Source organism: Thermobia domestica, unplaced genomic scaffold (genome assembly GCF_964235325.1).
Source record: "Thermobia domestica unplaced genomic scaffold, izTheDome1.hap1.1 HAP1_SCAFFOLD_1218, whole genome shotgun sequence".
In the NCBI taxonomy this organism is placed as follows: Eukaryota; Metazoa; Arthropoda; class Insecta; order Zygentoma; family Lepismatidae; genus Thermobia; species Thermobia domestica.
The window spans coordinates 1-52021 of record NW_027656928.1 but is presented as its reverse complement, the minus strand read 5'-3'; the positions used below and the strand labels follow the sequence as shown (position 1 = coordinate 52021).

At 35.9% G+C, this 52021-nt stretch overlaps 1 protein-coding gene across 1 annotated transcript; it reads left to right on the top strand.

Annotated features, from left to right (window-relative positions):
* Positions 1–19655: 19655 nt before the first annotated feature.
* On the top strand, positions 19656–42803 carry LOC145677683 (kinesin-like protein KIF23; the record flags this gene model as incomplete). The annotated part of the gene is given in 7 exon segments (XM_081748102.1): positions 19656–19879; positions 24297–24407; positions 25683–25741; positions 35478–35611; positions 35993–36096; positions 40994–41110; positions 42657–42803. Coding segments are annotated over 7 exon segments (891 nt in total), but the record flags the coding sequence as incomplete, so codon positions are not given.
* Positions 42804–52021: the final 9218 nt, after the last annotated feature.

Genomic DNA, 52021 nt, shown 5'->3' with positions numbered 1-52021 from the left:
ATAAAGGTGAAAATCCTGGAAATTATGAACTGGAAAAGGTCTGAAATTCATGATGTATAACAGTTGTTCGAAATGTGTACTGGTGTATATAATTTGCAGAGCTATGATGAATGAAATTCTTTTACATTGCTTATTTGAGAGGGAAATACATGATTATTTTTCTTTAATCAGTAAATAAAGTCATTTATTTCAATCAGTTTCTTTTTTCCAAAACAATACAGCAGGTCTATTAAGTTGAAAAAACAAAAGGTTATATATACTCTTATTCTGTATTAATCTAAATCTTGTTTCCAGTTGCCTATTGGGGTGAAGGGTGGCCTTTTCTTACAATACATTTATTTTATTTTTATTTATGTATCTATCTATCTCTATTTATTTATTTATTTATTTGTGCTTTAGAGCATAATATTCTATTGTATAAGCCAAACTGTCATATTTTTTCAATGTCCTGCTGGGAGGCCTGCTAACGTGAGCAGTCACAGTAAGATACGTGGCGTTGAAGATCCAGTAGATAATATTCAGAGCAAGTTGTCAAGTGCAAAATCAACTTGAATTAGATTGCAGAAGCGACGGATCTTGGGGACGAACGACTGCTCAGTCCAGTCTACTTGAGTGTCTTGAAAGTTCGGTGAATATGAAAAATAATGTAGTATCACACCAGGCCTTGGTTATAATATTTCGTTTCAAGAAACCAAACATTCTGCTATACTTGTATAAATTTTTAAGGAATTGTCTGTGGGATCAGACTTTCACTGTGACAGAATTTTGCAATTAAAAGTCTGTAGTGGAGCGGGGGAAAGGATTTGATAAGCATTCTTCTCTTAAAGCTACATAGAAGTAGTTCAAATTTAGGAAGAACTTAAATTGAAAGATAGCGCAGGGGAAAAGTTATTAATATAATTCTAGGTGCGAAACAGATTGCAAGAAACAGGTACCATGTTAAGTATGTGACTGAGGTAGTGCAGTTTCTGCCAGTAAATGAGTCACCATATCGCATAGATTGAAAATATAGACTCAAAAACCTGCAGAAGTTAAATCCTCCTGATTTATGAATTAAGATTAACTGGACTTTTCACAGTTGTTTAATTATACAATGGAAAAAGATTCGAAACTGAATTCCATAGTTATACATTCCTGAAAACGCTCAACATACGTTATCTGAAGTTCAGAACGAAATGATAATTGTGTTGGCAGAGATGGTACTGGACAAATAAGAACAGAATATGATGAAAATGAATCAGTTTCTTCACTTGAAAGCAGATAAAACACGAGACGACTCTGATATGGAAAATTTGTCAATGATTGTGTGAAAAAAAAGAAAGTTCTTGAACATTTATTTTTTCAATTATTAGATTTTTCATTTAAAGGCATACTAGAAAGAGTCTTTGAAGCTCTTTCCATAGCAGGATTTCGAAATAATTTGTCAGTGTTATGAGGGTGGTGGTGATGGTGGTAGGATATAAGCCAAGTGTTCAAATTATTACAAGAGGAACTTCAAAATCCGGTCCATTATATTCATTGCTATAATCATCAACTTCATATTGTAATAGTTCATACTTGTTCAGCGATTCGTAATGTGAGAGTATTTTGAATTAGCTACGTTGTCTGTATAAGTTTTTCAGAAATCGGGTGTACAAATGTACAAACACCTGAAGTTTGAGGTTACTGAATCAACGATGCACAGGGCACATGAAATATTTTGATTATATTGTAAAACTTTGTGTAATTTCGTCTCATATAAGGAAGAGGTAGAGCAATTAATAAAAAGAGTGTCCGGAATCGACTCCCACTACCAGTTTTATTATAAAAATCCACTATAAGAGTATTTGTACAAAAATACTATACAATTTGTTCTCTACTTTAAAAGGGTAAGTAAAAGGTAGTCTTTGACCGTAAGGTCGCAGACAGGATCTCCAACAGAGCCCCGAAGCAGGCAAAGTGGAGTGGAATTAGGTTCCCAAAGCTCCGAAGCAAGCAGTGGGTAGGTTAGATGGCCAACAGAGCCCCGAAGCAGGCAAAGTGGCTGAGGTTTGGATTCCCAGACAGAGCCCCGAAGCAGGCAAAGCCAGGAGAAAGGATAGGCGTAGTCCCGTAGCAGACTAGAGGCCCTGGGATAGGTTACTCCTAAAGTCCCGAAGCAGACAGTAGGAGGGTCACCAGAAAACTGGTACTGAGCTGGATTCTTCTGCCCAATTTATAGCGTCCCTTGGGTGGCGGTGGCGCTTCTGCTTCGATTTCGTCTTCTGCTCCGTAGGAGGGGCTAAACGTCGTCTGCAGGTGATAGCAGGTCCCTCTGGTGGAAGATCCTCTTGCCGAACCATGTGATGTTGTTTGTAAACATTGAAGCGTGGAACTGCTTGTTTACGACATCACATAGGATATTACACCCCCTTGGCTTGTTTAAAAATAAGCCGAAGGGTTATTTTTGTTTATGTGATAGTTGGCAACACTGAGGAATCACACACACAAAAGAAATCACTGAACACTAAACACTTGTGGCACTGAAATAAATGAAAATCACTTTTCGGAGCAGTAATGTGGTAGCGGAATATAGAGCACTAAACAGGTGGTCCCTATATACAGGCAGGATCCGTACATGGTACATGATACTTCATTTCCCTCGAGATAGGGCTGTTTTTGGCTTGGCGTCAATAAATATAAACTAATTCACTTATAGTAAGTGGGGTTGGAGTCTGTGTTAGCTGTTGCTCCTTAGTTGTATTATTGGTATTAAATGTTTCCAATGGAATAGGAGATGAAATTTCTATGTGGTTCGTTCTAGATTTGTTTGGTAACGAGCGAAGACGCAGATATAATATGTAGAAAATAATAAGAGTTATTAAAAAAGCTGCTATTGACACTGAGATATAAAGATAATTTATATTGGAAAGTTCTAATTCGAACGGCGTGATTTCTTGGTCACCCTGTATAAGGTGTAAAAGTTTCTAAAATATTTGCACTAAAGATATGTATTTCAATAAAATAATCCAATTTTAAATGTCAATGACAATAGTAATACTGGTCCTGAATTCCTGGTCATCCTGTATAATGTAGAAGTAGTCATAACTTTTGAAACGTCCTGTTCAATGTTCAAGTTGCATAATGTCAGTGACAATATGTAGTTCACAGAGGAAAAGAAAAAAATATCGATGAAAATGTAGAATTATGTTAGCTGTCCTTGTAAAAGATCAGTTGCCTTTTAAATGCGGAAATGCAGATCTCAGCACTTTTTTTTTTTTTTTTTTTTTTTTTCATTCATTCAGTTGCAGAATAATGATTCAGCTTTTTATAAAACAAAGAGGAAATGAATGTTTGTGTTATGAAAAGTGTTTTTATCTGTTGAAGTCGTCTTTGTATTTCTTTCTTCCTAGTGTGAGTACTGCACTTTTTTTTTTTTTTTCGTGTAGAGAATAAAAAGAACTTATTTATCCTGTTCTATGTCTTGTAATTCTTGATAAAATGGCTTGATTCGGTCTATTGAGATTTCTTGTATTTTCTTCCGAAAAGAATTTGGAAATTCTATCTTATAAAGGTTAGGATTCAGTCTATCCAGGATTTGAACGGGTCCAACATAGGAAGCTGAAAAACTTTCCGGCACTCCTATTTGCCGATTAGGAAAGTAGACTAGTACTTTTTGTCCCTTTTCAAATTGAGTTTGTCGGTGTCTGCTATCGAAATACTTTTTCTGCTTATTATAGCTAGCGATCAAGTTATTCTGTACACTCTCACGTATTTTATTCAAATGTTCTTTGTTGACACATAATGTTGGAGTTGACGCTAACGCAATATCAGAGATGGTCTTAGGTTCATATCCATACATGAGGAAAAAAGCAGAATATTTAGTTCCGGCTTGCACAAATGTATTAATAGCGAATGTAATATATGGTATCAGCTTCGGCCAAAGATTTTGGTTTTCTTGCACGAAAAATTTAAGTGCATTCTGTATTGTCTTGTGGAATGTTTCCACTATGCCTAGGTTTTTATGGTCGTATGCGGGGCAAAATTTAAATTCAAAGTTATAGCATTTTGCCAAATTTTGTAGCCTCTTAGCGCTATGTACTGGATGTCTATCCAGGTATAAATATGAAAAAGGTCCAAATTTGAGTATGATGTCATATATGAGAAATTGTTCAATTTCTTCCGCTGTTATGTTGTCCACAACCTTGGTCACACAATATCTTGTGCACATTTCTATGGCCACTAATATGTGTTTAAACTGTCCATTTCCCACTGTTATTTTTCCAATAGAATCATATTGCCAAGCTGTTGCGATCGGCTTAGGTGGGTGATGGAGTAATTGACCCGCTGGTTTAACTGGTAATTTCTTGAGTTTCTGACAGGAAATGCATGTTTTAATTCTGTTGGCAATGTACGCTTTCATATTAGGAAAGTAGTATTTCCTAAGCGCCGAATGATATGTTTTGGTATATCCAAAGTGTGGTGCCATTGGGTTATTGTGTAAGGCATCAAACCACTTACTTAATAAAGATTTCGGCACACAAAGTAGATATAACAATCCTAATTGGGGATGCTTCTGTGTTCTGTATAATATCCCGTCCTTTAGAGAAAAGTATTTTGCGGCCCGAAGAGTAGACAACTTATTAGGTTCCTTATTTTCCAAAACAGTAATAATGTCAGAGAATGAAGGATCTTTCCTTTGTTCTTCTGCTAAATTTGGTAGGATTATAGGTTGTTCAATTTGGAGAGTAGTGTCTAAAGAATGGGATGCAAATACTTTAGCATCTTCCGTGTCCGAGAAATTGTCAATTTCTTGTTTTTCTCCCTGTTTAATGTCCTGTTTATCTTCTAAACGACTAAAGATGTCCGCTGGGTGTAATTGACTTTTAATGTGTTGTATTTCGAAATTGTAATCTGCTAAGAATATTCGGTAGCGACTAAATTTTCCAACTTTGTCCACTTGTGTTGTGAGAGATGTCAAGCATTTGGCGTCTATAAATAATTTAAATCTTCTATTTAGTAGGAAGTATCTAAGTTTTCTCAAAACATAAATTAAGGCATACAGCTCTTTTTGCCAAGTGGATGCTTTCCTTTCACTTGGTGTAAAACGTCTACTAGCATAGGCAACAACACGTTCTTGTTTCGTTTTTTGGTTATAACATGCTAATAAGCCTCCTGCGGAGATAGAGGAAGCGTCGGTATACACACGTATTTCCAGTGAGGGATCGAAGTGAAACAAAGATGGCGCGTGTATGATGTCAGTCTTAAGTTTCTCAAATAATTCGTCATGCTGAGAGCTCCATTTAAATTTTGAATTCTTGTCTAAAAGGCACTGAAATGGTTCTATTTTTTCTGAGAAATTTTTGATATGTGCTCTTAAATAAGAACATAATCCTAAAAAGCTTTTCAGAGTTCTTTTAGTAGTTGGTTTCTTAAAATTTCGAATCTTGTTAGCGATTTTAGGTGAAATCTTGATTTCTTTCCCACTAACTGTGAAGCCTAAAACGTCCAATTCTGTGTATAGTAAGTGGGTCTTCTTTGGACTGGCACGAAAATCATGCTTTCTTAATCTTTTAAAAAGTAATTCTAAATCCGATAACTGTTGTTTCCAATTTTTACTTCCTATGACCAAATCATCAGCGAATGCAGTTATACGGGGTGGTAGGCCCTCTAAAAGCATGCGTACAGCTATACTGAGTCCGGCGGCGGAACTGGAGTGACCCATGGTACACCTCTGGAATTTATATGCCTTTCTAGTATGGTTGACCTCAAAAGTCATGTATTTTTGGCTTTTGGGATGCAACAATAGCTGGAAATAGGAGGATTTTATGTCGATTGTGGATATGGAGTTTTTTCCTCTTAAAACGTGTAGAATATCCTCCGTATTTTGAAATGGTATACTTAGGTAATGTGAGAACCTATTACAAGCTTGGAGGTTGAGAACTAAGCGGAACTCTGAAGTATTTGGCTTCTTCACTATGAGAAGTGGCGATGAAAACGAACTATCGCTAGTTTCCTTGATAATATTTGCGTCTAAGAGTTGCTTAATTTGTAAGTCAATTTGAGGTCTTACTGCTAATGGAACCGGAGGAGATCTTTGATGGAAGGATGCTCCTTTGTCTATCCGTATTTTATGTATATAACCTCGGAAATATCCAATGTCTGTTGGTGTGTAGGAAAAAACATCTCTATATTTAAAGAGTAAATCTTGTACGGCTTTCTTTTTTTCTTCTGATAAATCCGGGTTTATGTCAAACAAATTAATATCAAAAAATGATTTTGTTTCTTCTAATCGATCCTGAATTTCTTTTTCTGATCTATAAAAAGTTTCGTCATCATGGCCATTGTCTTGACAATTACCCTCTAAATCTACTTCTTGAAGATTCTCTTCTACGTAAGCAATTAAGGTGCTCTTTACTAACGTTACCGGTCTACTAGTAGGATTTGATATCAATAAAGTCAAATTATTCTTAGGTACCTTAGTAGGTAACGTTTGTAGTCCGTATTTGTCCAGCAAATTTTCTAATGGAGAGATGAAAAAATATTTATTATTCTTTTGCCGATTCTTGACACTAATTGGTAAAAAGAAATGTGACCTGGCTGGTATGGTAACCTTCCGAGTTGTAAAAACATCAGCCGACTTGTGCTGTTTTATTGTATGCATAGCGTTAGCAGATAATTTTTCCTGGGTATCAATTTCAATTGGATACTGCGGAGGCCTTGGTTTCTTGTATACTGACAACATGTTATTCTTTAAGTCAATTTTGGTCTGTAATCGATTTAGAATGTCTTCACCGAATAAAGGCAAAAAATCTCCATGCTCTAAAATTCTGAAATAATGAGAAAATGTTGTTGAGCCAATTCTAAATGTAATCAAAGCTATATAGCGTAAATTTACGACAGAATTCTCAATTCCTCGTAGATTAGTGCTAAAAGGAATCAATTTTGTGTTTGGTGGAAGCCAATTTTTAGGCCAAAGACTCAATGAACTGCCAGTGTCTATGATTACAGGATACTTTTCTTTATTAATTGTTACATTAATTAATAATTTATGTTCCTGATTTAACATTTTAATGTTCTCCCTTCTATCTGATAACGGAGCTACTGCATAAAGTGATGTATTTGCCAATCTTTGTTGTTCACTTATTTCCTGTTTCTCGGCCCTCAGAACATGTTCTTGAGAGGGTTTGTCCTGGGGCCCTCTTAGGCGTTTCCCTGCTGATTGTTGTTATAACATGTACTGGAAGAGTGACCTTTTTTATAGCACGTACCGCATACTGTAATTGTTTCCGGCCTAGGATTACTATTATTATTTTTAGAATTGTTCTTATTTCCATTTCTCTGCCAATTTTGATTTCCGTTATTTGTACTTTTCGACCTATAATTGTTACGTCCACCTCTCCTAAATTGTGAGTTCTTAATGGCATTTTGAGCTACAAGAAGAGATAGTTCAGCCATTTGATTTGCTAATTTAGTGAAATCTAATGTATTGTTTGCACTGGAATTACTAGATGTACTAGGCGCGGGGGGTTCGGGAGGGGGATTCGGATTAGCAACTTGGGGGGAAGGATTTGGAATTATCTGATTTTGTGATGCACCCTGTAGCTGTGGTGCTGAGGGTGTAGGAAAAACTGAAGCTGGTTGCTGGTATTGATTCCAACTAGGTGTTGGGTTTCATATTGGATAGGTCAGTTGTTGATGATGCACAGGGAAGGAAGCGCCAGCGATTGCTGATGAATGTAAACTGCTGACTGGTGAACTCTGATCGCAGAGTGAATAGAATGCCTGTTGTAATTCCACGTAATCTCGTTTCTTCATTAGGTCATTTGCTTTCTCGAGGTTGTGTAAATGCGTTTGTAAGGCGTGAACAGTTGTAAATGTTTCTAACGCTATCTTTTGCAAAAAAGTTTTCTTTAAACCTAAGGATAAATAATTTATTTTCTGCTCCTCGGTGGCCTGAGGCAGAACTTGTCTAATGACCCTTAATTTTCTGAGAAAATAAGCATCTACTGGCTCGTTTTCACCTTGTTGGACTTGAAAAATTTCGAATTCCGCTCGATATGCCGGTAATCTTGGTCTACTCAGTGCAACTAATTTGTCTTTTAATTGTTCATAATTAAGAGCATCTAACTGATTCTGGGCCTTTAACTGTAGAACTAAGTCAAGTGCTACGTCTTGTAAGTACATAGGTAATAGTTCTTTCTTTTTCTGTTCATTCCATGAATGTAATAGTGCCAGATGGTCAAAGAGCATAAAAAATCTATCGGGGTCCTCCGTAACGTGTCCCGAATACTTAGTGAGGTGTGGTATATTAAAAGAAGGGCGCGAATTCTGCTCCATGTTAAAATTGTTTTCTGGAAAAGTGTTTTTACCAGTTCTAGTTTGAGGCATAAACAAAATTCAGTTCACTAAAAGCACTAACACTTAAAATTCACATACCTTCCAAAAGAAAAAAGTCCACTTCCGATTAATAAAAATACTGTCCGGTAGGGGGAGTATTCAGAGCTTATTCTGGGTCGGTCAAGCCTCTACCATGTAAAACTTTGTGTAATTTCGTCTCATATAAGGAAGAGGTAGAGCAATTAATAAAAAGAGTGTCGGGAATCGACTCCCACTACCAGTTTTATTATAAAAAATCCACTATAAGAGTATTTGTACAAAAATACTATACAATTTGTTCTCTACTTTAAAAGGGTAAGTAAAAGGTAGTCTTTGACCGTAAGGTCGCAGACAGGATCTCCAACAGAGCCCCGAAGCAGGCAAAGTGGAGTGGAATTAGGTTCCCAAAGCTCCGAAGCAAGCAGTGGGTAGGTTAGATGGCCAACAGAGCCCCGAAGCAGGCAAAGTGGCTGAGGTTTGGATTCCCAGACAGAACCCCGAAGCAGGCAAAGCCAGGAGAAAGGATAGGCGTAGTCCCGTAGCAGACTAGAGGCCCTGGGATAGGTTACTCCTAAAGTCCCGAAGCAGACAGTAGGAGGGTCACCAGAAAACTGGTACTGAGCTGGATTCTTCTGCCCAATTTATAGCGTCCCTTGGGTGGCGGTGGCGCTTCTGCTTCGATTTCGTCTTCTGCTCCGTAGGAGGGGCTAAACGTCGTCTGCAGGTGATAGCAGGTCCCTCTGGTGGAAGATCCTCTTGCCGAACCATGTGATGTTGTTTGTAAACATTGAAGCGTGGAACTGCTTGTTTACATCACATAGGATATTACAATATAGTATCTGTTCTGGAGTATTTTCTCAAAGGAGATTAGGTTATGTAGATACTGAGTTATCTACAAGAAGCTACTAACTAACTAACTAACTAACTCTATGGCCTATGGAACCCGGAGGTTCAGTGCCGCGTTCACAAAAGCTCTCCACTGACTTCTATCCTTAGCTAATTGCATCCAGTTTCTACTTTGTATTCCTATCTCTGCGAGATCCATCTTAATATTGTCCTCCCATCTGCGCCTAGGTCTTCCTAATGGTCGTTTTCCTATGGGTCTACCAGTCAAGACTTTGAAAGCGTTTCTACTTTCTTCCATTCTAGCTACATGACCTGCCCACCTAAGCCTCCTAGACTTGACGACCCTAACAATGTTGGGTAAACCGTACAAACTATGTAGTTCCTCGTTATGAAGCTTCCGCCATTCCCCATTCTCGTTCCTCTTGGGTCCGAATATTCTTCTCAGGATCCTGTTCTCAAATACTTTCAGTCTATGTTCTTCCCTCAGAGTAAGCGACCATGTTTCACAACCATACAGAACAACAGGCATGATTATCGTTTTATATATTTTAAGCTTCAAATTCCTCGACAGAATTCGCGACGACAAGAGATTTTGAACCGAATAGTAACACGAATTCCCTGGTTTTAGTCGACATTTAATTTCTTCGTGAATATGATTTTCGTCTGTTAATATTGATCCTAAATATTTGAAAGTATCCACTTTATCAAAAGCATTATTTAATATTTTAACGCCTCCACAATTTGCCGTATTACGGTCCCGACGCACTTCCATGTATTTAGTTTTCTCTGCATTTACTTCTAAACCCATGTTACTGTAAGCGTTTAATAAGATCTCTGCAGTTATTTCTACTGTTCTCCTATCATCCCCTATTAAATTTACATCATCAGCATATGCCATAACCTGGTGAATCCCGTTCAACTCTAGGCCCTGGTTGCTATCTTTGATTTTCCTTATGGCGTATTCCAGCACAAAGTTAAATAATAATGGCGACAACGCATCTCCTTGTTTCAGGCCATTTTCGACGTGGAAGCTCGTGGACAAAAATTTTCCTACCCGGACTTTACTTTGGGATTCACTTAAACATATCTTAATTAATCTAATTAGCTTTCTCGGTATTCCAAGTTCTGTAAGAACGTTGTATAATGTTTCTCTCCTAACCGAGTCGTAAGCCTTTCTAAAATCAATAAATAGTTGATGTACCGGGGTATTGTATTCCCACTTCTTTTCGAGTATTTGGCGAATGGTAAATATTTGGTCGATAGTTGATCGATTTCGTCTAAATCCGCACTGATAATCTCCAATAATTTCATCTGCGTATGGGGTCAATCTTGCTAACAGAATATTTGAAAGGATTTTATAGGATGTTGACAGAAGAGAAATGCCTCGATAATTATTACAGTCAGTTTTGTCGCCTTTCTTGTGAATTGGAACAATGATTGATTCTTTCCACTCTTGTGGCAATTCTTCCTTGTTCCAGATAAGGAGAATGAGTTTGTGTATCTTGTTCCACAATTTTTCGCCTCCAGCTAAAATTAACTCAGCCGGAATTTCATCTACACCCGGAGATTTGTGTTTCTTCAATTTCTTTATAGCGGCTTCCACTTCTATTCGATTGGGTTCTGGAATATACGGTTCTGCGGTGTGTATCTCCTTTTCTCCACGCACATTAGTTTTTGGCTGCGTGTTCAGCAAATCGTCAAAGAAATCTTTCCATCTATTTAAGAGGCTATCCGTATCGGTGAGAACTGTTCCGTCAGATTTCTTTAATATATAAGCACGAGGTTGATAGCCTTTCTTAAATTCGCTGATCCCCTTATACATGTCCCGAATATTTTTATTTTTACTATTATCTTCAAGTTCCTTAATTTTAGCTTTCAAAAAATCCCGTTTCTTTGTTCTAAAAGTTTTGGAAATTTCCCGCCTGATATCTGCGAAATTTTGTGTAGTTGTTTCATTCGGATTTTGTAGCCACCGTAATTTTGCCTGTTTTCTCTTCTCTGCTATTTTAATGCATTCTTGGTCGAACCATGGTTTGTTCCTACGTATTTCCGCGTGTCCCAATTTTTCTATTGCTGAACTTTTAATGCTATCTCTAATTTCAATCCAAGTATCCTCAACACTAGTGCACTCCGAGTCTTCTAAAACCGCGAATCTATTCGAAACTTCAATCTGGTATTCCTCTCTTACCTGGCTCTCTTCTAATTTCTTTAAATTAAATCTCTCCGTTTTCGGACATTGAATATTACCTTTATTGAACGATAATCTCTCCCGTATTATCGCTACTACCAGATAGTGATCAGTGTCACAATCAGCCCCTCTAAACGACCGGACGTCAATTATGCTAAATTGTCTTCTTCTATCTACTAAAACGTGATCAATTTGATTATGTGTTTTTCCGTCTGGTGATGTCCAAGTGTATTTATGAACGTCGCGATGTGGGAATTTTGTACTCTTCACGATTAGGTTTTTGGATGTTGCAAAGTTCACGAGTCTAACACCGTTGTCATTACTTTCCTTATGCAAACTTTCGTTCCCTATAATCGGTTTGAAAATATCCTCTCGTCCTACCTTCGCATTGAAATCCCCTAATAGAATCTTCATATGGTATCGCGGGAGTTGGTCAAATATCCGTTCCACTTCTTCGTAAAAACTATCTTTTATATCGTCACCCTTATCTTCAGTTGGAGCATGTACATTTAAAACAATAATATCACACCACCGTTCCTTAAGAGTAATAAAAGAAAGTCTGACAGTAACAAATTCAACCTGTTTAATTGCTGGTAATATTCGTTTGTGAACGAAAAACCCTGTTCCTAACTGGTGATTTTTATTTCCTTCCCCGTAAAAGAACGTAAAATTTCCGGAATTCTCAGATCCATTTCCTTCCCACCTAACTTCTACCAAGTCCATCCTGTATTTCTCTCGTTACAGATTTTAACGCGCCTGCCCTATAAAGACTTCTAATATTCCATGTTCCAAATCTCATGTCCATTTTCTTTTGCTGATGTCGTGCCAAGTTATCAGTCCTTGTCCGAGGCTTTTGTGAATGTTTCTGAACAAGTACCTTTTTTTACAGGATGAGGGTGTTAGCCTTACCCAAACCCCCAAGCTGGAGGACCACTCCTAGTCGTCTGTCCGCGACTGCTTATTCAGTATATTCGCAGCTAACCTCTATATCTAGAGGCCTTCTCCTCGATCCGCAACCTGAGGACGCGCCATGCCGTGGTGACAGGAACCCACGTTACACGGACAAGAAGCTACGCTATTTTTAAAAAAGTGTTGCACACTAGAATTGTTTCATTACCGCCGTAATGTTACAAATCCTATCAACATTTAAGCCAGCTAACAGTGCATTACAAGAGAGAAAAATGCATCTCGGAAAAGGAGATTAAGCTATGAGGTCTTGTCTGTCACTTCTGGAGCAGACAGAAGTCTGGATTTGACATGATTACTACATCCAACACAAATCACAAAATATTTGCACTAAACTATCAGTTCCTTAGTTCTTTCCGTAATTGAAACGAATTCGGAAGATTTAAAAGATTCTATTTAAGAATCTCGAAGTATAACACAAGATGAAACAATTTTCATATAAAGAAATTTTTAGTAAGGCATTTGACCATACAATAATAAAACTAGAGGTTTGCAGTAAATAATGAATAGAATTCGAAATCTCTCTCTTCTTGGTTGCTACAGTCAGAAACATTTTTGAACAGTTCTGAAGTATTGTTCTAGACTACAATAAACAAGTTTTTGAACTAGAAGTTGTTAAGGTAAATATTTTATCCAATAACAAGAGCGACAATAATAATTTAAAGATCTTACATGTTGTATCCCTATAAAAGTGCTTTTCCCAATATGTTATATGCAGAAGCTGTAACAATTGATGCTTCAACAGCAACATGCAAGACCACATTTTCTTGTTTTAAAATCGTTCTCACACCACAAAGAGAATCAAAGCTTCACAATATAAAGTCCAACCTTGTTCTGTTTGGCATTCGAAAGACAATACTCGAGCACTTGAGGTGTGGAACTGCTTGTCGACAAATTTTGAAGACGCTCTCGACGATTACAACTATAGAAGGTTTTTGGAAGGTGAAATAAAACTTACGAGCATTTTAAGTGTTCTAAAAACAAATATACATCGAAACCTATTAATGAGCATGGCTTCTATTCTTTCTTGTCCTATAGAAGCTTTCATAGTAGCGTGTTAGAGTATTATCAGTTATACAGTTTAATTGTTTAGTAAAATAGCCTTATCCGACTTCATTAGATATTCAGAACACAAAAGATAGAAAATCTCAACTGTGCTAAGTCTCTATGGATCTTGTTATGAAGTGTTTATGATGCATGGTGTTATTCACTCTTCAAGTGTAATAGTGTCATATTGTGATTAACCCAAGACTTTGCTTCTTCAGGTATTCAAATACAGAGTTAAGCAGAACAGTTCTGCAAATTAGAAATAATATTCTTTGACTTTCTACTCCCCTTCTCTTATATCTTCGTCTTTTAAAGCGATATCGCGTCGTGTTTTGCTACACAAAATCACAGAACTGCGATTCCTTGAGGTTCCTTTAGGGTGGGTCTCACCAACCCATACCAAAGCACTATGGAGTAAATACTATATTACTTGAGACTGGCTGTAGGACTGACGACAAAGAAATAATGTGCAATTGGACATTTTATAATATAATGAAGATAAAGCACCTCAGTGGTCTTTCGAAATGCAAGACCTGAGTTTACTTTCGGAAATTAGCTAACTAGTGATAACAGCTAACTTCAGCAGTATCCTCCTTTTCTGACCTTTGTTGTTTGAAGCTCTGGTAATTAATTCGTAAATAACATATCTTCATAACTGCTTCATAGTATTTACCCAGAAATCTTTTCCATTGAAATGGCGAAAGGAAAGTAGTATTCGCTTTACAAGTTCTAAAAAATGGAAAAGTGATTTTGATCCGAGTAGCATTTCGAGTTAGGAAATTAACACGCTTGCGAATTAAATTATTGTGGTTTTGCCATAAAAATGGTTTACTTGGTGGGTTACGTAATGCCAACTCTGTTTTTTGACGATATTACGGATTTAAAAAAAAAAAAAAAACTCCATATGAGCACTTTCTGAAGCAGTTACCATCTTACACAATCTGTAGAATGACATTTTTTTTTTTTTTTACATATAAATATATTGTTTATATTTCTTATTTCATGTCCATGTAAAACAGTAAAGTACAAAGATGATTATTTCCTTCCGAATATATATATAATATGTGTGACACCATTTCAAATCGTCCAGGGTGGTCCACACGACTGTCTGATTTCATTTATTTTTTTCATATGGGATCTACATGCAATATTATTAGACCCATTTTTTTTTTCTTTTTTTGCTGAAAAAAATTCTTCCTTCGATATACAGCCTTCCAAAATGGCTGCCCTCCTCTCGGATTGTTCGAAAAACTGAAAAACATGTCAAATTAAAAGTTCTGTTGTAGAGAAACGAGTGTACTTAGTAACATAATCGCAATAGCAGGAAGAGTATAAAGTTGTATGTTTCAGTGGAGGGCCAAAATTCGTCTATTGGTCCAATAGGAATCGCGCAATTCACTCGCAATGCTGCCAACTTCGGTGAAATTTCTGCTAACTTCAAACATTTTTTTTCTGTCCTCACGAGCAATATCAACCATCTGCTTCTAGCATCGAAATCTACTCCATAAAGTCTCTTGAAAACGTAAAGAACTTACGTTTCTGATTATTACATGCCATGCTATAGTATGATGAAAAGCTGAAAATTTCATTAAGACGCCATGTTTGGGCGTCATTGTCTCAAAAACCACGCCCTTTAAAAATCTTAATTTTTGCAACTATTGGAGAAGTACCTAAGTATTTAATATCCGTTAACCGTTCAGGCGGCTCAGTCTTAACATTGGCAATTAATTATTGAAATTCTGATTTTTGTACTTGAAATGTAAATATTTCCTATGGGCATTTAGGTCCTATACACAAGGCGAATTGAAAGGGAGTATGAAAATTTTGAGAGATGAATCCTGACATCAAATCAAGTAGAAAAGTTCCTATAAACAAGAGTCGAATTCCACTTCGTTTTCGAGTTACAGGGTTTCCAACTCGGGACAAAATCGGCACGCGACAATAGAAAATAATATATATATATATATATATATATATATATATATATATATATATATATATATATATATATATTTCGCGTTAAATCAGAAACTGTGTGTTAAAGTTATGATGAAGTTCAGAAATTTGATTTGTATCAATATGATGATTTTTACGTGAGTTGCAATTCGGTTGGCAGTGTTGCCAACTTAGTAAAACATTTATTTGTTTCCAAATGACACTACGTGGATTTTATTTGATATTTGGTATTCATTAATGATTGTGAACATCACAGCAAGCACAATTTTCTCCACATCACCACAGTTTTCGAAAACTTACATGTATTTCATTAAAAGGTTTTATCTCGTGTGTTATTGATAGTGTAGTTTGCAACATTGAGTGTGAATTTCACTTTATGTTTACCATCATTAGTAAAACCAAAATGTCGAATAAAAACTACGTTTGTGTAAGTTGTTATAATAATAATAAGAAGAAGAAGAAGAAGAAGAAATATTTTTTTAATATTGCAGAACCTCTTGTAACTCTACGCATCAAGTACGAACTTGTTCAAGAAGTTCTGCTGCAGTCACTAAACAGTTTGTTACGTGATTCGGTGTCCTAAACATCGTCCAAACGTTCTCTGAAACCATGAAAATTGTTTTCACTGGTAACATGACATTGTAGTGCACTAGTTACAATGTTTGTGAGAATAACAATGGAGAAGTCCTATTACAGTAAGGACCGTATTAAATGAGTTGATTATTCTAAAAGGTATAAGAGGATTGTGTACAGAAAAAATTCTCGACAAAAAATTTATCTTGCGGTAAAATATATGGATTGCGTACAGCGTGTCTGCCTGAACGTACTATTAGGGGAGGATAATTATTTAAGTTCCTGTACACAAGGCGATTTGAAAGGCAGTATGAAAAATTTTGAGGTAAATTCTTCACCGTAGTCACCGATAACGGCCGTTTTAATGGCGACACATTCATGTTTGGCATGTTAACTATCTGGTTAATGGTTTCCAAATCTACATTCAGAGGAACAAATTCTTCATCTTGCTGGTGCATAATGTCATATTTACACTTTCTTCCGTGGTCACCAATATCTCACACACATTCACGTTGTTCACGGTAAATATTCAAAGCACCCTTTATACAAATAATTATCCTCTCCTAATACTACGTTATGACAGACGTGCTGTATGCAATACATATATTTTACCGCGCCTTTTAGAATAATCAACTCATTTAATACGGTCCTTACTGTAATAGGACTTCTCCATTGTTATTCACACAAACATTATAACTAGTGCACTACAATGTCATTTTACCGGTAAAAACAATTCTCGTGGTTCCAGAGAACGCTAGGACGATGTTCACGACACCGAATCACGTAACAAACTATTTAGTGGCTGCAGCAGAACTTCTTGAACAAGTTCGAACTTGATGCGTAGAGTTACAAGACGTTCTGCAATATTAAAAAAAAATATTTTTTCTTCTTCTTTTTATTTTTATTATCATTATTATTATTACAACTTACACAAACGTAGTTTTTATTCGACATTTTGCTTTTACTAATGATGGTAAACATAAAGTGAAATTCACACTCAATGTTGCAAACTACACTATCAATAACGCACGAGATAAAACCTTTTAATGAAATACATGTAAGTTTTCGAAAACTGTGGTGATGTGGGGAAAATTGTACTTCGTGTGATGTTCACAATCATTAATAAATACCAAATATCAAATAAAATCCACGTAGTGTCATTTGGAAGCAAATAAAAGTTCTACTAAATTGGCAACACTGCCAACCGAGTTGCAACTCACGTAAAAATCATCATATAGATAGAAATCAACTTTCTGAACTTCATCATAATTTTAACACAGTTTCTGATTTAACGCGAAATTTTATATATAATTTTCTATTATCGTGAGCCGATTTTGTGTCCCGAGTTGGAAACCCTGTAACTCGAAAACGAAGTGGAATTCGACTCTTGTTTATAGGAACTTTTCTACTTGATTTGATGTCAGGATTCATCTCTCAAAATTTTCATACTCCCTTTCAATTCGCCTTGTGTATAGGACCTAAATGCCCATAGGAAATATTTACATTTCAAGTACAAAAATTGAAATTTCAATAATTAATTGCGAATGTTAGGGGCTGCAGCCGCCTGAACGGTTAACGGATATTAAATACTTAGGTACTTCTCAGATAGTTGAAAAAAATTCAGAATTTAAAAGTTGGGTTTTTTGAGAAAATGGTGCCCAAACATGGCGTATTAATGAAATTTTCAGCTTTTCATTATACTATAACGTGGGATATAATAATCAATTCTATTTTGCATGTTGCAGGACAGTGGCGTCGTATTGAACATTTTATTATTAGCTGTATACAAGATGTTAGCAAAAGACTTAAGCATGTGTGAAGTATTGACAAAGTGAATGCTACATCATCTTGTAGAAGTAGGGACAGATAAGAATGTGCATCAATTCACTTTGAGCGTTATGAAAGAGATTTAGAACATTCCTTCGTCGCAATATTGCAATTTGAGAAGAAGTCAAACGTATCTGGATTAAAAGTGAAACGAAACGTATGACGTCATGCATCTTCACGACCATCATTTGTAGTAAATGCTCTTCATTTGTAAGTCATCTTTTCAGTGTTGTTACTGACCAACCTGTACCATTATTTATGTATTCCTCCACCAAACTATATCTACTCTCAACTTGGGGACATTATCATGTGACAGCATTTCAATGTGGTGCAGTGCCGAAACTGATTAGCTAACGCACTGGTTTCCTGTGAACCTTGGATTCAGTTTGCAGTAGAGACACTTCCTGGATACAAACCCGAGTACTGATTCGGAACCCACTTTAAACAGCTTCGGTGCTGAAAAGATACGTTAAACTGAAACACAATCAATCCGATATGATGCATATCTGGTTCACTTCCATTTCTTAGTTCTTTAATTTTATTTCTTCCGTACTACTACGTTTCCCTATCTGATGAAAGATTTAGTAAAAGATTGCAATGTCTGTGTGTCTGTGGCCATACTGTGTTAGAGTAAGTGATGGATTTTGTTGAATTAAGAAAAACTGTTACCCAAAAATGCGTCGCACTTCCCAAAACAGTTTCAGTGAATACTTTCACCCTTTTCAACTAGCAAAAACTTTGCTAAATCCTCACATCCCAAATGTTTGCATTAGGAAGAAAATACCACATACAACCTAATTTTAGAGGAAAAATTATTTTCACATTCCGAGGTTAGTGTTCTTAATGTACAACTGGAAGGAGGATGATTACCAGGGCCCGGATATTGTTGACAAGTCAACTTTTTTCTCTTACGCATAGGGCAAGGCAACTTCAAATAAAAACGTTATCCATCAACTCAAGGTTCTAAAAGGTATTGTTTTAGGGTCAACTTTTGGTCACTTTTTGCCTTTTTGAAGTTTCAGGTCATTTTTTAATATTTTAAGGTAACTTTCAGGTCATTTATGGTCTTTTTAATCTTTCTTCTTCTACATAAGAAACTGTTTACGGATTTGAAAAATATAAAGTTATATCTTTTCCTGCTTCCTGAGTATTGGGGTGGAAAACTGCATTTCTAAAAAGCTATGAACACTAAGCTGTAGCTGGTTGATTAGGGGTAAGGATTGGTACGTGTCCAAACAGATGGCGTTTGATTATTGACCACAAAGGATGTGATCACGAGAATAACTAAAAGTGGATGAGAAGACTTACCGATTTTAAATAGTTTTTTTTTTAAATCTATTATTCTCATGTATTCAGTCTACACTTGCGAACTTCTATTCTTTAAGTGTGCTCCTAGTTTCAATTCGGGAGTGAATTGACGCTTTCAATACGTAAAATGCCGTACAATGGCCTGATCAATATACTGCAACTAACTGAAACAAAATTTTTGAGAATGAGTGAGAAATGATAATTAAAATCTAATAGATATTCAAAAAATGACAATGTTTAACGAAATAAACGTTTTAAAAAAACGTAAATTTTAAGGTCAATTTTTTGTGAATTTTAGGGTCATTTTACAGGAATTTTAGTGTCATTTTATAGGTCACGTTTTAGAAAATTTTAGGTCACCAAGACCCGGGCCCTGATGATTACTCAATGTAAGATGCGAAAAATATTTAGAGGGACATTTTTTTCAACTGAGGATGTCGAAAGTATTATTGAAACTGTTTTTGATCTTAATGATCTTAATAAAGAACAATACATTGTTGTTTAGGTCCCGTTTTTTCATAACTGCGAAGTTGTTTTGTAAATCTTAGTCTTTTTTTTTTTTTTTTCACTATACAAAAATGTGACTTGAGCATACCTTTTTTAATTTACATTATGTATGCAAATATTTCAGATAATATTAACACATCTCTAATGAACCTTCGAACGTGCTTAGAGGTGTTAAGAGAAAATCAAATGTATGGCACAAACAAAATGGTTCCTTACAGAGAGTCAGCTTTAACCAAGTTGTTCAGATATTACTTTGAAGGAGAGGGACAAGTGAGAATGGTAGTGTGTGTGAATCCTAAAGCAGACGATTATGAAGAAAACATTGTAAGTATTTCAGAGTTCATTCACTAATCTGCAAAAACTGTATTAAATACTTATCCATACTATTTCTGAGAGTAGAAAGAAATTTCACCGTTGTTATAATTATTTATTTTACAAGGTTTGTCCAAGAAGTAATGAGACTGAGTCTATAAACAGGAATTTATTCGTTCGATTTTAACAATTCTTCAAAATAGTCCCCTTGGGCGTCGATGCACCGCTCTCAGCGCGATTTCCATGATTCATACGCTCCCTGGAAGTCAGCTTCCGAAATGCCTTTTAAAGATTTGGTTACGGCCTTCTTTATGGCGGCGACGTCATCAAAACGACGACCTTGCAGGGCGGTTTTCACTTTGGGGAACAGGAAAAAGTCTGCTTTACCTTCCACAACCTCCACCATTTCACGACACGTCAACTTGTCGTTGTTTTTGTTCATCACTCAACATTTTTGATACCAATTTTGCAAAAACTTTTCTCGTTCAAATTCTTGGTTACAATGTTGTGTACCATTGGCGTGCACATGTTAAGTTCTTCCAATATTAATCGCAGACTCAACCGACGGTCAGTCCAAGAGTTGTTTCACCTTTGATACGTTTTCATCCGAAGAACTCGCCAGATCGATCTTTGACTTCAACTGTCTCCCGTCCGTCTTTGAAGTCTTTATACCAGTGAAAAACCTGGGCATTCTACATGCCATTGTCTCCGTAGGCCTGCTTAATCAAGGCATAGTCTCTGAAGCAGTTTTGTTCAAGCGAACGCAGAATTTGATGGCGTAATGTGCTCTATCGTACGCTCCATTTTTCGCTTTTTATCCTGTGACTTTGAGCAACGATCGATCCTCATTCTTTCACTGCTCAGAAGCGATTGCCGCACGGTGCGATGCTTAGGTAAGACCTCCATCACCAATACCACCCATTGAGGCGGTTTTCACTTTGGACTGGTGGCGACTGGAGCGCTGCACGGCGGCCAGTCTCATTAGTTGGACAAACCCTGTATGTGTATATGTAACGAGGGTTACTTTTTAAGTAATGTCTATCTGCAATAAAAACAAAACAAGTAAACATTGTAAAAACTGATGAATGTACTTACAACTCTATTTTTCTACATAATTTCCTTCGGTTTAAACATTTATTATAACGAATTTTTGGATAACCCTCTCATGGAAATATGCTAGTGATGATAGCAAGTTTTCACTTCATCAATGTCGAAAAAAGTTTCTATGTGGGAAGAGGGTGGAATACGTAGTAGTCGCTAGGCATAAGAGTTGGACTGCATGACGGAAGATCAAATTCTTCCCAGCCAAAATATTTAATCAGATTTTGAGTTTCACGTCATAAAAGTTTTCCCTACCTTCCTCAAACGATCTGACTCATTTTCGCACTTTATCACTCATTGCATTGTCACCATATATCTCGTATATCTAGCAATAAATACCGTATTTACCTGTTGTAAGCCAATCTTTTTTGTATTTTTGTCTTGCTTCAAGAAATGTCCTACTCAGGTTCGATATTGTTAACACGGTTGGTAAAGTAAACTACACCCTTTACGAAAAATATCGCCAGAAGTCTTTTCCAGTAAGTTTTTGCCATTGTGTAGGTTCAGTGTTCCCAAGTCACTGAAACTTCTAAGTTTTATCGGATTTTGCTTTTCGTCAGAGAAAAAAAATCAAATAATAAATTCCATTTTGATTTTGGGTTTGGATTTTCGGGGATTTGCTTATAATCGAATACATTTGATATTGATTCATATCATGTTCTTGCTGTTTGAAACCGGATATCTTTCACAATTGACGAACCGTTCTATTTTCTTAAGCAGGCATGGTGGCTCAGTGGTAGTCGGTGGGTAGTCTCCCTGTTCGATCTCCAGCCAAGAAATTTGTGGTGAACATCATCATGTCCATGGGTTTTATCAGGCTTCCCTTCCATATTCTCGTCAAGAGGAGCATAGTCGCGGGACGTTGAATAGAAAGATTTCATTTCATTTAAAGATTTTTTTTTTCTTAAGAATGTGAACCCACACTACGAAACATACGAATTGACGCCGTGATATTGGCCTCAAGTGTGGCAATTGGCGAGTTTTGATGCTCTGGTTAGAATGCATTGCTTAGGTTTATAGTATGCCTTCGGATTTATGCATTGATCAATTTAAGAACTCTTTCCCTGACACAGTATTTATACTTTGTTGTTGCTGGCTTATTGGGGTTCAGGGTGTCTACTGGTCATGAAAGTCATGAAAAAGTCATATATTTTGCTTAGTGGTCATGAAAGCCATGAAAAAGTCCTTTATTTACCCAACTGGTCATGAAAATCTGAAATCTCAGAGTATATTTTTATACTCCATACTTTTATACCTCATACTGCATGTACTGAAACAGTTGTATCAGGTCAGTAATTGTGAGAATTTCCCCCACCAGTTAGTGCTGGCTAACTGGTACTTTACTGTCTTCCTAGCTGCTCCCCATTTCATCTTGTAGTCTCTGTAATATAGTAACAACTTTTTACTGTCCAACTTTCTGATCTGTTATTTCTTTACTTCTAAGAAATGTAAATTGTATATTTTTGGGCCTTTAGACTTATGCAAATAATATTATTCGTTTGAGTTTGCAGATTTTAAATTTGATGATCTATTTTTTAAAAACGAATTTCTTTTATAATTTGTTTTGTCTTTGGGCAGTTCTCTGAGTGCTTAATTTCAGACAAATTTCTGCTAGATGGATAATTATACTCAGAATTAAAACTTCAAATACAGTATAGAGTGATTCACTGGTAAGAGCAGGCCCGTATTTAGGTAAGTGCTATTCTGTGCTCGAGCACAAGGCGGCAGAATTTTAGATTCTTTCTTTAAGATTCACAATAAGTGATATTTAAGACTAGCAACCCGCATAGTTCCGTGCAAGCACGAGAAAATATGTTAATGTTTTTAATTCGCTCTAATTACAGTAGTTACTAATTAGCTATCTTATCTGAAAAAGTCATCCTCTCCTACCCCCACCCCAAGGGGTGACAATTAACTTGAACATCTTGAAAACTGATATCGTTAAACTCAGAGACCTCGAAAACTATGAATTTAACACTAATATCGGTCGTTTTTGATTACTTTTAAAATCTCGCCCCCTTCCCAACCTCACTCCTAGAGAGTGGAGTATGACCTTGAAGTTGAATTGGATTAAAATGTCACTATTTATCTCAGCGACCCCTAAAATTATGAATACTTTGGAAAGAGCTTAAAAGTATATGACTAGCTTAAAAGTATATGAAAGTATCCAGACTCTATGTAAACTAATATAATTTTTTACATATAAAGCTTTATGAAATGTTTTTTTACTAAACTCACTATGATCTTTAATTATGTGATAAGTTCAATCTTTAATTATGTGATAAGTTCTTTAATTATGTGATATTCAATCAAGATGTCCATTTTTGTGTTCACTTTTCTTAAGTTTTGATGTGATACTAGTATGCAGACTGTGAGAAAAAAATATTTGTAAAAGTACCCTTGAAAAAAGAGAAGAAAGAAGGCATCAGACCCCATCCAGGATGAAGGTTCCATTATGAACAAATTCAGTAGGTCTTATCAGTATGTTTATGTACGCTAATTTCAAATATGACACGATGGAAAAGAATTGTATATTTACGTAATCAGTCTTTTCTTGTAAACGAAAATTATAAATTTAGAATTCAGAGTACATAAAATACAGATAAAAAACCTAGCTGAATGTAAAGGGACTATTCACAAGATTTTTTAAATCTATAGAACCTGGTAAGCCTTAAACCCATACTTGAACCGCAATTAAAAATTTGTTTACTGCCTTTTAAATTGCTCTTGCATTTTAAAATTAGTTGTCAGCTAATCGACATTATGTACATTAGACAAATAAGAACTAATGTGATCTTCATCTTAACCGATGCACCACTGATGGTAAGGGTTTATTATTACTAATGGTAAATTTTTATTGCCATGGTCATGAAAATTTGAACAAAAAGGTCATGAAAAGTCATGAAAAAGTCATGAATTTACTTTCTGGTATTCCAGTAGACACTCTGGGGTTGTATTTTTCCTTTTACTTAAATGAGTTATGCAGCACTGTATGCATAATGTAATTTCATTTTGTTCAACAGTGGAATTTATTTAGTATGACTTCTGTACAAATAATATATCGGAGACGCATTTTTGAAGCGGTGCTTTCGGGAAAAAAAAGTCTTAAGTATAATTACTTTATACAATCATTTCATTTTAGAATTCATGTATTCTTTCATCACATGATTCCAGAAAATTGCTCCTTTAATTGGCAAAGAATTTACGGAGATATGATGACCATTGTAGTATTTAGTAAATTGGAAGTTATTATTATTATTAAACTTATCCTTAACCGTTCACAAATATTTCCGAAGTGCTAAGCTGTTCCTTTCATTTTATTTCTCAGCATGTTATGAAATTTGCAGAAATGACTCAAGAAGTACAGGTGACTCGGCCTGATGAGGATAGATTCAATTTCCCTTCAGCGTTACCTACAGGAAGAAGGAAAGCAAATCAGGTAAGAATTCGACTTGTAATTTGTGAAGGAATCTGTAACAGAACCCTCCACATTTGCGGTTCTCAGTTAACCTTTTTATCTTCACGTACGGTTTTCCTGTTTCGATACTGTCCATCAACTGTAGCCTCTTTGGCCCCCCTTGCCCCCTCCCCCCGTTCCTCTTTTCTGCCACCATTGACTTTAGCACATCCCTAATAACAGTTCCTTCTCAGTCAGTCTTCCAAGCAGTTGCTCTTTTTTTTTTCAATTACATCTAAGATTGTTCCTCATCACTAGGTATTTTGTAATCTCATTAGTTTTCCGTTCAACACAGCTATTTCTGTCCATTCTTCACATTTCGAAAGCTTCCAGTCTTTTTTCATCGCTTTTGCGTAATATCTATGATTCTGTTCTATACAGTACAGTACTCCACACGAAGCGTTTTATGAGTTTTTCTCAACTCTTTATTCAGGAATCCACAAAATACACTTTCCTTTCTCCTAAATGCTCCTTTCGCCATTTTGTATCCTTGCATTTATTTCATTGGCGCATTTCAATTCTTCATTAATAATACTATCAAGTTACCGAAAGCTAGTCACCTGTTCTATTTTATTCCCTCCTACGTCTGTATTTGACACCAACCCCTTCGTTCAAATCACCATGGCTTTTATCTTTAACATTTATTTTCATCCTATATTCTTCACAGTTCTTCCTCGAGTTTTCCAACATATTACTTTTTTTTCTTCCAAACTCCGCAACAAGCGCCAGATCATCCACAAACCGTATCATTCTACCTCCAACCGAAATACCGTCTTCGTTATGTAACATTAGACTCTGCTTCACTACCTCTTCTAGATATATATCAAGTAAGGTTGGCGAGAAACAATATCCCTGTCACACTCGCCTTCCAACTGTGCTCTTGTCATTTCTTCCCCTTTTCTAATACTTATTATTAGTTCATATATGTTTCTTACCGGTCATGCTGGCTGTTTTATTTTCATTACAGGACTAGTGATAAGAGGAATGGACTGTCATTCCTTGTTAACTTGACAAGACATTAATTACACGAACTGAAAGTTTAAATTTTATTCATTTTTGTCTTAGGTTTTCAAATTTGTCGATATGCATATGAAGTAGAATATTTGTCTTTTGTAGATCAGATATATAAAATGTTCTAAATAGGTTTCTTCTGTAGTTTTTTCCACTGTTCTTTTTCCTTCATCCGTGAAATATATGGTTATATTGATTTTTGATGCTTTAGCTTACATTTGCTAAAATTAGATAATTGTTTTGCAGGAAATCAAAGAGATATTCCAGGCATATGAGAAAAGGGAAGAGGAAAACATCAACATTAAGTAAGTATCTGATATTGTTCTGTTGCACGGGAAATTACGATTCACCTAGTAAATGTAGATACAATGGCAGCTCCAGAGACTAAATTTACTGAGGCCCCTTCCCCTTGTTCCCCGCTTAAACCTACCGTACATCATTTGATAGCTGGCCGAAACCTGCCATAATTTTGATTTGTGAAAGATATGTGATGTTTACCCCATAGGATGAAAATCCAAGTAGAGTAAGCATTACATTAGGTAGTCATTGATCGAATATCTCGCCCGAGCGTTAACGACGAAACAAGTTATCACTAAAGGAATAGCTTCTTTCACCGCTAACTACGCATAGGCAAAAATTAAAACAACCTTAAACTTATGAATAAAATAAAACTTCAGCATCATTTGAACTGAAAAAGAACATAAAATAATGAGAATTCGTTTATATCAATATATTCCACCATGCACACCAAAATGAAGAACACGAGGTGACAATTTCCGGGTCAGAATAACGCCAATGGTACGCATAAAACAGTGATTATATTTGAAGCTAAGCTTGATACTTACATCTCTCCAAATGACATGGACAAATTGTAACAATACAAAATGTGGATATCTTCTGATTACAAAAATGCAAATGGATATGTACTACTTTACATTTTTGTATGAATTATTTTCAGCAGTGAGTGTAAAATGCTTGTCTTCTCTTGAAGTCGTGGCACCCAATGTCAGCTACGTCACGCAGCTTCCTCTTTGTCCAGCTGCTAACGTGAGTCCACCTACCAAAATGACGTAAGCACGGGTAGAACTGTGATTGGCTGCTGCCGATGGCCAAGGCCGTCGGCTGCTTCGTCTGCCTCGTTGCTGATATATCCGTTGCAAGAATGCACAATGATTACTTACACTATGCGTGAAAAAGTAGCAGCCTTTAAAATGAAATGATTAAATTGTCTGAGCTGGACACATAAAAAATAATGCACAAATAAGTTTATTGCAGATAGAAATTCACGTGTGTGTGTGTTTCTTTGTGAAATTTGATTTTTTTTATTTGTCGGTATCCTCTACTTAGTGCTATTTTGTAATTACAAAGGAAATTCCGGAAACTTTATATATATATATATATATATATATATATACAGGGAAACTTCATTACAAAGTGAAAACATTGTTATAACGAGACAATCTGTTCTGAGGTGACGATGGGAAGAGCGAGAGCAGAGAAGTAATGGTGCATGCGAGGAGTGCCGAAGAGTAGAGATAAGCAGCAAATCGGGGTGCCTGAACTCAGTCGAGTGCAAACCAGCATGACAGGACATGTGCTGGAATCGTGGTCACAAATGGAGGTGCATGTTGTGGGCTAAAAATGGGCATATGGGTCTAGTGTTTCAGATAATCACCGACGCGCACAGAGCGTTTATGAAGATGTTATGTCGCGTCAAGTGGTTGGGCGCTGAATTAAAATGTTCAATGAAGGAAGCCAAAATTTGGAAGATGATCGATCTTGGCGTTTCTCCATGTCCATGACTGCAACAAAGGTCAACAGATTACAGGAAATGATGTTAGATAACAGACGCGTAACTATTTGATGTTGCATCTACATCAGGTATAGAACGTGCCCAAGCCCACTAAATGATTAATGACTTTTGGGGATATCGAAAAGTGTCGGAAAGATGAATGCCGAGAGACCTCTGTCTGATCACAAGACTCCACAACCGGCAGTAAGTCTCAAACAGCTCGTGAGGTACGAGCACAAAGACAGTCACTTTCTGTTTAGGATCACCACAGCCGATGAGATGTGGGTACACAACTTTACTCCAGGAGCCAAGGTTACCTTAATAACGTGGTAACATCCAGCTCACCCGTTACGGGGAAAAAATGTCTGTCCTCAGGAAATGCCAATATAACTGAAGTTTGGTATTCGACGCAAGAGACCAGGTCTTGAGTCGAAGGGCTGTGTTCTTGGAGTGCAATGCAAGACTCAACACAGCAAGGGACACTGCAGAACACATTCATCGTCCAGAATGGGAGAGATTGAATCACCCAGCCTACAGCTCCGCTCCTACCCCATCAGACTTCCACTTTTTTTTCTGGTTTCAGACCAATACTATCGGGATATCACTTCGGAAGTAGCGAATAGATGAACAGGCTGTAAACTTCTTCAAAGCGCTGGGCATGGACTTTTATCAAGAGGGTTTCTTGAAATTGATTTTACGGTGCGACAGATGTATCAATACCAGTGGCAATTATATTGAGAAATAGCCAAAAGATTGTATTTTGTTATGACAATGACTTTTCTGTTTATGATAAAGCTTCCCTGTGAAAAAAGTTAAGCTTACTTGCTGTATGTCCCTCGTATTTATTTAAATGGCTTCACATGCATGTTCTCACAGTAACATTCAGAGGTAAACCATTTTAAAATATAGATCAGGAATATTCGTTCGTCCTCTCAATGTTTGCAAAGAAGAGGATAATAATAATAATGATAATAATAATAATAATAGAAGAACTCAAACATTGGTGTTACTTAATTCCGAAATTGTAAAGTGCATTAACAATTTTATTTTATTTTTCTTTGTATATAAGCATCGCAAAGCAAACATAATGATTCGAAAATCAATCCTTGGGTTCCTTCCCCTTGAAACAGTATGAGCCAGTCCTTTTTTTCCACGAGAAGCCAAACAAATCCTTCCCACTTTTCTCACGTACAGTGCATCTAATCAGCACAGAGCTTAAGGTTCCATCCTATTTCCTCCTCTCACACCCGCTGCAAGGAGATAGAGAACGGAAATTTTGGGATCACTGTCGAGAGAGAAAAATATGAAATTTCGTATTTTATATCGTGCCTCTCAGGACAATAAGAACAAGGATCTTGATATTTCATGCTGTGTCGGATCTAAATATCGTGTTTTAAGACTTGCTTTAAATAATATTTCGACAAAATTGTCATATTTAGTAAAAAAAAAATTATATTTCTTCATTCTGCATGTGTCATATGCCTAAACTGAAACTATAACTTCATTCAATCCAGTGACCTAGCTTCATCTTCAGTGTTAAGTGTATTTCCCCTCTCGTGTAGAAGAGGAAGTTCTTTTCTTATCAGATCAAAGCGAGACCCGTCGTCAGTTATACCTATTGGTCGAGGAACTCCTCTGGCAAGTGAGAGTGCCAATATCTCCAGCGTTGGCACCAGAGCGTTTTAAGGCAAGAGTAGCTCTGCTTTGGTGCCGGGAAGCGTCCCAACATCGGAAGGTACCGAATCCCAGGGTATGTCTGTAATCCGACAAGTCCAACTCACGATTTTAATACCATAGTGTCATCCCTGCGTACCTCACAATAGAGCCAAAGTACCATTTGTACTACCAGAGCCAATAACTCGTACGATCTTCTGAATTGGAAGAAGAATGAACCTCTCAACCGTTGCCCCGATGTCTTCACATTTGTCTGGGAAAGAAAGATCATGCCAGCATAGGAATTATGTGTGTCTCCAATATATATAACTTTTTTTTTTTAATTTTAACTTTATTATATCCCATTATTATATTAACTTATATTAACGAAAATTGGGAGAGATTGCAATATTTGAACATTCTCCGGGATATGTCCCCTTGTTCAGTGATATATTGCTAAAATTTTTGAAAGATGGGCACTCTACAGTTTTCAAAAAATACTGCGTATACCCACCTTGTTTTCCTCTGTTACGCTTCTTACTTAAAGTAAGTATACGCTGAACTATAAAAATATTTAGTGTATAAACGCCCAATTGTGGAACAAGATACACAAACTTATTCTCCTTATCTGGAACAAGGAGGAATTGCCCCAAGACTGGAAAGAATTAATCATTGTTCCAATTCACAAGAAAGGCGACAAAATTGATTGTAATATTTATCGAGGCATTTCTCTTCTGTCAATATCCTATAAAATTCTCTTCAACGTCCTATTAGCAAGATTGACCTCGTACACAGATGAAATTATTGGAGATTCAGTGCGGAATTAGACGAAATCGATCGACTATCGACCAAATATTTACCATTCGACAAATTCTCGAAAAGAAGCGGGAATACAATAGCCCGGTACGTCAATTGTTTGTTGATTTTAGAAAGGCTTACGACTATGTTGGGAGAAAAACATTATACAACATTCTTATAGAATTTCTAATACCGAAAAAGCTAATTAGATTAATTAAGATATGTTTAAATGAATCCCAAAGTAAAGTCCGGGTAGGAAAATTATTGTCCACGAGCTTTCACATCGGGAATGGCCTGAAACAAGGAGATGCGTTGTCGCCATTATTATTAAACTTTGTCTTGGAATACGTTATAAGGAAAATCAAAGATAGCAACCAGGGCCTAAAGTTGAATGGTATTCACCAGGTTATGGCATATGCTGATGATGTAAATTTAATAGGGAATGATAGAAGAACAATAGAAAGAAATTCAGAAGTCTTATTAAACGCTTAAGGGACATGGGTTTAGAAGTAAATGCAGAGAAAACTAAATACATCGAAGTTCGTCGAGATCGTAATACGGCAAATTATGGATGCATTCAAAATGTCGAATAATACTTTTGATAAAGTGGTTTCTTTCAGATATCTAGGATCAATATTAACAGACGAAAACCATATTCAAGAAGAAATTAAATGTCGACTAAAAGCAGGGAATTTGTGTTACTATTCATTTTAAAATCTCTTGTCATTGCGAGTTCTATCGAGGAATTTGAAGTTTAAAATATATATAAAACTATAATCATGCCTGTTGTTCCGTATGGTTGCGAAACATAGTCGGTTACCCTGAGGGAAAAACGTAGACTGAAAATATTTGAAAACAAGATCCTGAGACGAATATTCGGACCCAAGAGGAACGGAAATGGGGAATGGCGGAAACTTTATAACAAAGAACTACACAATTTGTACGGTTTACCAAATATTGTTAAGGTTATCAAATCTAGGAGTCTTAGATGGGCAGGTCATGTAGCCAGAATGGAAGAAAGTAGGAACGCTTTCAAAGTCTTAACTGAAAGTCCAATCGGAAAACGACCAGGAAGACCTAGTCGCAGATGGGAGGACAAGATTGGTCTCGCAGAAATAGGAGTACAAACGAGAAACTAAATCCAGTTGGCTAAGGATAGAAGTTAGTGGAGAGCTTTTGTGAACCTGACATTAAACCTTCGGACTCCATAGGCCATAGAGTAAGTTAGTTACTTAGTATATATGCCCTACACTTCTATATATCTTCCAATACATCCCTGCCTTACAGTTTTATTGTATATTATATTCTTTAAGGTATAGTATAAATTAAGACTAATTGATATCGTAAACTTTCATTATTAAAATAATAGTGTAAGCCTATGCCCGATATATTTTTTTATAAAGTTATTGAATAGGTGGCATAATGTAAGCTGACATGCTTTTTTCATCATTAGAATTAATAATTACACTACCAATGGCGCTATCAGCCCCCATTAGCATGAGGGTGAGAAGAGAAGAAAGATAAAATGATTGATATTAGTTTCAATTTATAGTTGTGGTTCGTCAAGCTATTAGATTACAGATTTCTTCAACTCTGTGAAAAATCATACAGATCGAAGATACAGAGGTTTTTTTTGCGTAATGTATCTCTTGTGGAACGCCATATATATTAGTTTCCATTTTGATGCTAGTAGTTTGAGGACGTACACGAAACTTAACACATTGAGATAAAAATTACGAAAGTCCTTTGAAAGTAATGGCTTCTCTGATGTAAAATGTTGATATTAAGGAAGTAGGATTGGAAAGTTCGTGTGAAAATAGATATGTACGTACAATGGCTATTGAAAACAACTATCCTTTGTGCTTTAAAAAAAATCAGATTTCTTTGGCCCATGCATTCGCAGCAATTTTACTTTCTTCTAATTCGCTATAAAGGTGTATATCAGGGTTGTTTTTGAGAGAGGCAAACAAATGGAACTCAGGTGAGCAGGGCCGGCCCTCAGGAAAAGCGCAAACCTAAGAGTTTGGGGAGCGTACAACTCAAATGGAGTTTAATGTAATTCGGACTTGGAAACTCCCTATACAACAATGAATATTTCATTTCGTTGATTTTGTATTGTTCATTATTATTAACCCTGCCAGGGCACAAACCAGGATTGAAAAAAAACAGTTAAAAAAAACATGTGTTTAAAACATGAAAAAGGTGTTCAAAATGTTTTGAACAGTTTCAAACATGATTTTAAACATATTTCAGAATCGTGTAGTAACGTATTTATTAAGAGTTCTCTGCTCATACAACTGATCTTTTCATTTATTTTATTCTCGTTAAGACTACACGGTATTGGGTACAGAATATTTCAGTATAGATTAGTAATTCTCAACTTATTTCATATCACTAGCCACTTTTATTGCACTCTCTTGCCAGTGACTCTCGTAAGTACTTTCTTGGTTGTAATAAGTTTTTTAGATAGATTTTAAAATCTACCTACTATAGAGATTTCACACAATCTATCAATATACATGACAAAACAAAAGTCCTCACCATCCTTGTGTATTGAGAACGGATTGAGGGAGAATGATGAAACTTGGAAGTGGTCTGACACATCAGATGGAGCTATCAAGCATCATGGCGGACATCTTTGATTGGTATTCGAAATTTCAAATGCAAAGGGTGTCATGTTACATGTTTTAATGGTAGAATTTTATCAGATATACGGTTGTGCGGTTATTTTAGCCATGTATTAAGCATAAGGATGTCTTGAGCATTTTGTGACTTGGTCTCTTTTATTCTCTTTTTCGGCCATTATAGTATCTTTCCTCTCTTTTTAGGAGTGATTTACCACTCCTAGCCTTGCTGTCCGTATCTTCCAGAAAAAGTTTCATTTAATTTGAAACTATTCGCTTAGGCCCACTGTACTCTAATTATTGTAACACGCTGTACTCTATTATTTGTGAAGATTTCCTACTTACCTTAAAATTGAATAGGTAATTTTATGTTTGCAATATTCAAGTCCGCTTTGTGAGCTACATTTAAGCAGTACTTTTACAGTTCAGCCTCAAAACTGCTGTAGCTGTCACGTGCAAATTGTTGGGTCCACGACTGCTTGAAAGTCAATATATTTCGATTGTTTTTTTCATCTCCACGTGCTTCGCTGAAAGTTTCCGGATGTAAATTTTAATTTGTATTTGATGATATATGTAGGCGTTGAATTCGTTACATCTCACGTTGCATTTAGTGAATTCCGTGTTTCGAATATAAAACACGCGAATGAATATTAAGCACATCTCAAAAGAAAGAAAAAGAATCGAAAATTACATGATCGCAAATATAAGGCATACATCACAGTTACCACATCAAAAGAAAGTGATAAGAAATCGACGGCATAATAGCTTATTTAAAAAGAGAAATACAATATACGCTATATATACATATATATGTGTGTCTTTCCTTTTTCCAAGTTTTATTAACAGCGCGCCAACCGGACCACATTTTGTCCCAGCACAGAAATACACACATCATTTTGCTTTGCTTTCGGTCATCTCTTCATCCGCATAAATCTTTTGTGCAAGTCGCAAGCCAAGAAATAAGTTCTAGTAGCCCAATCGCAAACATCTGTAGCCAAATAGGCATTGGCTACTTTTCTCCAAAACTGGCAATGTGCTTGTACTTGCATAGCGTCTGAGATGCGCAGGTAAGGATGCTGCTATGTTCAGCGTTGAGGTCATTGACGAAACCAAGTAGCATAGCACGGACAGGCATGTAAGCCGCACACACTCATCGTGCAACGCTCTTTATCAAGACTTTTCCTAGTCATTTTGCGTTGCATACTGTCACGAGCGGAATGTATTGCACGTTTCTGCACATGAATAAGATTCTTGCCTATACACTTTCTCTATAGTTGAAGGGACACGGAGGTTCAGCGGTAGAGCGCTTACCTCTGTTGCGTGGGGTTCCTGGTTCGATCCCCAGCCAAGTAAGTTTGTGCGTGTGTCTTCTCGGGATACTCCCACATTTCATTTCACCAATTCTTCCATCATTCACTTGCCTTAATCATCTGTCTCCCTTAGCCTAAAGGACATTATCATCGGACGTTAAACTGAAATATTTCATGTCATGTTTTTTCTTTCTCTTCAGCTACTAATACAGTTAAGCAGTTTATTTTATTTTTTTTAAAAACATCGGGCAGTTTGATCTTGATTCCAAAATCGTATTCTCGTGTAAAAGTGTCATAGCATTTTGAGAGCACAGGGCGAGCTGTATTTGAAAAGGCCTGCAGGCCAACGGCCCAGTTCGGGTCTGCAGATGAGGCTAAATCACTGTTGTAAAAGCGTTTCGACATTAATTAACAGCGATATATCTACGCAGAGGTAGCTCTATAGTGCAATAAGTCACGTGCCTTTAAATAATACGAAGAAAAATATTTAAAAAAGAAAAGAAAAAACAATTGTAGTCATTGGATTTTAACTATTGGCTTGTGGCGTTTTCATTGGTATGTGGGGTCAGGCGTGTTCGTGGTGCAGAACAAGGCTTTTAAGTAGAATGTCTTTTTCGTCTAATAACTTCCCTCAACTATATTAAAGTTCGCACTTTGTTTCTTTATGTTCCAAGAAATAGTACTGATCTGACACTCTCTTAGTCTCTATCATCTCTATCCTCTTTCTCTAGTCTCTCTCCTCTTTCAGTTACTATCATCTTCCGTACAGATCATGTAGTTTTCACTTTTTTGTGTTTTGATGAAGAATACAAGTGGCCTTCTGTTGACGCATATTTGGTTTCTGGGTCATAGAAGATGCAGATCCTTTCCTGTAACTACATTCTTGAAAAACGCATTCCCATCTATCTTAAAACATTCCAACAGATTTTTTGGATACATCTGCTCTTTGTCAATATTGTTCAGAGGTTGTGTTTCGGCATCCACTTAACTCCTTAACGTTCTCTAGCATTATGTCTGCAATTAGTTCCCACACACAACTCCTGTATGGTCAGTCGACGATTTTGTCTAATCAACGCCCCAATCGTCCTGTTTCCTTCCATCACTGCGGTTGTAGACCTGTTACTTCGATGTTTATCTGTCACTGAGGTTTCCCTTCCTCAGAACTTCATTTATCTTCTAACATCGCTAATATCTATTGCATTCTTTGCATATTCCGCCTGCTGACTGCTAAAGATACTTCCGAATCTTAGCAACCCTCTCTTTGTAAGAACTCGATCACATCTCTTTTTCTCTCGTATTCATGTTCGTTTAATTATCAGCAAATAATAAATTGTGACCATAGTAACATATCGTATTACATGTGTGTAGTTTTACAATCAACTTTATTACCACGGAATTATTAATTTGGGAATGACCTTCGTATTTCTCATTTGGGTGCGATTTTTACTGAAATCTTTCCAGTAGGTAATATATGTAGAAAAAACAAACAACAAGTGCTCAGCAAAACTCAGATCATACAAACTTCATCCCAATAATTATACATTTTTAAAAATTTATATATATATATATATATATATATATATATATATATATATATATATATATATATAAATATACTCTGAACTAGCATGAATATGAAAGGAAGACTAAATAAATGTATAGTAATAAACTTGATAGCATGGAAGTCATCTTACGTTTTGTTAACTCGCTTCGACACATCAATCAAAGTTTCGGATACGAAATATTGGGAGAAAGCGGAAATAACAGTCACTAACAGTGTTATTATCGTGTTCCATGAGTATATATAATATAAAACAAACTTTGTCGCCGGTGAAACATTGTTTATTTGTATATTTCTTTCCAGTGTTCGTCCACCTTTCCCTGCACTACTACTAAAAGATTCAGAGGATGAAATCACGATTAAAACAATAGTAGCATTTCTTAAGGCACAAAAAGAAAGAAATGATCATGAGATACAGGCAGTTTGGAATACTAAATGTAAGTTATTCCTTTATATATTTAAGAAGATTAAGGTAATGTTGTAATTAAAATTGAATAGTGAAAATAAATTTTAAAGTATCGTGAAAGAATTAACGTCCTCACTTATAATACTTGTTTCGCATATTTTATTATGCAAGTTTATAGTTGTGCTAATTAAAAAAAAAAAAAAAAAAGTTGCGTCAGTCACACTAGAAAAAGTTACAGATGTTCAGAAATTTTAGCTCTTATGAATTGTCAAGAGAAGCTTCGTTCATATCGACTTCATTTATTGAATTTGTATGTGTGTCAAGGAGATGGTGGGGGGAGATAAACTATTTATTTAATTATTCTTTTAGAATACCAGAATATTTTCGGATGATCATATTTAATTACTTTCAGGTGAAGAATTTCGTAAACAACTTGTTGAATTAGAGAAGAAGCACATAATATCTGACCACGAAACTCGAAACCTGAAGTGTATGCTTGACCAGGAGATTCAGAAGGTAATATAATTATTTACTTAGAAATAGTACTCCTCTTTTTAAATACAAATTGAATACTTAGGATGTCTTTGAATTAATAATTCGTACTCTTATTATTTATTCATAATGCCAGTGGTTTGATAGAATACGACCGCTGTAGCGGCACGGCTTTTCAGAGTAAGTACACTGAAAACCAGTAGGACACGGACAAATCAACTTTCTGTACGTAAGCCGAACTATCAACTCAGTAAATATAAATTAAATTTTATTGAATTGAGTATTGAGTCTTTACTCTTATCTATTTAACATTCAAAACAATCGAACTCAAGGTCCGAGGAAGTAATGACAGGCTTTTCTTTCTTTAAATCAACAAATTTAACATTGAGCTTTACTATATATATTCCATTTATCTTGAATCGCCTTAAAACCTTTAAACTAATATAAAAATAAATGAAATTTTGTACCATGAAAATATCCATAGAGGGATATTGTTTGAGATACTCTACAAAACCACCAGACTAATAATGTTGCCAATGTTTTCAAGTATCACTACTTCAGGTTATCACACACTGAAATCCACATGCGGGGGCGCGGTGGCTCAGTGGTAGAGCGTTCACCTCTGGTGCTTGGGGTCCCGGGTTCGATCCCAGCCCCCGCCAAGTGAACTTTGTGGTGGACAAACACCGTGCTCGTGGGTTTTCTCGGGGTTCTCCCGTTTCCTCCCACTTTCTTCATTCCACCATTTCACTCATCTCTCATTATCACCGTCTCCTTTAGCCTAACCGGCATAACCGTGGGACGTAAAACTCAAAGATTTCATTTTTTTTTTGAAATCCACATGTGAAACAATCAGTGTTACAAACTTTGGACGCTACAATATCACAAACATGCATAAAATTCAAAATTTGGAGGCATCTACAACAGTAAGAATGCAAGTGAGACAGAGTGAAACAATGCATGTCGTAAATACCTTAGTGTCTAATACTGTGAACGTATGCCGTATTTCTAATAAGTAGGAACAAATTAAAATTGATTGAAAATTTGACTTTCTTTTCGAAAGGTTTTATTTCGAAAAAGTATTTAGATAAGTATCACATCCAGTCTCAAATGATTTTCAATAGATGTAGAGGTCATAATACCATTAACAATAATTTGATATCTGAAATTGTTAAGGAGAAAACGATGAACATTGACAAAGTTCGCTATACTCCGTAAAATAACGTAGTTGTGGGAAAGTGTCAAAATGATTGGTTTTCCTCTGATTCTATACCATTACAGCAATAGTTTTTGGTAGTTGTAATTACAGGTTTTCATTATTACATAATTTTAAGCTTTCTGCATACTTTACCAGTATTCATATTTCTGTAACGGTGTCAGATATCGAATTGCTGTAAACATTGACCCTTACGTTCATTTATTTGATTGACTGGAATACTATCTAAGCACTTCTTCGAAATAAAACCTTATATATCAATTCTAACTTTGTTCCTACTTATTAGAAATACATCATATGGTCATACTATTGTAGAAAATGTCAATGTCCTGCTATGGATATTTGCATGGTACGTAATTTAATCTATTTTTATCTGTTAGTTTAGAAGTTACAAAGGCGTTTTAAAATGTTCTCTGGTGATAATGTGCTGATTTGGGACCCAACTTTGGAAAAATGCTTTCAGAAATAGATTAATGTACTTAAAAATATTGAAGAAATGAATATCCATGTAAATCTGTCAAAAAGCTTATTCTTTAAAACTAATAACGGTTATTTAGGACAGGCATGCATCACACCATCACAAAATAGGTTAAAACCTATTTTAGATGCCAAATCGCGGCAAATAAGAAACATTTACAATCATTCCTAGATGTGGTAAATTTCTACCATAAACATTTGCCTACAATATTCTTGCATGCTGGAGAACTTTCGAAGAAAGACGCTAGATGGCAGTGTACAGGTTCGTCAAGAGCAGTTTGAAGATGTCAAGACCTTACTGAAGAAAGTGAAAATATTATATCCTTCTGATTGCGCGTCAACCAGTTGTGATTGACAGACGCTTCGTCACATGAAATACATGTCTTTCTTTATAACGAGGTCTAAAGTAAACTGCAAATAGTGGCGTGCGCCTTACATACGCTATCCGCGGCTGGGAATTATGCTCAATTAGAGCGCGAGGCATTGGCCGTTGTATTTGCCACCCATAAATATCATAAGTTTATTTATGGTAGAAGCAGTGGCGGATCTGTCCAGGGCCGATGGGGCCTAGCCCCCCTCCCCCAGTTTTTTGAGTGACAAAAATTATTTAAGCTATTATTTATATATTTTCAAAAGTTTATAGTAAACTCATGATATACCTATCATAGTCTGGATTCTGGCTGCCCCTCCAGTTTTTACCTTCTAGATCCGCCACTGGGTAGAAGATTTAAAATACTCAACCAATAAGGTGGATATCTGTTGTCAAGGATCCACCCTCCACAGCTTCTTCTCGTCTGCAAAGATGATTTCTGCTCTTAAGTAGATAGACTTCAAGATTATTTATACGAAGAAGATGGAAGTGTTTCTCTCTCTCTCGCTCTCTCTCTGTACAACAGAAACGGGTGTCCTACTAAAGAAACTAATTACGTGAGTGAGCTAAATACATTCCTTTTAAACAAGGAAGAAATAATGAACGAAACAAACAATAAGTGGTCCACTCTGTATATGGGGTGCGGTTTCAGGGAGTGAATTATAGAATGAGCTGCTCCTACTGTTTCGCATTCATGTCTGTTACACGAAATTCGAAGTGATAGCAATGTCGTACGCTCAGCGCAGTATGCTAGTATTAAGTGCGTGGTATCCTAGTATTCTGTGTATTATACATAGGAATTTCTGGTTATTTCCACGGTTGCTAACTTCGCCTTTGTCGTGGCCTTTAGATGTATTGTGTGTGTCGTTACCATGACAGTGAGATTTATTTATCTAAGATTGTGTTAGATGTTGTAGGATTACCGCTGATCAGCTGTTCAGAATGCAAATTATCCTGTTATTGGGATTATTATACATACAAATTCCTGGCACATTCCATTGTTATTAACTTTGCCTGTTACGGCGTTTAAATTTCGTGTTTCTAGACCATGGCGTGGAGGGTTCGTAAGTTATCAACAGTTATGTGAATTTTATACAATTTATCCCTTCGATAATGGTATGTTCCGCTCGTTTAACTTTCACAATATCTGGAGAAATAAGCATCGGAAGAAAAAGTGTTGGAAATAAATAGTTAACATTTTGAAAAGGAAAATTCACCTGTGATAAATGTAGTTCCCCTGGGATGGGGCAACTTTAAAAAGTTAAATAGGAATTCCTATTCCTTTTATTGCAAATTCGGATTCTACGGGGAAAAGTAAGTAAATTTTAGTAGATTTTTTTCATTCCTGACACATGGGGCTGTAATTAGTAAAAACTAGTTTCACTGAGGTTTCTTCAATTAGAAGCCGCCCCGTGTCATTCGAGAACAAATTGCTATAAACTGTATAAACTATAAACTGTTGAGTTGCTTTATTTATTTTGAACTACGTTCATTTGTTGTTTTTGAATTAGTCATACCTAGGTTCATGACTACGGAGAGATGCAGCCGATAAAATGTTTGGTAGCCAACCATCTTGTATAATTATTAATTGTCACACTTGTATTGTTGGCGACGTGTAACAACTTTTTTGAACAGAAGTTTTCGCATAAGTGATTCTAGAAATTTGTGGAATGAATATGTTGAAAACTAAATTAGATATTCACTTTTTAAAAGCTCTTTTAAGTGGTACTAGGTTTATACTACCAATTCCATTATATACATTTCTGTTGCAGATATTCCCTGGTAAAGTGTTATTCAATCTTTTAGAAATAATTCTACAATAACATTTATGGAAATAAACTGTCAAGTTGATATATATTGATAGATCTCAATAAGTTAAACAAAATGGTACGGATGACTAGTCATCGAAAAAATTTGTGAGGAAAGCCGGAAGTTGAAGCTGTACGATAACCACGCTACCTATTATTTGAAACTGATTACTGAAGTATGATCTCATCAAGGGTTTTATTATGACACTAGCAAGATGACAGAGCATAGTATGGTTAATAAACTGTAGTCCAAAGTTATGGTTAACTCGTAAACTTCCATTGTTTGTTTAATTATAATGTCCAAACATGAAACTTGGTACATCAATCGATAGATGACAGAACCGAACAAAATACCATGCTGGGGAGTAAATTCTCCTGTGTAGTTGTCGAGGAAAATGAATTTTTATGGCTCTAAAAAGTGTGCCATTTGTTGCAAATTATTGGAAGTTTTCTTTTCGTGGAACAGATTATTTATTTATAGTATATACTGTATATGTGAAAGAAATAAACTGTCCCACATTATATCGTTTACTCTTCTGTGACATAATATCTCAACGGTGACGCATTTAATAATTTTAAGTTGAAAGTTCCAGACAAGCTGATATACTGCATTATGAGCACATGGATTTTTTTTCATCATTCACTCAGAAAATTAATAAATTTAATGCTTTCCGTTTCCTTGTTGCAGTTCCGCTTAATTTATTTATAGTTAATATACTAAATTTTCAATCTATATTCAGTCTTAAGTATTAGTGCTTTAAATAACATCTTTAGGAAATTCTGTTACAATTCTTAATAATATTAATTCACAGTATCTTATGTTTTTACGACATATTCTAATATCTTGTTATGTTTGTTCTGTTCTCACAGACTCTCGCCTAGCAACATACAATTACAGACTTGTGGTTGTTTCAATCACACTTTCAGTCTGATTATCTTAACGTGAAGTTTGGATTAAAATAACAAGTATTAATGGTTTCAAAGAACGCTGTTGTATGTACTAGAATATAAGTTTTAACTTTTTTTTTCTCTCTCTCTCTCTCTTTCCAGAATCAAACTTTAAGTAGCGAAAATCAGAAGTTACAGGTTGAAAGCAACAATTTGAAAGTTGAAGCGGATAATTGGAGAATCAAATATGAAGAAATTAAAAGGCAGTATGAACAAGAGGTATATGTTTTCTATTTTATTCATTTATATTTGTAGTCAAAGCAATCAGGTGTAGGCATATGAACAACATATAAGGTACTTACAAGATATAGGTTTGCTTAATATGCATTAGGAGATACCAATAGGCAAATTTCCTATGCCAGCATAGCAGTATGTATCTATTTGACTAGGTTTCTTCGGATGTTTCTGAAATGCACGGTTTACAAAATAAATGTATACAACATTTTCTGTGACGAATAAAGAAGTCACATTTTGTCAGCAGATAAGTATTTGATTGCCAATCATTGACAATTATTAATTATACAAATTCATTTTACTTGGCTCAGTATTTTTCAAATACAAGTATCTTGAATTCTTTATTGTTCCTTTTGTATATTCTGAAGTATCTCGATTAGAAAACACGCTTAAATTCAAACCAAGAAATCCTACCAGAATAAATAAATAAAATAAAGATTTGTTACGTAAACATCTCATACTACTGAAAGAAAGAACCATTCTTGTACGAATAAAGTGCTTTTTCATTCTGTGTATAAGCGGTTTTGATATATTTTGCTTAAATCAGATCTCTCTACCAGGAGCATAAGTTGCACATCATACGTGATACATATGTTGCTAGATCGAGTTCGCATACACACATAAAAAGATAGAATACAGTGGCCATTTACCAGAACAACCTTTATTAAACAGGTTTTGTTTTTAAACAGTAGCCTGTATTTCAAAGATATAAAACATATAAATCACTTGTAGACCAAAACTAGAATTTGGATCGGCAATATGGAACAGCGTTTCTAAAACTTTGACAAACAAGATCTGTCCAGAAATGTTTTATTCGACTGCTATATTTTAAAATGAAAGTGAGCTACTATTCACACAGCTATGAATGTTTAAATGATTAGCGAGATTAGGAGAGTCTTACAATAGAAGAAAAGGATTTTGACGAAGTACAAAGATAATGTATATATCGGTAAATTCTTTTCACGAAATAAAAGTTTCAAAGCACCAAATCATAATATAAAGAATAGCATGATTTTAGTTCCTCTATATTGGAAAGGTGAAATTTTAAAGATATTGATAAGACTTATTGTTTTAAACAAGTGAAAATTTTATGAGATCTGGCTGATTAGTTTTAAGCAATAACTTTCGCAACATTAAACTAAAATGTAATTTTAAGATTGTTGTTCTTAGCTCCGCTTTGTTTTCGATACATAAAGACCGTGACAATTTTAACTGTTAACAAAGAATTATTTCTGATTAATTTACTTTATCTACATTATGTTTTGTATTAGTTTTCCTCTTTTTACCGCTTCCTTATTACTATTGTATCGTAATGTAGTGCTCTGATACCACACAATGTGCTGTATTTTTGCTAACGAGCTGTTCGCGGCACTGAAATATAAAGGTTTAGTATTATTATTTTTGATTTCCATGATTGTGATGCTTTTACTACCTTAATAAATTTTTGCAAAGGACATGTCGAAGGCTTTTTAATTTAATATATTTGCGGTAAGTTTCGTACTCAGATTCTTGTTCTGTTGTTTCTTTTAAGGCACAAGACTTGAAAATGAAAATAAAACAGCTCGAGAAAGAGAAAGAGAGGCAGAAGATGAAAATGGTAGACAAAATAACCGAAGAAAAGAAGAGACTCGCTATAGCATGTCATGAGCAACTAAAAGAAGAACGGAACCAATACAGGGTAAGATTAATTCATTAATTCTATAATACATTCTTGTGAGATATGCAGCGAATATAATAAATATGAATAACGTACCTGCTAATCTTCTTCTAAGCCTTTTATCCCAGTTAGCGGGTTTGGCTTTACGGATCGCTGTCCTTCACCTGTTTCTATTTTGTCATAGCCGCTGTAACATTACACTGCACCATATCGTTCTTAACACAATCTCCCCACTTCTTCTTTGACCAGTCTCGGGATCGTTTCCCACTCAAATCTATAGCACCTACTCAGTGAGCTACGTATTCTTACATGCCGAAACCTTCTCAGTTTACTTTATTGCAGTTTTCCTACTACTGGTCTCACCTTTACTGTTCCCTGGATAATTTCATTCTTCAAGGTGGCTATCGATCATGAAAGTTGTAAGCTAATTTCAACTTAATATAGTAATTACTTTGCCTTGTTTTGTTTATCCTACTGTTTATCTCTCTCTGTCTCTTTTTTTCCCAGCCAGCCACACCAACTCGCTCACACCACGCCTGATTCTAGGCTTCACCTAAGCTAGGGTCGATGGATTTTCGACACGCGCCGTCAATTGGTGTAAAGTGAATGTTTAGCAAAAGCAGTACAAAATTACGTATTGAAAATTTAATGCTCTAATCAAGGAATATATGTAATTAAGTATTACATACGCAAAAACTATAATTCCAAAATTTACATGCAACCACAAACAGACTATAATACTAATCACACACCATGAAAATATATTCATATAATTAATATATTTAATGTGCACGATTTTTCTGGTGGCATAAACTTTGTATAACACTTAACTGTGCAGCCCTTTTCAAATTAGTCACAAAATCCACTGACGTTCCCATTAAAATGATCACCTGGTATGAGTTGAGTTCACGAATCCGTGTCTGCGAATAAAAATTCAAGACGACGGTAGTCCTTCCAACAGTGCCCAAAGTGAAGTTCCTAAACAGTTTTCCTCCGCACACTTTCCAAATTAAACACAGTAAACAACCACCACCAAATTATTCGTTTGAACCAACGTACAATTCAATCACAATATAAAGTTAATGATCACTGGATCCACCTGACTTCTGTTGATGCGGTAGATCTAGGCAGGGTGCGTCTGCACAAATCTGCTTCCTTAAGACCAGACGCGCGAATGAATTCTCTCTTCGGCCAACTTCTACATGGGTAAACCTGAAAGGGGAATTCCCGATTTTTACTCATAACATCGGGACTGAAATCATAAGTACAGACTGGAAAATTTTGTTCTATTAAACGTCGAAATTTACCACCAAAAATGTCTGTGGTCGGCTTTAGACGCTACCAAATCGCAAGCAAAGCACGCTTCTATCGCATGCATGAAAATTCGGCCCACAACATTTCCTTTTGGAATTTTAGTGGACGCCCTGTTCTTAATTTTGTCCTTCCGCGTCACTCCACATATCCGCCGCAGCATCTTAATTTCCGCAATATGCAATTTCTGTTCCTCTCTCTTCTTCGTTCAACATTCCTCCTCTCCGTATAGTAAGGCAGTTCTCACTACTGTTCTGTAAACTTTTCCTTTAAAGTGTATTGGTACCCTATGGTCACACAACACTCCTGCCGCTTCTTTCCAGTTCGTTCAACCGCTGCTCATTCTGCTGTTTACATCTGCTTCTGTTCCTACATTTTCCTGCAGTATTGATCCCAAGTACTTGAATTTCCTCATTACCACCTCTTTTTCGTCCAATCGTATTCTTGTATTTTCGATTACATGTTTCCTGAAAGGACAATGTAAATATTCTGTCTTAATTGTAAGCCCTTTGCTCTCCAATGTTCCTCTCCAGACATCTAGTTTTTCTTACAGAACTGCCTTGGTTTCACCCACCAGTACAATGTCATCCGCAAATAGCATATTCCTTGGTGCTAACTCTTGAATATCCTTTGTAAGTTCGTCCATGACAATTGCTAAAAGGTATATGCTAAGACTAGATCAGACCCCTGATGAAGTCCTACTTCAACTGCGAACTCTTCTGTTATTCCGCACGCGCTCTTCACTACTGTCCTACGTTCATGATACATATCTTGAATTATATAGATTGTGTGCTCGGAACACACTTCTTATTCAGTGCCAACCAAATAAGATTCCGTGGCACTATCATACGCTTTCTATAGGTTGATGAAAACCATATGGAGGTCCTGGTATTCTCTGTACTTTTCCATTGGCATCCTAAGTGCAAATATTGAATCCGTTGTCGATCGCCCTGGTATGAAACCAAATTGGTTCTTTGTTATTTCGGTCTCTTTTCTCAATCTTGCTTCTGTCACTCTTTCCTAGACCTTCACTGCATGGCTCATATGTTTTATTCCTCTGTAGTTGCCACATTCTTGCACATCTTTGTTTTTAAAAACTGGTACAGTGTAGCTGCTTATCCATTCGTTTGGCATATTCCCCGTTTCCAATATCCTATTAGAAAGTCGAGTAAACCACTGCACTCCTTTAGCTAAACTTTTCCATGCTTCGATAGGAAGATTATCCGATCCTAGAGCGTTAGCACTTTTAATCTTTTTCATGACATTTTCTATCTCTACCATCATCACAGGCCCAACCAGTCCCTGATTCGTGGATAGATTCTCGCTTATTGGGAAATTCCTAGGAATACTCCTCCCACGTCTTCTTTATCTCCTCCTCACTTGTCAGAACCTTGTTATTTTCGTTCTTGATGCAGCGTACATGCGAAGTACCTTTCTTTTGCTTCTCTCTCACGTTCGAAAGCTTGTATATCATCTTTTCTCCCGCTTTCGCCTCCAGATTGTTGTACAATAAGCCTTGCTTTTTGTTACACTAACTGCCTTGGCGTTCTTCGCTTCCTTGTAATCCATCAGATCTAGTTGATTGCCAGCATTCTGCAATTTTTTGTATAGTTCCTCCTCCTTCAACTGCCTGAACTTCTTTTTTCCGCCACCATGTTTCCTTATCATTTAGGCCTCTTCCTTTAGTTTGTCCCATAACTTTTCTTGCTGTTTTCCTTAATGCTACTGATACTCTGGTCCACTCCTCTTCCACGTGCAACTTTTCTTCCTTTATTTACAGTATTTGGGATGTAATTTACTTTCGAATCTTTTCAGCACTTGTTCCATCTAATCTCCACCATCGAATCTAGAAGGTATTCAGGTTAACCAGATGGTATGCTTCTTCTACTTGTATGTTCTCGCCTTCCTTATTTCTATTTTCCAATCCATATCCTCCATTTATTCTTTCATATCCTCATCTTGATCGTCCTACATACCCATTCAGATCTGCTAGAGCAGCTTTTCGTGTAATGAATTCTGCAAATTACTATCTAGTTCCTTCCAACATTATTACTTTGTCCCTTTATTACATCCAACTTGCAGGGCATAGGTGCTGTCAAGGTTTCTCCTAGCACGAGCTTGATTACAATAATTCTGTCGTTTACTTTCTTCACGTTCACCAATTTCTCCTTCATATCCTTATCCAAGACAATTCCAACGCCATTCTTTCTGTTGTTGTTACCCGTATATATAAGCTTCTATCCATTTCCTATTTCCTTTGATTTTGAACCCTTCCATTTAGTCTCTGGATGCATGCTATGCTCACTCTTCGTGCCAGCGTCTCTGATAACTCATAGCTTTTACCTTCAAGGTTCCAACATTCCACGTTCCTATTCTAAATTTCTGCTGTTTTTGGACTCGCTTCTTTAGCTCCTTCCGTCCATTGTTAAAGAGTAGCCCTTGCTCATCTCTCACGGCCTTAAGACGATTGGTTCGCACTTCGTTTCTGGGGTACATCCTAGCCTTTTCTCTCACTCACATTCCTTTTTGGATCCATGTTTGATTTGGCAAATGTTTTTATAACCGGCTGTATACCTGTCGTAAACCCCCAACCTGGAGGACCACGAAATAAAAATATAAATTAGGATGTTCTCGTTAAGTGGATTCGTCGGTAAATGGGATGATTCTTGAACAATAGATACATGATGGAGAGTGAAGTCTTAGAACTGTCTAGTACATTCTGGGTGTTAGCAATAGCAAGCAATTACGCTTACTGAAAACGGTTGCGAATTCAGGGAAACCGAGATCCCATTAACATAGCTTCCTTAAGTGTAGTACTTTTCAGAAGCTACCTTGAAGTTCTAAAATTAATTATTGTTGAAACTCTGGGATTGTTATTATTATTATTATTATTCGTGATTTCCCAATGCTTATTATTTGTTGATCAGCTGAAAATAGCCTGTCGTCTGTTTGAGTATTGTATCCTGCACTGTATACTAAATCAAGAAAAGTAATGTCGTTACTTTTCTTGATTTAATATATAATAGAGGATATAAATAACCAGTAGCCCAAGGATGCAAATAACCACTCGCCCGGGGCGAGTGGTTCATCGGTGCGGACTAGTTTTCAATATCACTATTATTTATTTCAAAGGTAAGTAAATGATTTCTATTGTGGGATGTGGGCTAGTAGCTTTTATCTTGGGCTAGTAAAATTTTGTTGCTCGTTTGCATCCCTGTCATAGCCTGTAAAGCACTGGATGTTTCTATAAGACAAGCTGCATAGAACCAACCAATTTAACTTTTAATACTTAATTGCCATCATGAATAAATAGCTTAATCATCTTCACAACATCCTTTCATTATATCCACTGAAGGAGCCGCGGTGGCTTAATGGTAGAGCGTTCACCTCTGGTGTTCAGGGTCCCTTGTTCGATCCCAGCTCGTGCCAAGTGGACTTTGTAGTGGCCAAACACTGTGTGCATGGGTTTTCTCCGGGTTCTCACTTTCTTCATTCCACCATTTCAATAATTTCTCATCATCACTGTCTCCTTTAGCCTAGCCGGCATAACCGTGGGACGTAAAATTTAGAGATTTAAATTCATTTTATATCCACTGAAATTTCACACTGATACGTATTTATTAAACCATTCCGAGCTCCATGGCTCATTTATCACACTCCGAGTTCCAAGGCTTTATATAAATTTCTGCTAAAATACTGCTACATCATCAACTCCGTGTTTACAATACAAAACAGAAAAGACACGCACACAATAAAGCGATTGGCCCATCAGTATTCTAGTAGATAAGAAAACATTTATTACCTGCCAATATAACTTCTACCTCAACGTTAAGTGGAATTACTTCCAAATTTATAGCCCAAAGTCATGTGTTCAAATAAATCACGAGTTCAAAACTTAATCTTCAATGTAATTGTTTGAAACATATTTATAGAAACCAAATTCCAAGTAAATATTTTTTGGGCTTTTGAGGTTTTAATTTATTTATTGTTATTATTTGATTATTATTACTGGGATCTTTCCCCTTGAGCACCGAGGTACAGAACGAAAATACATAGCTTAGCTTATAATGGAATCCAAACCACATTAATAATATTGGTCTCCTATACACAAGATACGTAGGAACGCTAATTATTACCAACAAAAGTTCATATATTGAAATTATATTACGCAAATGTTAACTATAACCTCTGCAGATTGTCTTAGATTGCTTTCCAAGCGACAATGCAGATACTAATTTTTGTCCACTATCGATACAAAGACAGAAAGATTAAACATACACAGTCAAAATTACATATAGACTTGTAAAAAAAAAAAAAAAAAAAAAAAAAAAAAAAAAAAAAAAAACCACAAAATAGCATCAGGAAGTGGATAATTCACTATCACTACTTTCAGTATATAATGATTTGTATCATTATGTATCTCAGACATCAGAATCTCTAAAATTAGAATTTACTTATGGCAGGTATGTAGTTGGTGCGTTATTTTTGAGAAGAAATTTAAATAAATTTGGGTATATTTCACAATCAGTTAAATTCCATAGTCGTTAGTTTAAAGTGTGACGTATTTACCAGCAGGATAATAAATTTTATACTAAAGTTACTCATTTCCGACACCCAATACAACTTCATGGCTTAAACACAAAATCTAACTTTGAAGAATTTCTTTTCTAAGGATTAATGTGTTACTAATAAGCATAACTTAAAGAGATGAAAATTGGTGCACTTCTGGCAAAAACCTAGATTGCCATCTAGGGATTAAATCTGAAGAAAGTGACAATACCATAGATCCTTACGAATTCCTATTAGGTCTGGCTTATTTTTGCCACAGTTTGGGGTGGAAATTGAACAATAAGTATGCATATGATAATATCGTTGTAGATAAACAAGATACCTACAATACAGGAAATTACGTTAATTTTAAGTCGCAAAATTGATAAATTATTTAATTTTTACTCTGAAACGACTTTAAAAATGAAGGAAATAGAGGAAATATAACTACAAATAGACTACAATGAATAACCATATGCTTCACGCGATTTGCTAATTATTTCACTGACAATTTGAGTGTCCTCAGAATTGTCCGATTACCTTCCTTGGAACGAAAACTAAGGACTAATTCATGAAAAATAATCGAAATTAGCACAGTAAGAGCAGGAAGATTTGAAAACATTCTGCTCTTTTCTTTATTCTTTAATGTTTAGTTTGTTTTTCCTGATCCTATTACATTAACCTGTTTATATTATGTGTATGTTGCTTTAGTTGAAGTGACAATCCCAATATACCTTCTACTTGTAACTTTTTTGATTTTTTTTTTTTTTTTTAATTTATGTGGTAATATTGCGCTTGGTTTGACCTATATATGAAGAATCACATTCACATCGATAAATACTTGACTTCTTTAATAGATCGATAAGTAACTTTTAAAGCCGACTTTTTGGAGAGATGCTGCAAGCAGATATGTTATGCTTTGCAAGTATACGTTGAATTCTTGTCGATAATTGTGAAAAATATGGAATTCCTATCCAAGATTTTGTTTCTTTGGTACTTGCTTTTTTAGGGACTTTTACTGTTGTTATGTCCTATTTGACACAAAAACTGTATTTCATCATTGAGATGGACGATCACAAATTAGTAATGTCCTACGAAAGAAATTCTTCCAAATATTAGCTTTATACAGTGGTTGATGGGCTTCCTGTTGATATATGTAAGTAGTGCCTGCAGTGGGTTTTCGATATATTTTTGTTATAAGTTTATTGTGCGATCGGGTAATCAATAAATCAAAAAAAAAAAAAAAAGTTACCAGATTATCGCGCGAGAGTGAACTTCAAGCTAGGATGCTGATTATTCAACTTTTCAAATATTTGTAAAAGAGTATTTTCATCACATCCAAGCAGTGAAGCGTCTTCTGTATAACTATGATAGCTAATATACTTAAATGTTTTCTGTTGTAAAATAGACGTTTCTGTCTGATTTAAAACGATGTTTGAAGTTATCGGAGAAAGTGTATTCCCCATAGCCAGTGGCGTATTTACGATTTTGTTTCGGGGGGCTTTGCCTGAAAATATGAAAATTCAGCAAGATATTTCATATACTTTACTATAGTAAGTAAGATTTCGGAGGGGGGACTTAAGCCCGGACCCCCCCCCCCTAAATACGCCACTGGCCATAGCTAAACCGTCTTTGCGGGAAAAATAATTTTCAAATTGAAATATATTGGTTGTAAATAGACCTCAAGCAGTTGTAATAGAAAATGAGTTGCATAGGCTGATCGTGTGCTTTTGGTAGTTCAGATATGGACGGACGCATACCAACAAAAATGTTTAAATGAAACGCGTAGATTGTTGCAAGTTCCTTAAAAAGCTATTACCAAAGAACAAACCTGGATAGGTATTCCTATTTTCCACAATTATCGACAAATTCAATGTATTCTTGCAAAGCATAACATACTTTCTTCCAGTGTCTCTCCAAAAAGTTTAGAAAAGAATTCACCGGCTTTAAAATTTTTTATTGATTCATTAAATAAGTCAGGTATTAATCATGCTGCATGTGAATGTGATTCTTTATATGCAGGTCAAACCAAGCGCAATATTAACAATTGAATTAAAGAACGCATTAGACTCAAAAAAGTTACAAGCAGAGGATATCTGGATTGTCACTTTACCTACAGCAACATACACATAAAACAAACTGGTTAATGAAATAGGGCCACGGGAAGAAAGAGTAGAAATTAAAGAACCAGCTTTAAATCTGAACTCTGACAACATTGATAAAATCTGGCTGCTTACCTTTGTGTGTATTTTGGTTCTGGCAACAGTGATGTAGCATAAACACCACGCTTCTTTCAAACTCAACTCAACTTTTTCTTTCTTCCATTGTGCTCTGCATGTCCTTTTGAATATCCACTTTTACGTTATGCTTATTTGGTAATATGTATTCCTGTTTCCTTCCACGTTCTCATTCCACCACACCATTCACTTGTCTTAACCTTCGTCTCCCTTAACTTACAGGGCATAATCGTGGGACTTTAAACTGAAAGATTTTCGTTTTGTTCCCATACCATGTTTCTCTTATCCGTTTTTTATACTTGTTACCTTACTAGTAAAACCAGAATAGATAGAACATACAGTGACTCTAAGGGGGAAGGGGAGAAGCCGACAAAATAAGTCAGGAAAATTAAAACTAAAATATCTGTAGAAATCCTGTAAAGGTTTTCTTTCTTTCTTCTACGTACATTACGTTTTCTTTTATCCGCTTAGTTGAGGATGCATGAAGTGATGTGCGAAGGAAGAAAAGTACGTATCAATGACTCATTTGAACACTACAATAGCTTGGTTTGTTGGATTGGAGTTTAGCGTATATTTCACCAAGGCTGTGAGACATAGACCTACGCTCAACGTGGGATCCAAACCACATGAGTTCCCACTGAGAAATGAATCTGGGACCCTGTACCAAAGGCACGTACACTATCCATAACTCACGACAAAGCTCTACTAAAATAGCAAAACATGTATATCGCTTTTTTTTTTTAAGGCCTAGGTGTAAGAAAGATTCTGGATTAGGTGGGATAAGGGTCTTTTATAAGGGTTCAGTATGTATTTTTAGTGTTGAATGATCCACTTCTAACGGAAAACTTAAATGATACAATGGCGAGTCCAGTTCTAATCTTTTGGCCCTCCCCGCTGGTCTAGTAGTAAACGTATAGTTCCAGATCCGATTTCCGGTGGAAGACCATTAAAAAATTGAACGCATTACGGTGATCCGGATTCTGCCTTAAACCGTATTTCCATGTTTCATATAGCATTGGTGCTGGAAAGGAACGCTAAACTTTATAAAAATAAAATAAAATAAATAAAGTTTTCATCTTTCTTGTTTGTTTTATATTGAAAATCCAAAAATTGTAAATTTGATGTTAATGAACTGTTTTACAC